The sequence below is a fragment of the Erigeron canadensis genome, chromosome 4 (assembly GCF_010389155.1).
Source record: "Erigeron canadensis isolate Cc75 chromosome 4, C_canadensis_v1, whole genome shotgun sequence".
NCBI lineage: Eukaryota > Viridiplantae > Streptophyta > Magnoliopsida > Asterales > Asteraceae > Erigeron > Erigeron canadensis.
Window position 1 is genome coordinate 2,311,513 of NC_057764.1, and position 59,389 is coordinate 2,370,901.

General features: G+C 31.8%; 5 protein-coding genes and 1 pseudogene across 6 annotated transcripts; 3 read left to right on the plus strand and 3 right to left on the minus strand.

The window, feature by feature from the left end:
* The first annotated feature begins 1,348 nt into the window (after positions 1-1,348).
* On the plus strand, positions 1,349-1,645 carry LOC122598289 (annotated as a pseudogene).
* A 19,464-nt stretch (positions 1,646-21,109) lies between these two features.
* Positions 21,110-23,942, plus strand: LOC122595744 (BOI-related E3 ubiquitin-protein ligase 1-like). Its single transcript, XM_043768174.1, has 4 exons — positions 21,110-21,239; positions 21,967-22,094; positions 22,671-23,032; positions 23,286-23,942. The coding sequence occupies exons 2-4, from the start codon at positions 21,998-22,000 to the stop codon at positions 23,820-23,822; spliced, it is 996 nt and encodes a 331-aa protein (XP_043624109.1). The 5' UTR covers positions 21,110-21,239; positions 21,967-21,997; the 3' UTR covers positions 23,823-23,942.
* Positions 23,943-26,121: 2,179 nt separating this feature from the next.
* On the plus strand, positions 26,122-31,627 carry LOC122596566 (type 2 DNA topoisomerase 6 subunit B-like). The gene is made up of 12 exons (XM_043769174.1): positions 26,122-26,184; positions 26,284-26,395; positions 26,842-26,925; positions 27,193-27,219; positions 27,454-27,562; positions 27,642-27,717; positions 27,843-27,863; positions 27,997-28,190; positions 28,554-28,695; positions 29,288-29,481; positions 29,893-30,019; positions 31,050-31,627. Exons 1-12 carry the CDS (start codon positions 26,149-26,151, stop codon positions 31,350-31,352), a joined length of 1,425 nt encoding a protein of 474 aa, XP_043625109.1. The 5' UTR covers positions 26,122-26,148; the 3' UTR covers positions 31,353-31,627.
* Positions 31,628-32,226: 599 nt separating this feature from the next.
* On the minus strand, positions 32,227-38,339 carry LOC122598134 (ADP-ribosylation factor 2). 2 transcript variants are annotated; one of them, XM_043770736.1, is made up of 7 exons: positions 38,224-38,306; positions 36,898-37,065; positions 35,971-36,041; positions 35,699-35,818; positions 33,310-33,428; positions 33,032-33,113; positions 32,227-32,509 (listed from the first exon to the last, which is right to left on the minus strand). In XM_043770736.1, the coding sequence occupies exons 2-7, from the start codon at positions 37,043-37,045 to the stop codon at positions 32,504-32,506; spliced, it is 546 nt and encodes a 181-aa protein (XP_043626671.1). In that variant the 5' UTR covers positions 37,046-37,065; positions 38,224-38,306; the 3' UTR covers positions 32,227-32,503. The 2 variants fall into 2 exon arrangements, with proteins under 2 accessions (XP_043626671.1, XP_043626672.1); XM_043770737.1 differs by lacking the exon at positions 32,227-32,509 and having other exon boundaries at positions 33,020-33,113; positions 38,224-38,339.
* Positions 38,340-43,025: 4,686 nt separating this feature from the next.
* Positions 43,026-47,269, minus strand: LOC122598133 ((S)-ureidoglycine aminohydrolase). Its single transcript, XM_043770735.1, has 13 exons — positions 47,012-47,269; positions 46,785-46,913; positions 46,200-46,287; positions 46,034-46,110; positions 45,910-45,949; positions 45,760-45,826; positions 45,014-45,099; positions 44,850-44,931; positions 44,506-44,562; positions 44,069-44,107; positions 43,888-43,958; positions 43,529-43,582; positions 43,026-43,442 (listed from the first exon to the last, which is right to left on the minus strand). The coding sequence occupies exons 1-13, from the start codon at positions 47,058-47,060 to the stop codon at positions 43,373-43,375; spliced, it is 909 nt and encodes a 302-aa protein (XP_043626670.1). The 5' UTR covers positions 47,061-47,269; the 3' UTR covers positions 43,026-43,372.
* A 5,769-nt stretch (positions 47,270-53,038) lies between these two features.
* LOC122596255 (pyrrolidone-carboxylate peptidase-like) lies at positions 53,039-56,773 on the minus strand. The gene is made up of 5 exons (XM_043768805.1): positions 56,668-56,773; positions 55,342-55,640; positions 54,481-54,585; positions 54,354-54,401; positions 53,039-53,422 (listed from the first exon to the last, which is right to left on the minus strand). Exons 2-5 carry the CDS (start codon positions 55,600-55,602, stop codon positions 53,180-53,182), a joined length of 657 nt encoding a protein of 218 aa, XP_043624740.1. The 5' UTR covers positions 55,603-55,640; positions 56,668-56,773; the 3' UTR covers positions 53,039-53,179.
* Between the last annotated feature and the right edge of the window lie 2,616 nt (positions 56,774-59,389).

Here is a 59,389-nt window from a genome sequence, read left to right on the forward strand (position 1 = left end):
TAACTTTACGAGCATAACTAATCAAATTGCAAACAGATTTAAGTATTTAACATGAAACCAATGGAAAAATAATTAGTAACACTTTTTAGTTATTCATTGCTTAACTCTTGTTGGGCATATGACCATCAAAACTCACAAAATGGTAAAGGCCCCTTTATAAATAAACGAATGTAAAAATACATCATCAAATAAATCATATGGGCTCTCTAAAATAAATTTATTACCTTATGTTGTGTGAGATTCATCGACAAACTCTGTCGCATCACTGAATCAAGTCGTAATATATGAGCCGCTTTGTGGAAATAATGCTTACAACAATTAATTCATGATGTGTATTTAAAATATATTTTTGTGAATTTGAAGAAAGGATAGAATGGAATGTTGTGAGAAAATGTAACAACTGTCTTATAATATGGGTTTGAAATACTAGAAAAAGCTACTCGCGTGTTGTGACGGTGATGGAGGTGGCGGCGGTGGTGGTGATGTAACGGCGGCGGGGCGGTGGTGGCGGCGGTGGCGTCGGTAAGTAGTGTAAGTTATTGATGTAATGTGGCTATAACCTATGATACATCATCTATCATAATGTGTACATTGTTAAAACTTGAAATTTTTAGTTCAATGTTAAAAATCAAAAGTTTATTTACTTTATGATATACTCTGTAGTATAGATATAAAAATAGATTTGTGAACTTGAGGAAAGATTAGAAGGGAACGTTGTGAGAAAATGTTAAGTGGCCAATGAAAAAATAAATGTATTATAAAGTACTCTCTCTGTCTCACTTTAAGTGTCATAATTTGACCTTTAAAGTCATTTTCTTTTAATTTTGACCATAAATATCTTTTAAAAAGATAATTTTCTAGTCTCCATATGTAAAACACTTTGTATTGGGTATGTTTATGTCTCGGAAAAAAAAACATAAGCTTGGTTTTTGGGTTAGCTCAATGAAGCCCAACCAGTCACATCCAACCCAACCTCCAAGTTGGATACCGATATAGAAATACGCCCTTAATTACTAAAGATTTTGGATTATAAAAAGTAATCAGATAAGATTTTACGATTCGAATATAAATGTAAAAACTGTTATAAACGTATCAAAACATGCCAGATTGATTTACAAAATATTTAGCCATAGTTGGGTCCATTTCCTCGGAAATTAATTTGCGAAATACTTTAGCCCAAAAAAAGCGGGAACTAGTTAATCATAAATCTGGCCATTTCCAAAAAAACCCATTTCCCAGACAAATAAATCATAATCTGTTATAAACGTAATAAAACGGGGCCTAACTGCCCAAGTAAAAAAGAACACATTCACCTCCATTACCAACTTCCTTACCCAACCCACCCAAAATGCAGATCTTTGTAAAAACCTTAGCAAGCAAAACAATAACCTTAGAAGTCGAATCATCAGACACAATCGACAATGTGAAATCCAAGATTCAAGACAAATAAGGTATCTCACCAGACCAACAATGTTTGTCTGTCTTGGTGTTGCAGTTTTATAAGGTTGCTGATTCTGGGAAGGTGCAGAGATTAAGAAAAGAATGCCCAGATGGGGAGTGTGGTGCAGGGACTTTTATGGCCAATCATGATGACAGACATTATTGTGGGAAATGTAGGCTGACTTATGTGTATCAGAAGGCTTAGAAGATTATCATGATGTCAGAAGGGTAATGCTTATTTTGGAGTTGTTTTATTTTTTTGAGATTTTGAAACTATATTAATTTATCAATATTTTTATTTTTAATTTTTTTGTTATCTATTTGTAGGTTATATGACATTTTGGTACTTTTTGGATCATGAAAGCAAAGAAGTTGAAGCTTTGCATTACTGGATTCTTGGGTATGTAATGAATCTTTGAAATTGTAATTTCATGAATTTCTGCTTTTATGGTCATGGTTCTATGGACATATATCTGATACTACTATCTAGGTGTTAAGAAATATATTGCATGAATTTATGCTTTTATGGTTATGGTTTTACCTTGTGTTTTGTAGTTCTTCAACTTTGCTAGATCATTTTTGAGTTATGTTGGGCGCTTTTCGTAAGTTGGTTGAAAAGTTCCACGTGCAGCCTTTTGATTAACCTGCATCTTTTTACATTGGCAAAGGCTAAGCTGAGGCCAGTGTGACTATTGAAATTTGAAGGCTGTATACATTAATGCAATGGTTTTGATGGTAATACATAAATATAAGTCATGGTGTACTGCTTATATATCATGCAGAACTACCTTTTGAAGTATGTGTCTCGCTGTACTTATGTGAAAATATTAAAAAAATCTTGTTGCTGCTGAGGTTTTGCTTTTCTAATTTCCCTTTTACACTTGTGGCCTATAGGTGGTTTGAGAGGTTGATGGTGAGTGACTGAGGTTGCACCAAGTCACGGTCACACTTTTGGTAACAAGTTATATGTTCTTTTTGGTGTGTGTGAGTGTGTAGAATTAGCATTTGAAGCATCAAGTATGTTTGTTGTCTTAATAATGGGTGAGAAAATTTGGTATTGTTGTTGTCTAGTACCAATAAATAGGTATTTATGTAGTAGTTTATATTTTGCATCTAGGCCTTTGATGGAATTTGTGGCTATTGATTGTTGTATTTGGTTTTTTATATTTGATGGACAATTTTAAGTTTCCGTGAGCCTTTTGGTTTACTGGTATTTTGAAAAGCCATTAAGGTAATTTGTTCGGCTTGTTAGCTTATGGGCTTAGTGTAGTTATCTGAACAGTTCCGTAGGACGCATGAAATATGATGGCTAGCTTGATGCTTTGTTAATCGCATTACCTCTAGATTATTTCTGCTTTATAATTGCATTTCTAATACTGATGACTTGATAGTCTTACATACCAAGTATTCATGTATTTTTTTAGATTCGCTTTAGCCTTTTAAGTATTTTGGTTGATAGGAAGGCCGTAGACTGTAGTTATGCAATAGATGTTATTTGGGCATATTTATTTTTGGTATGGAATATGGATGTTCTGGTTTGCTTGAGATCCTTTGAAAAAGTGTGTCTTCGTGGTGCTTACATATCTTTTTGGTCTCAATCGGTCATTGAATGGTGAATTATCTGTCAGATAGTAAGAAATGGCAGGCATGTAACTTCCAAACACCCTTTTAGGACAGGAATCGGGATTCGGAGTCGTGTGATACGAACCCATCCCATAATAGGCTCGCATCATGCCATAAGCTAAGTGTAGAACTCACTCCCAAAAGCTAGCTCAAAGGGGGAGGGGACACCTAGACTTATAAAACACCAACCAATCCCATACTTGGCCGATGTGGGATCATATCATCGTGATCATGCATTTAATTAATTATTATATAATAACCAGACATGAATTATGATTGTTGATCCTTGATAGTTTGCAGATTTTTTGTGCTATATTGTTACAGTATAATAGATGAGACATTGCGCCTTTTACAGATGTGTAAACGTAAAGTTGTAAATTTTTTTCATGTGAAAGATTTCATCTGGATATAAGTTTTTTAGACGCTTATCAATCAATCTTTAGAATTATATATTTGCTAGCTTTGAAATTGCATAAGCACATTTCTTGGTTATTTTGGTGATCCTTAGTAGAATGATTAAGGTGTTCAACATGATGATTTGATGGTGACTTTGCTTGACCACTTGCGTCTTTAGTTTCAAAGTGTTTGCCCTTTTTATCAGTCAGGGTCAAAAAGTTTAGTAGTATAGATTGGTTTCAAGTAGTCTGTTGACTGGTTAGAGTATCTCATAGCGATTCCTATTCTATGTAAGGGTGTTCATTTATGAAAGTGTTTTAGGTATTCTTCTTGTTTCATTTGAGAAGAGTTGTGTTCATTGGTACAACTAAATGTGGGGTTTTGATGAAGTTGTATAATGACCTATTAAAGATTGGAGATGATCCCGACTTTTTATATTTCCCATGGGTCAAATTAGAGTACATGATTCAATTGCAGCAACATGTTTCGGCCATTATGCTTGTTCCTTAACGAGACAAAACTTTTCAACTAGGAAGGATGAACTCAGATTAGTGTCTAGCGTAAACAATTTAGATATGTGGGAATGATTGTTTGATCTTATTACACCTGGCATCAAAAGACTTGTTACATTTTTCAACAGATGCATCACATTTGTGATAGTGTGATATACGAGTAACATGTTTCTTGCCTTTCCTAATAAAATGAGCACATCTAGGATCTGATTTTCTAGACAAACATTAGTTTTTCTATCAAGAGAAACATATATATATATACATTTTGTTCTCTTTTTGCTAGTCAATTAGTCGATAAGAAAATCTGATCACAAATGTTTAGTGAAAGCTTAACCTCTTTGCTTTAAACTTATAGAAACAAACATATAAACTAGATTTTTTCAAGCCATAGCATAATTTAAAGCTCCAGCCCACACCAGCCAAGTTCATTTACATAACAGTAAAATATGCTACACACAAGTAGCACTCGATAACCAACCCTTAAAATTAAATTTTGTTGACGAAAACTTGTTTGGTTCTACGGAATGTGTTCATGAGAGTCTTGATGCGATTAGCATATGGTCACTGGGAGTAAGAAATGGATAGATTATGAACCAAAAAAAACTATCAGTCAGCCCCACATTATGAATAAGCCGAAATCTGGTGGCTTATCTAGAGGTCTTATAGAAAGGTAACCAACTTGGGGTCAAACTTTTGTATTAGATAACCGACTATTCCCGGTAAAACAATTGATCTTTCCAAATACAGTATATTGATACAGACCAGAAAACCCAAAGCTTTTACCCATAATCAAATTTTCTTAAAATTTTGGTTTTTTCATTTGCCAGCAGTCTTGCCAACATAAATTTCTCTCTGGTAACTTAGATTCATAGGCATATGCGAAGTGAAACTCTCTTCCATTAGAGAAGTCACACTGTCTACTAACGAGCCACGGTTTAGGTCTAAACCCATATGACTGGTATCATCATCATGGGCTTCATTGCAATATTGGTAGTATCCATATATGGAAAGTAAATTCGCAAGCTACAGATGACTGTTACGCATGAAATTGTGCCTATAGTAGCAATGCAGTTTTTAAGATTGGCTTACTGAAAATTAACTCAAATTGTGATTGTTTTAAAACATGATTTTGTTATATACTTTCAATCTCAAATGTCTCAATAAACATGTAGAAACTCACCGGGCTATCAAATCAAGTTCCATTGGGTCTAATACAACCATGTCTTATCTAAACCCCGTTAAAGTTAAGTTTTCTTTTAGCTATCGAGTTGGGAGGCATATCTAATCACAACGAAACTGACCCGATGATCAAGTGTCTGATATACCCATAAGAGATCTCAAGTTCAAACCTCACTTGTTAAACACCTTTTGAGTGGCTAGCAAAAATGTTGGAAACTATAACAAGGATACTCTAATTAAGTCACGTGAATCTGAGTTAAAAAATTGCAATTTCTAGTAGCATGAGGAAAGCCTCACCTGTTTAACAAGTAGTTGAATTTGGACATAGTGTAGCATTTAACAAGGGTGGGGTTTTTTAGTCCAATATATATCACTAACTTATAGTGAGCTGTGGTTCAAGTAGTGACTCACGAAGGTTTTACAAAGGGGCCGGTGGGGGGTTCAATCTCTGCTAAACACTAAAAATGTGCACACCTTTGGTTTTCTAGCTTTTTGAATGCCTACTTATCTAAATGTAGAAAGGTTCAGTTAAAACAACCGAGGACGTCACCCTTAGTGGAAAGGCATCTCTCAATTCGAAAGTTTTCATTAAAAAAAATGTACTTAGTAATCTTCAATATTTCTTTCATGTATGAGTATTCTGGCACATAGTGACCAAGATGTTATTAAGTACACACTATATATTCTTGAATAAATCTAAGATTACACATCAATATATGTGATGAATTCTCCTCCATATAAGTTATATATATTTTTTAGCTGGGTATAGTATAAGATACTACATCAAGTAATCTAGCCGGACTCTTGTGACAAGAACTACCATCTAAAACTCGAATAATATCGTTATCATATTTTGTTCTTCTCAAAGAATCCAATGAAATGGACTTAATGCCTACGAGCTTAAGATATGACTATGCAAAAGGAATTTGATCTTATTAGGTGTGATCAAGATGGATATACTGTCTTTGATAAGTATGGCGTTGTCATCATTGAAACAAACATATTTGAAAATACCATAACATATATTCACCGTATTAATAAGTTCCATGACATGTTTATTGTTTACATCACATAACATATAGAATGTAATGCCTTAAATATGTTGACTTATAGAATGTAATAATGCAATAAAAATGGGACTTGAATATTTGGTGCACAAATGATCATTGGCCTGGTTGTGGGTATAAGTTTAAAGGGGATGCTAAATAGGAACATAGATGTACAACATCAATGTCATTCCAGCTTTAGTTGGATGATAGGGGTTTAACCTCCTTATAAAAAAAAACACCACAAGTTACTCTTTTATATATTACTAAGTACATTTATCTTGAATTACAATTTTTTGTTTATTGACAATAGTTTTACGAAAATGCTTGATTGTTTGTATTCAGAAGGCGGTTTCTATATCAAAGTTATTACAATATCTAAAGCACGTACAAATTACAATAAACCTGAAGCAAAATTAATATTAGAGCAAGTATATAACTTTCGGCCAATGAACACTAGCCCATCCATCAAAGTGGGTAAGACAATTTGTTTTTGGTAAGACGTTCCAAACTAAATTCTAGACACTCACAAATAATATTTAACATAGCATAGAGTAATATATCCGGCCGTTAAAAAATTACGAGACTATGGATAACAAATACGAGTAGTAATTATAGGTTCATTTTCAAAAGTATGTATAGATAATTAAATATATAGTTAATATAGGCACACCACTTGCTCTAACATTTAGGTGGGTAGAGTGGACGTTCATCCCATTAGAAAGAAGCAAACGGCAATGTGGAAAAATTGTTTGATTTGGACAAACGGTAATTGGTGGGAAACCTCAACAAAACACAACTTATAATTTAACTAGTATATGTTATGTGGGGTGGGTGTACATTACACACAATTAATTAAAGGCCCCATTTCCACCATTTATGCTATTCCTTCTAATTAATCCCAATCCTTTTTCTAATCTTTATTGATGGTAATTTGTTCTTTCCAAACCACTTGGCTAAGCTACCTCATGGTCCATTTATTTCAAAAGATGCATTTCTTGTTTCTTAATGCTTGTCTTAATGTTATGTACTAATCTGTTATGGTTTTTAAAAATTAATTAAGGTATAGCATTTGATGGCTAAACAAATGCTTTACAGGTGTATATCGTTCAAAACTACTCGTAATTCCTTAGAAATGATCAACTATATCAAAAAGGCCACAAAGTCACGGTTTCTCTGTTACTCTAAACTTTCTTTGCTAGTTAACTAAAACAAATTTAAGTTGAACATTATAAAAGTAATTCATACTTGACATGGTGCATTGATAATTAAATTAACTTCAGTTTTTTTTTTTTTTTTCAAAATCAAGATTTATCAAAATTAATATGATAGGTAAAGTTGGGTAAGTTCGATTAACACACCATCTGAACATGCAAAATGAACTCTGATTGAACTTTAGATTGAAATGACACGTCATAACCAGTCTTAGTAAATCAAAAACTATTCATTGTTATCGTATTAATTTTCTGATGGATCTACTCCTTATATCATGTAAAAAAACTAATAATTTAAAGAAAATTACAAACAAAAAAAATATATATAGTTTTAAACATGAGTCATGTTCGGTTGGCCTGCTAAAGCTTCCTAATTACATGATTTAAAAACCAAAATGGACCCATTTTCAATTGATTGATCAACAATTGTCACACATAACTTCTAAGTTCTAACTAAGATAAGTTTTGTGAAAATTGCTTTTAATTTAAATTATCTAATTAATATGCCTATTTAATAAAAGATGGATCAATTTGACTAAATTAAATTTAAACGTGAATGATTAGTGTGCAACTCCCTCATTACGTTTCATATGTCACTATAATTTATAACGTGCGGCTATATAGATGGTGGGAATTGCACGTTTTTTTCTCTTTGACAATTTTATAGTTAAGCATCACGAGTAATGGATACTTTGTTTTGTTGTTGAAATGTTATTTGATATTTCTTATATTATGTTACAATTAGATTTTTTTTATTATTTTTTATATTTGTAATATATACTTAATGTAGACATTTGGTAGCCTTTTAATTTTAGAGTTAATTTTAATATATTCTCGTTAAAAAAAAAACTTCTAGTACATTATAGTTTTTGTTTTTGCATTCAAACACATTAATAAACAGTGTGTTAGTGTGCCATTAATAAACTTTGTTTAAGGTGTGTGGCATTAGAGATAGTCTTATTGTATTTTTAAGTATTGCAATCCTAAATTGTCAAACACATTAGGAAATACGGGTAGCATCTAAGCTACACCTAAGTATTGCAATCCTAAACTAACATATGTCAATGACTGATCATGAAATTTTTAATAAAAAATAAAATTCTCTATCAAGTAGGCTAATCTCATATTAACACGTTTAGCGGTATTGTTATGCTAAAGCCTTGTGGCTAAAATATACAAATTAATCTAAGCTAGGTTCGACATATTCATAGCATTTCTAACACAAATCTTTCGATACCCTTACTTTAAGACAACTATTATACTTCATTATGATTGAAGTTCCATATTTGCTTTATTTTATTGACAACTAGGACTTGAAAATACGTGGTTTGATGATTTGATAAAATCGATGTATATATGTATATGTTTGTGGATTGGCATTGGGTGTCCATCAAATAATGCTTAAAAGTGTGGTAAAATGATGGTGGTCAAACCTAGCTTTGGGTAATAGGAACGTACGAAAAACTTAAAGTTGACAACTCTTGATGGAGCCAATTTCAATGCGTGGTGGGATTGTGGACCCATGACCGGCAAGATTAGCACAACCATTCCCTAAACACTATCAACCAAAGTTTCAATATAAATCAACTACCTAGTTTAATGGTAGGGTTTGGTTTACTTTGGACGTTTGAGATATTTAAAAATTAAAATTATTGGTTTTTAACCCAATTCTACAATGTCATATTGTCATTGCATTATTGCCCTCTAATGTTTTTTTTTTTAATTTAGTAAATGAAAAAAAGGAATAGTAAGTCATGAATTTAAAAGATATGAGCTAATAGAGTTGTTAACGAGTTGAACTAAACTAGTGTTTAGCGGAACTCAAAACTCGATCATATCATGAAGCTGGCTCGAGTAGCTCAACATAACTTCTATAATCCTTAATGAATAATATTTCATTCCTTCTTTATTATTTTTGAAAGTGTTGCAATTCGAAAATGTGTAACCTTTTCATTTCAATTTAGGCCTCTCCCTAAGGTGGAAACACTTTTACCTCATCCACACATCTTCCACACTGTCACGTCAGTTTTTCTCTCTCTTCATCCACCTCTTCCACAATCACTCCCTATAACCCCTCTTCCACACATCTTCCACACTTTTTTTTTTTGTTTTGTTTACGTTATGATGGCCCCACCACCTCCACTACCTCTCGTCAATGGTCATCGACCCATGGAAATCCCACGAACGAAGCATGTGTCAACGAAGCCACTCCTTATGGAGTCCTGGTCGAAGAGTGGTCGAAGAGGCATCGAAGCCCTCCTTAGGGAGAGGCCTTAGTAAATTAAATATTTTTTCCTGCATTGGCTCTTAACATTAATTATATTAACATTAATTACCTACACTCTTCAACGTCGGCACCACCAATACACGTAACCGGCACGAAACCATCACCACATTGCCGCCTTCATCACTGCCGTCACATTGAACGGAAACCTTTCTAATAGTTATTAACTGAAACCATCATTAATCTAGTGGTCTAAAGTTAATTATCATGATCTCCTTATAAAATATCCCAGATTTAAATAATACTTGAAAAATATTTAAGCCGATCTAAAATAACTGAAAAATGATAACAGAAATACACGTGAATTACATACAACTATACAAGTCTAAGGAGTTACATGTTTCAAATTATATAACGTGGAATTCTTCATCAACTTGTAACTGATATTGAAATGATATATATCAAATAACTGAAATAAGTAGAGAATTAACACACATGAGAATACAATTACGGGGTGCTGCTATAGATCATTCATCTGTCAAGTATAATAAAGGTGGGGCCATTGGGTCAGAAGTAGGCTGCCTCGTCATCCATTCGATGTTTTTTACTTCCAACCGGGGGCATCGTACTGACCCCTGCAGCCATCTTCTATTGACAAATACAGCCCCCCATGGTCATGTCTCTCGATGTTTGGTTCCACCGGCCTTTATGATTTTTGCTTTGCCTTGCCTTTGTTTTCTATTACACATTTTATTTATTTATACTAGCACACTACCTTGGGACGTCTTATGGTTTTCAAAGACTCTATTCTATACTAAAATAGGTCTCATATTTTAATAATTTCTAAAACGTAAATCATGATTGTTCATAATTTTTTTTTTGTTTATTTAAAGTGATAAGAAAATCATTTTATAATAATGTTAAAAAAAAAATAAAGTAAGGATAATATTAAAAAAATAAAAATAACAATAACAATAATAATAAACGCCGGTTTATTAGAAACAAAAGGAAAAGACTATGTAATTAAAAAAAATGTGCGTTAGTTATGCTAGGTTCGAACGTATATGCTTAAGAATCGGAAGAAAAAAAATTACCAATTAGCTAAATATAACATTTTGCAATATCCTTTTCTGTTTATTCATATATATGGTTGAACCAGCAAAAATTTAGGCCTTTATAAAACGTTGGGCCTTGCACGTTTGCGTGGGTTGCACATGCCCAAATCCGCCCCTGGAACTACCTGCATAATGAGGTGTTAGTGATGGCGATAGCGTTTTCGTGATGGGGGGACTAGCGGCAATGACGGCAAACTGATGTAGTAATTGATATAAAAAAGATAATGAAGATATTTTAAATAATAAAAGACTGATATTGTATATTAATTCATTAAAGTTAAAATGTTCATTTCACATTGAACTCTTTCCAAACAACTAAATTTTCTTTCTAACTCTTTTTTAAACGTGAAGAGATAGAGAATTTTTATATAATACTAAAGGATGTATTTTTAGATGCAACCAATGAATGATACGTCTTTAGTATATTATAGTATTGAATATGAGTAAGATGGCTAGCTAGTTATAGACCAAAGAAAATGATCATTATTGATTTATTGACAATGGTAACGATCAATTTTGCTTTATCGTCAAAACCTAATATTCAAAAAAAAGGGTGACAATCATTGAGAGAATCAGCTAGTACTCGGGTAATCTTAATTCCTTACGAGCATAGTGCCCGCGCGTTGCGGCAGTTAGAAGGCGAGGGCAACATAAAAGGGAGACGGTGGAGAAATAGGGCGGCGCGGAGGGTGATAGAAGGTTGATAAGAGCATGTAATGATTAGAAAGAATGGGAAAAAGATAGTATATAAGAGTTTTATGTATAAGTAAGGGTGTAAGGGTATTATGGGAATACTGAAAAAAATGCTTAATTTCCTAAAATAGATGTTCAATATGTTTTATAAGAGAGTATAGATATAGATAAGAAGTCTAATGTTCAAACATTACTAGGTAACATCTTAAAATGATCTACAACAATCCTGAAAAATATTATAAAGAAAATGACTCAATTAAATCATATACGTCTAATTCAAAAGACTTGACTGATTCATAGAGGAGTAAAAAGTTCTATTTGTTATTCATTAGTTACCGATAACAAGTCAAATAAGTCTACCCAAACAAGAGTTGATCGAGCCATCCATTTTCTGATTTGTAGAGTTTTCATTTCATTGAAAAAAATAGTTATAGTCTTATAGGTCGATTAGTGACATTTGAATTTCAATCAAACTGTAAAAGGTTGAGTTTTCTAGAGAATTTAGCATAGGTTTGAAATTCGTTAAGCAATTGGGTGTATTTCAGTCGTATCATACACGATTAATGACTTGTAGTTGTTTATACAACTAACAATTAATTATAAAGATTGTAGAGCATGTCTAAATTATTAAATTTTACATAATCAAAATAATAAATAATAATAATCACTTTTTAGCGTGACTAATAGCATGATTATTGTTCAGAATAACTTGTTTTTGTATATTTTCTATGTTTTGACAAGTGATTTCTTTTTTTCGACATAGTTATGACTTATGATAATGCAAGTAATTTTCTTACCCCATTTACAACTTATTACACATTTAATTAATGGCTGGGTAAAAATTTGTTTACAATTAATATGGGTTTTGCTAAACAAAGTTCTAAGGACTTTCGTTAAGATGCATTAAATAGTTGTACACTTATCATAAAAATCAGGGGATGGACTTTATGAAAACGTATAACTTTTTTATGCATGTTAAGTGAAACCCTAAAGGCTTCATTTAGCATTTTCCTACATTTAAATGGTAAAACAAGACTATGGTAAAATTCAGTTTTGTATATATCTAGACAAACATAAATAAGTAGTTTTTCAACAAAATACTTTCTGATTATATTTGTTTTACAAACATAATAATTAAATAATTTTCAATTAACAATATCAACCCTTTTGGTTTCATTGATTTGGTTTTATCTCAAAAAGGTTTAATACAAATCAAAATACGGTTCTATATTGTTCAACTTTGTCTATAAATTAAAAACTTGCCTTTAAATCAACTACTTTACTTCTAATTTATTAATAGAAAACATATAAATCCCAATTTTATAGTCAACTTTCTTAACCGATCAAAGAGATCAACCGATTCAATCAATTCAATGCGAGGAGACAGGGTCTGTTTGGTAATGGGATTTTAGGAGCTTTTAAGGGCTTAAAAGCCCTTAGCTTTTAAAAATGAGCTTTTTTAAAAATTATAGCTCTGTTTGGTAATACATAAGAAATTAAAAGCTTCAGCCCTGAAAAACTCCTAAAAGCCCCAAAAGGTCTTTAAAATGAAAGCTCGTAGGAAGAGAGTTCAAAAAAAACCCCAGCCCCTAGCCCAACTTTAAGCTCCAGCCCCAAACCCTTAATTACAGCCTCAACTCCAAGCTTTTGTGCCAAACATACGCATAGATATTCAATTCAAAGTTATAGAATTTGAGAATCTCCAAAATTAGAATATGCAAAGAGTATCCTTATCGGTTATGCCTCCACGAAATATAATTTACAAAAAAGAAATAAAAGCAATTAAAACACATCACGTAGGTACATACAATTATATTAAAGTCAAAGAGATAAATGAATCGAGGAGCGTGATTCCAGAAATTTGCTGGGTCGCGTGTTCTGTGGATCCCACTATCTACGTTTTTCCCACTTTTTATTATTTATTTAAATCCTATTTAGTTATACTTTTAATTTGATAGATAACACATGAAAATAGTAAAAAATAATGATAAATCCTATTTAACTATTATTTATTTATACAAGGGTTTTATAACATTATTATATAAGAATTAGTATATAAAATAAAAAATAATAACTATACGTTAAATGTAAAAATACACTTAAAAAAGAATTAAGATATTTAAATGTAAATACGGAATGATAAATCATACAAACTCTTCTAGAGAAAAATTATTTTAACTTTGTTTACATAATTAATCGAGTTCTCATTGATGTCTTGCAAAAAAGAGTAATTTTATTTTCGTTAGCCATGATTGTTAAGAACAATAAAAATTAATAGCTAGTTCGTGGAGTTTTCGATAATTTTGTCTGTCGTGATTATATTTTTAGGTTTCAGTTTATATAACAAGAATCTGTATCCTAAATATAATTTGGTTTTAATTATTAATAATAACATTGATTATCCTAATTATAATCTGATTACAATTGTTAATAACAACAATACTATAATTAATTTGATTACAGTTAATAATATAAAACAAAATATTGATATAAATATATAGCCTCCCTAACTTATAGCTATATTTTGTCATTAGATAGACATTATGCAATAACGTATTAATTATTTTTAAATTGAGTTAAAAGTGTAAATTGGTGATGTAAAACCAAAAAGTGTAAATTAATTTAAACATTTGTTGATTTAATTAACTATGAGATATTTTATTAATTTATCGAGTGTAAATTTACAATAGTTTTCTTAGGTTGGGACTGGACAAATTATTAATTTTATCGAGGTATTAATTTATCGATTATTAATTTATAGAGGTTTGACTGTATATGGGGGATGAGAATATAAGGCTGTTAGGTACGTAAGCTTAGGTACCGGACACTCACATATTAATTTTTAAACTATAAAAATCATGGGGGATAGACATTTAGTCATTAAACAATAAATAATAAAATATTAGTATATATAGGGGGACAATCAAATAAGAGCAGGTGAGAACACATAAAAACTACATTTTGATGCATTAAAAGTCCATAAACTAACATAGTGTATAACTAATTATCATAATTTAAGTGTTTAACAACACATTGGCCTGTCAAAATTTAGAAAATCATGTTTTTTGTTTTGTGCATCCATCTTAGATGCATATTCATCAAAATGATGCATCCAACAAAAAACGTGATTTTTTCGATTTTGACAGATCAACGTGTTATTAAACACTTAGATAATGATAATTAGTTATGCACTATGTTAGTTTTATGGAGTTTTACTGCATCAAAATGATGTTTTTAAGTTTTATCACCGTTCTTATTGTTAAAAGTGTTCTCACCGGAGTGTTACCCTATATATATATATATATATCCTAAATATAGTTTAATTTTAATTACTAAAAACAATAATGATTATCCTAATTATAGTCTGATTACAATTAGATTTATTTTTTATTGAATATATATTTTAATTTAATCATTTTTACTAAGAAGAATCTCTAATTGTTAGCTATATTTCGTTTTTAAATAGAATAAATTATTAATTATATTTAAATTCGGTTAAAATGTAAATTGGTGATAGAAAATAAAAAAAATATATATAAATTAATTTAACCATGATGTTGATTTAATTGTTTTTTGAAAAATTGATAGTTGTGATTGGTCTATTTATAGTTTTATTTTGATTTATACTTTCATTATAGTTTCTTTAACGTGATTAATTATGGCATAAGTATATATTTTAATTTGATAAGATTTAGTTATTTGAGGCATTCATATGCGTATTTAGACTATAACATAAGTAAATGCTAGTTACGTTTATCTAATAATTGTATGAAGTATACGATTATCTAATAAATAAATAATGATGCATGATTATATGTTAGAGATATCTTTTTTCATGTTGTATTAGGATCGGATATATGATTATTTTGTAACATATATTAAAAAGGTATAACAAATTTATTTATCTCTATTGCTATTATCTAGAGAAATTTAATTAATTGTATTAAGTCACATATTTAATTTGATAAATTAGAAAAATCAAGAGTTTTGATTGATTAATTGGGGTTTGGTCAATTGCCTTTTAGTATATATAAAGATAAAGATAAATATTAAAATTTGCTTATTTAAATTCTATTCTCACTTCTCTTTATATAACTAAGAGAAAATATGTTTTTTCTTAGGTGACACTTTTCTTTTTGTGCCAACTAGGCTTTTTTCCTAGGTGTCATTTTCTAATAATTTTAAAGTTTTTCTTAGATATATTGACAATTAGATATATATTTTTTAATGCTCATGTGGCACTTCATTTGCCACGTCATCATTTGCCTACGTCGATATTTGTTTTTTTTAATTAATCTTAAATAGCAAATAAAAAAGCCAAATACAAGATTAGAACTCATGACCTCTAACTTTTAATATTATGCACAAACCACTTGATAGAACTTAATATTTGTTTATATTTTGCAAACTACGGTAGATATTCATTGAATTTTAAAACTAATTATAAGATATTGATAATATATTGTCGATCTTTATAACTTATCTCTTTCTATCTTCCTTTGTATTAATTATCTTTATACGTGGAATATAATATAGCTTAATATAATATAAGACTAGATTATATTGATAATTACATCTAATATTTTACTACCCGATTATATTATCAATGTTAAATTAGATATTTACTTTATCAATTTCACACATATATTTTTGATATTTAAATATATATTTGTAACTTATCTTCATATAACTAAGATTATGTATTTTGATAATATATGAGCACAAAGATGTCTATATATTCTTTAGACCGCGTTTTTTTTTTATCAGTTCAATGATCATTATCATTGTGCCGTTCCAAAAAAATTAAAAAAATGATGATCATTGTTTTAAATGATATTGTTTTTTATATTATATTTAATATATGTAGATCATAGAAAAAGAATTTTATGATATATAAATATTTACGTTTCATTAGTCATGTTTTAACATATTTGATAAGTATATATATATATATATTTATAAATTATAATTTTATTATTTGCATCAGGTGTAAATTGACTATTTTTTATATTATCATAAATTATTAATAATAATGTAATTATCAGTTATTTTTTTATTTACGTTCTCAGTCAGTCCCGCACAACGTGCGGGTTTAATCTAGTGTTAAATGTTCATGTAGTAATTAAATATAATGAAAACAAACAATTTAAATCATTAGGTGGATACATTTTTTTCACATACTTTTTTTTAAAAAACAACTCCATTTTTTTTTCACTCAATAGACTTAATAGTTAAGAACATAATGCATTAAGTCAAATTTTATGTTTTTATTTATTTAAAAAACAAAAATAACCGATCAATGACCAATTTTTTACTTAATACATTCCGCCACTATTTATATATTCGACGCTTAATGACTAAAAAAAAGAACATGCCCTAAGTATATATAATGAAATATAAATAAATGACTTATAGCAAAGTACTAGAAACCCAACTACAAGAAAGAAATTACTATTAAATTCACTCTATCTAGGCCTAAACTAGTACATGACTTAAACACATCTCATGACTTGAACTGTGAGAACTGTAAAAAAGATTTTTTTTTTTTTTTTTTAAATTATGCCAATTACTATTACCTTGACACGTGTACAAGAAAAACTCGTGCCAATTTTTTTCACATATACTCAAATAATACAAACATAACGAGATTGTTTTAACTATTGATGGGTATGGTTTTTTTTAGTGTATAAATTTATAAAAGCTGTACATGTAAATATCTCAAAACACATACACCTTAACAGGTAGGGGACCCGATCAGATGTAGTATAGTTTAGTGATAAGTACAGGATCGTTCGTAAGGATGCGATGCTTTACCTAATCTAGTAATACGTGTAATTCTAGCGGTTGTGGGGTTGTCACGATTATCTATTAAACTAATTAAAATACTGAAAAGTAAATAGAAGCCGCAACCGCTTATTCAGCGAGAGGCTTAGTCTGAAAATAAGTTTGAAAAAGCAAATAACAATAATAAAATTAAAATACTTGTTTGACATCTCAGATCTCATGGTACGACCAAATATCATTCTACCTACTTGATAGATTGTTGGAAACTTCATCACGGCTCAATTTCTCATCAGATTCACTTTGTCTAAGTAACCGGTGTTGTCCCTAGACTCACACTACTCTATAAACAAATTCTCGTTAGATTCATTGTTTAAGAATTAATGAACTAAAGTTTGTGTTACTAATTTATCTTTAACTTACCCGGCTCTTAAGCCATGACCAGATAATAATTCTCTCCGGTGACCACAGTGCTCGTTTCCAAGTCACTGGATCGCGTTTGACATCGTTAAGCATAATGTTCTATTCATCCTAATTACTATGGTTCTGGATCCCTCGGTTACAAGTGAATCACCTTTTACATCTAGTTAAAAACCGACTAGTGTTTTCCATCCTTATGTATTAATCCTAGTGTATGATTATAGACCGATCATCGGAATTAAATTAATACATGCAGATATAGAAAGCGATAATAATATGAAGAACTAGTAAAACATGGATCTACGATAAACAGTAAAACACACTTCAACATATCTAACAAATAAAGTAAAATAAATAAACGTCTACATGATCACATCTATCTAAACTAGTATTCAGCCTACTAGCCTTCCATTATTAAAGGAATAACAAAGTCTGAAAAGATGAAATACATTGTTTACCAACTGAAAGTAAAATAAAAGAGTAGATCTAAATTGAAGATGAAAATCGAAAGGTGTTAGAAGCTCCAAAACCTCCTTGGAATTTGCAAAGTCGACCTAGGGTTTGATGTGGGAAGCTAAGGCTGCTGAATCGGCTCTCTCTTAGGGTTATGAGAACTGCTTTGGCTTAAATAGTGGTTTTAAGTCGGTTGTTGAACTGGACTGTCCAGCGGCGCTAGCAGCTCCTGCTGCTTCTCGTATCGTTTTGTTCGGCTCCCGAATCACCTCCTTGTGTCTTGTAACTTCATAGGCCTTCATCTTGAGTCACTTGATGCCATTTACCCTCACTCGCATCTTCCTTGCATAAACATAGGATCCATTAAGTACCGATAATTTCAGAATATGAACTCATTTAAGACATAGAAATGAGGCCTTTGATAGGGTTTTTACCACAAAATGGACGCTCATCAACTATACAATTATACATGGTGTCATGGTCTAATCGTTTTACTCCTTTTTACCACTTTTTAAAATGTTTATTTAACTTTTAAAAGTTATAGTTGGGTTGGTAGAGGCTTTGGCCTTTTAGACTAGTAGGAGCAAGGGGTTGTCAAGACCCCTTCCCCTTGCACTTTTTATGCCATGTAAGATGACACTTCATATCCCTTGCCAAGACCCCTTCAACCTTGGAGCAAGGGGTTCTAGATAACCCCCACTTTCTATTATTTTTTTTAATTATTAAAATAAACTAAAACTTAAAATTGAAATAAACTAAAACTTATAACAAACTAAAATTACGTTAAACAAAATAAATAAACTAAAGATAAATACTAATAGTAACCCATTACATAACTTGATAAACTAAAAAAACTACATATTAAGGTAAATAAAACTAATAATCTAAATTAATCCGTGCTTGGAACGGATTTGGTCTTTCATGTTCTCAATCATAAGTCGGTCCACTTTGGGAGGTTGGAAGTGTTGAGCGCCAAAGTCTTCAAATCTTCATTAAATTGCTTTCATTTTTTCATTTCAAGTTTTTCTTTTTGAACATCGAGTCGTTTTTTGTTAAACTTGGCCCGCTCTTTCCCGACTCCAATCAAACCCTCCAACTTATCGGTTAACTCACTAAAATCGGTCGTATACTTTCCATCACCACCGGATGAGGACGTTTTTCCTTTCTGTATAGCCCCTTCCCGACCAATCGTTCGTATGTAGCGAACCTCCCGAGTCTCACCCTCCCCCTTGGCCTCATTTAAATCAATATTAATCCTCGCGTCCGATCCCGAACTATGAGCACTCGGGAAATTGGAAGCGGAAGTCTTCAACTTTTTACCATTTAGAAAGAAAGAATGAAGTAAAGAAGAAAGAGGTAAAAAACAAAAAATATATATTTTTAATTCAAATTATGGTCAACTAGCTATTGCCAATGTTCAAATTCCAATGATACTCGCGTTTTCCACCCCGTTTGATTTCTGCCATAGTCACCAAAATTTTGAAGGGGAACGCCACCCGGAGCGGTGTGCCAGGCGTCTACCCAGCGTTCCCAGACGTTCTCGAACGCTTTTTGGCCAAGTAACGCCTTACTCCTAGCAGTCTTAGTGGAAAAGATCAGAGTTTAAATACTGACAATGGTGTATTGTGGGGTAACTTTTAGAATAGTTTAGATGTAAAATTTGCTGTTAAAAAAAAAAGTTGATTATCACGACGCCCATTTAAGTTCAAAAACCATTTTAAATGAAGTGAGTAATTTTTTTTTATCAATAAATGCTTTTAAAAAACACATAATCTCTATAATAAGATTACAACAAGACTCATTTGGGAAATATGAGTTGTAAATAGTCTTATCACTATCTAAAGGTAAAAAGATTCTTTCTATAAAAATTTATAACAAAAACAAGGTAAAAGAAAAAAAAATGTAAATGGTTATAAGATATATAGCATCTAAATTATCTAATTTTGAAACAATTTCGTTGTGATAACATGTTTCAAATAAAGGTTATATATTAATAAGTTGATTAAATATCTACATTATAAACAAAACAATTATATTTTGTTTAATTTTAATTTTTTTACCATCTATCAAAATCACATTATATCAACAACATATACTCGTCGTCATTACCACCATCACCAATCACGTCGCCACCACCGTCTCCACTACTGCCCGTCACGCCACCACCGTCATTATATCGCCATCGCCACCACAACCTCCATCATTACATCGCCACTGCCACCATCATGTTTTTGTTTTATATAACAATTAACTAGCACCATACCCGCATAGTGTGGCAGTGGTCGTGGCAACGACAACGTGGTGGTGGGGTGACTGTTGGTGATGGATGCGACGTCGAGTGATATAAATAATTGATGTAAAAGTAATTGATCTACAAGGTTAGTGGAAAAATTTTAAAAGATAAAAGAATTAATAGTGTAATTTAATCATTAATGTTAAAAATATAGTGTATGTAAAAATATTTTAAAGAATGTTAGATGAAAATATTACATATTTTTCAACAATTCTAAAAATAAAATGTTTGTTTTCATTTTCCTTCTCATCTTTTACCAATGTGGCAATAGCCCAGGTGTACCCGTTACTAATGATACTTACGACACATATGAGAAATCTTAAATGATGAGAGTTTGATTATCAGAGATGTCTATATCATGTGAGAATTAAGTGAAAGTGTTTCACCCGCATTTAAAACCTTACGAATGATATAGGTGGACATCCGAGCTAAAGAATAGCGAAGGCAAGGTCCTTCCTACAAACTTTTTTGTTTTTCTAGATTAATATACCATATTTTTTCTAGAGATATAATATAATATATTAATATATTTAAAATGTTTTTGAATAAGAAAGGAAAGGATGGTCTAACTCAAACCTCCAAAATCCATCATCTTCTCCATGTTTGCGTAACCACCACCGCATCGTTTTACAATAATAATTATAATAATTTCTCTTTGGTATATCACATTATATCACCCACCTCTTACTTCCCCCCCTTCTTCATTCATTCATTCATTCAATCAGTTACTACTTACTTTTCTCTCTCTCCCCATCCATATACATACATCTCTATATATCTATCTATATCTATACATCTGTATCTATATATCTACAAATTCTTCAATCAGATCACTCTTCATCGTCTCAAGGTATCATATCTGTCCTCTTAATTTACCATCAATCTTTTATTTTATTTTTTATATTTTATCTATTAAATTATTCATTATATTTGTTAAAATAACTATTTTCTGCTTATATTTTTTCTTATGAATCTGCAGGATCTGTTAAATTTTTTTATTTTGTTCATTGACTGATTGATTCATTATGTGTGTATATATATATATATGTATATATAAGTGTGCTTTTTTTTTTGTTGTTTTGGATTTTGAAATCTGATTAAAGTAAGGGAAATAATTAGAATCAGGTTTGTGATTAAAAAAAAATTGAAACTTTTTGATCATGTATTATCTGTATCTATATTTTTGACATTGCATAAACTGTTGTGATAATTAGTTTGTTATTCGAGTGTGTTGTTACACGAAGAAAGTGTTTAAAGTCTCGATATTTTGAAATCGGTATTTGTTCGTGATCAGATCACCCGAGAATTTGTTAGGAATGGCATGTTTCTTTACTTGTTAATCTTTAGTAGTTGTTAGTACTTTCTTCTTGGTTTTAAATAAATGGTTTCTTTTGGAATACTAATGCGTAGATACCAATATCGTTAAACACTGCATATGTTATATGAAAATTTTGCAGTTAATATTGGGATCTTATGTTAATTGTCCTTGTGATTGAATTGCGTTCAGGCATAGGTTTAGCATTGATTATCAGTGCATCGTAAGTTGTTACTGACTTTTTAAAATCATTTTATTGTAGGCAAATTGTTGGTGGACTGTTACCGTAAAAGATGTTGGGAGGAAATAACACTAATTCGTTAGCACCCGTCTATCTTGACGAGAATCTTTTTCAATATCCTTCAAACCAGTTGCAGTTATTTGGAAATGGTGAGTCCTTGATTGACTACTTTCTCACTTGATTTATTATCGTAAACCCGGAACATCAAAAACAGTTTATATTGGTACGATTTCTGTTTATGAACTGTGATCGAGAACTGTGACTGTTGGGTGAGAGATTTCAGACAAGACATAGATAGCATGTGTCTAGCTAGATTTTAGGTTTGGTTATCCCGTAAGATTGTAAGATCACAAAATGGCAAGGAACATTAGCATGACAAAGAACTTAATACTTTATTTTCTTTTAGGTTAGGTTATGCCCTTGAATATGCTGGCAGTCCATCTCACGAGCCAATGTCTTTTTCAGAATTAGGCATCTTTCAATTCTTGGTTTGACAGATCCACTGCGTTTGATGAGCCGGCTTTTGCTGATTGTACTGTTCTACTTGGGTCCCATTGTTACATTTACTCTACTCTAGCAATAACTTTGTTCTGTTTTTTGCTTGGTGATAGTTGGTTATGTTTCTTTTTGGTTGAATTAGTTTTTATTCTTTAAAGTTTGCTCTTTTACATGTTATAAGTTATGTAAATGATATACTCTTAATGGTGTTGTTATTGGTATTACAGTACCAGCCACTGGTAATGTTGATCCAGTAAAATATTCGGGTAGAGAGCATAATAACCCTGCTTTTACTTCTAATAAACGACAAAGGGAACCCGAGGCTAATTTAATGCAGAAGAAGCTTCAAATGTCCTTTAACCACAGCTTCTATAATGAAGAGTCAGATAGAAGAGCAAGCATTCCAAACCCACATCATGTATCTACTGGTTTAAGACTGTCATATGATGATGAGGAACGCAACTCTTCAATTACCTCAGCAAGTGGAAGCATGACAGCAACTCCATCTCTGATGTCATCCTTCGGTGATAGTGTCACAACTGAACTTGACCGTCAGAATGAGGAACTTGAAAGATTCATCATGCTTCAGGTACTAATTTCTTTTCTTTTCTTGGAATAATTGAGTTCACGACAAACGTCAAGGCAAACTGTAAAAAATGCAATGTACCATTATCTTTTTACCCATGATAATTATGAGTCCACCTTAGGCAGTATACCTCCCATTCTTTAACTATTGAATGTGACATGATGGTTTCACCTTCGTATCATGTACTCTTAGTATTGTTGTTAGGTTTAAAAGCAGTATTATAGATTTATAGCTGACCTATTCTGATACTTAACAGGGAGAAAGTATGTTGAAAGGGGTGAAAGATATAAGACAGAGACACATGACTTCGTTCCTGGCTTCCATTGGCAAAGGGATAGACAAGAAGATACGTGAGAAAGAGCTTGAGATAGAAACAATAAACCGGAAAAACACAGAACTCGTGGAGAGAATAAAACAAGTGGCAAATGAAGCCCAAAATTGGCACTACAGAGCAAAATACAATGAGTCGGTAGTTAATATGTTGAGAACAAATCTGCAGCAGGCACTGGCACAAGGAAATGACCAACAACTCAAAGAAGGATTCGGTGATACAGATTTAGAAAATGATGCCGTGTCATCTATTGACCCTAACAAGTACCTTGGAATAGCAAATACGACCAGAAAGGGTCATAATGATGGTATGATATGCCGAGCATGCCATGCAAAGGAGGTATCGATTCTGGTGATGCCGTGTAGACACTTGAGTCTGTGTAAAGATTGCGAGAGGGTCGCAAGTGTCTGTCCGGTATGCCAAGTTGTGAAAACCATTGGTGTTGAAGTGTATATGTCGTAAATTATCAACATCAATGGTTATGATGTCTCTGAAAGTTTAACTTGTGAAAGGAAGTAATCATTGTATACATTTTGCTTGCTCATATATACCATAATCATCCAAGCTGATTATAAAACCATACATGATGGGCTAATTTTTTCCCTTGGTTATTGTGAAACGAACAAGATTCTGCAAGCTGAGAGACTGGTAATGTTTAACAGCCAATTTGAGGATGGATGGGTTTATGATGACCCATCTTTTGATTTATCCAGACCCTGTTGTCTCAACAATGCATATAAATAATTTCGTATTATGCAGTTGTGGTTTGGCGTAAGCATGAACTGTGATTAGGTTGAACAACCACTCGTACATCATCCTATTCGATACAACTGTGATTAGGTTGAACGACCACCCGTACATCATCCTATTCGATACAATATTCTAGAATGAAAGAAATAGCCAGTATTCTGACTAAAATTTAAAAAGTTTGAAGATAGTTTAGAAATGTTATCCATCAATTAACGAACAAAAGATTTTATTATTCGGAAAAAGAAGCGTACTATTTCTAAAATTATTAATGTATATTTTTGTATTGTACTTTGTACAAATTTACATTTAGCACAATATAACCGGTCCTTATAAAAAGTCACTTCTAACCCACGTCCAACACTATTTATTAGTTTCTCTCTTCTAGACATACCAAGACACACCCCTCCTTATAATCCCCACTTCTTCCCCTCACATCAACTTAGATTTACTAACTTGAATGCATTCAAGTTTTTCATCATGCCAATCAAGTTCAAGTAAACATGTGACACAATCAAGTTTTCCATTATGCTAGTTACACAAATCATCTGTGGACCGTCCATATTCTTTCATTTCATCACTCACTCTTTCAAACTTCACCGTTGTTTTCCCGATTATAACATTTCTTGGACTTTTTACTACCCGCAAAATCATACATGTTACACCCTTAAATGAGTGTCGAGTTTTACAAACGTACAACCAGGATTTTAATATTCATAACGAGGAACCCTCTGAAACATAATGTAAAGCATCAAAATGGTAAACCGGTTTCTCAATAACCAGGTTTCAATCCGGTCTCGATATTCAGAAGATCAAATCAAGTTCAAGTCGTTGGGTTTTCCTGAACTTGAACTGATTTTGGTTAAACCTGGTTTTGACCAGTTTTGATTTCAGTTACGTTTTTTTACATGACTAAATCATCATAATCATTTTTTTTTTAAAAAGATCACCTTTAAAATTTGCTTAAAACAACCCATTATTTTGAACACAAAAATTTTAGATTTTTTACTAATTTTACCCCAATTTTGATACAAGACTAAATAATCACCCAATAAAATATCATACATCAAAATATACAAACTTTATAAATCAAACAACAATGAAAATATGCTACCAATTCTTCCTTAAACCTCTTTTTATGCTGCCAATTTTTATAAATAGAGTATTATCCGTTACCAATAAAATTTGATCATGTGAAGTTTAACAACACGGGTTTGATCATTAGAATGCTCAAATTTTGTGTGGGACTATATCAATGCCGGCTATGAGGCAAGGCAGGATGGGCTTGTGCCTTGGGCCCAAGTTCTGAAGAGGCCCATTATTTTGGTCTGTGTAGACATTTGATGATCTTTATTGTTTTTAGTCCAAACCAAAATATAAAATAGCACAATCCATAAGAGTTGACATGTAATTGAAAAATCAACAAAAGGTATGGTAAAATTTTTCTTATTTTGGGGGGCCATTATATCTTTTTGCCCTTGGGCTAAAATTATTTTTAGCATTTTCAAAAACAGCCGTAGACTATACGAGGCTATTTCACCAATATCATAACTTTATTTTGAGGCATACCTGTTACCCTACAAGTACGCAAGAGAGGTTCCTTCCAATTTTTGATGGTTTTTTTTTAATTTTAAAAACGGTGATGCTATCTATTTATGACTATAATTAGCACACGATAAAATATTTTTAAAAAGATAAGTAACCTCTAGTTAAACTAATTTTTTTTCCGATAAAACATGTAATATTGATTTTTTTTTTGGAACATTCTGTTGATATGTGACATCAGTCTTCGACGTACTCTAGACAACGAGATATTGATCATAGGCCGTTATAAGTATTTGGAGGGAAAAAAATCCCAAAGAAATGATGGAACTCAAAGTAGTCAAAATGTATAATTGATTTAATACTAAAATTAGCAAATACATACATTAATTAATTTTTGCGCGGGAACTAAAATTGCCGCACATATAACATTAATCGCTCTTATAAGAATAGATATTTCCCTTCTCAAAATTATAGAATATTTTAAAGCAGATTAATTATGGACGTTTCATCTGTTAAAAATCTCTGTAAACATGTATATTATTCAAAATTTCTCTCAATTTCACTCTCATATATACCGAATTTCTAATTGGTATATTTCTGAACTTATTATTATTATTTTTTTAATTTTCAGTTAATTTCATCGGCGATTCACCGATGCCGAGTCTCCGGCGAACTCTGCCGGTTAACCGTAAATCTGAAATCGTCTCCACGTGCCGCCGATAATCCTGTTGTTCGTGTATCAAGTAATTTTCTATCTCTATATGTATATTATTACTAATTTACATTTAGGTTAAAATTAAATCCTTATACACACACATACATATGTATATGTATACACACACACACACACACTTCATATTCAAAATTAGCTAGCCAAAAGTATCTGTCATAATTTACTTATCTGATGATATTACAGTGTGTGTATGTGTGTGTGTGTGGATAGACGTATTGAATGCTTATAGGTGTGACCGGAATGTATGTAAATCTAGATCTGTTTTGTAAGAAAGTGAAACGATTCGATTCTTGTACACCGTTTTAAAGCTCGGTTCTAATGTTGTTTACAGTTTGAAGTTAGGTCCGAAAAATGATGTTAGAATGGCTTTTTTGTTGATTTTGTGTTTTGAAAATGAACTATGAAATTTGAGGTAGTCTTTGCAGTACTCATGAGTTTGTTTCGTGATATGAGTAGTTTCCGACACTGGAGTTGGAAGTAACGTGGATGAGTTTCAGTATATGCAGTGTTTAAGCGGTACCATATTGAACGAGATACAGGGTAAGAGCGCGATTGGCAGTATATACGATCTCTAATCTTATAGAGTACGAGTATTAGAATATGATAACTAGGAGTGAGATTGATTTCTTCATTGCAACAGGAAAGATCAATAAATGATAATTTGTTACTGTTAAGCAAACATTGCTCTCTGAACTCCTCATACATGCTACTTTTTAGAAAATCTAACTTGTAACATGAGAGATCTATTTCAGTCTATTACAAGTATAAATATCGTTAAATGATGGGCTGCTTTTCTATGTCATGCAGATGGACTTATATCAATTGCAACTACCAGTAAGTATCAAACCTGTTCACTTGTATAGCTCTTGATATTAGAACATTTACACTTTCCCGGTTATTTTTAGGCATAATTGTGTTTTTATCATCAGCATTTGATATGCATTTATAGATGCGCGTAGCTACGATCATGACATATTCACGTTGATTTCCCAAGCTTACACAAAAACGTGTCTTGTCACTCTGTTTTCTTCACTAAATCTATTTCTTTTTTTATTTTGAACATTACAGGTGTTTGTGATCATGAAATATTTCACTACAATATAGATCTTAAACAAAATGACTACATGAAAAGAATAGCAAAGTTACCCCTAAGCTCCAAGAACGGTGCAACATTCAGGCATGCAATCTGTAAGAAGTCTTTAATGTTCATTTAGAATTAAAATTTGAACTCTGATGTCTTGTTTGCTTTCTTCCAGTGGGACTGAAGTATCATTCTCAACATTTCATTGCATCAACGATTTACAGGCAGATATTACTTGCTTTTTCAAAAAGGTTAGGTATTCTTTTAAACAATGTGATGATTAAAAGTTGCTCTGTGATTTATCTCTAAGATTCTGTGTTTCTACTTGTATTAACTGATATTAGCTTTTATTTTCTTTGTATGATTGGCTCTGCAGTTGCTCATTATGAAGGTTCCTGTAAGTATCAGCTCAAACTGGATTCTTTTTGACTTGACGATTTATTGCTATAATGCTCTTTATGCCCCAAGTGGTGGTTGTAGTTAAATTTTCTTGTCATTACTACATGATTTTGTTATTTCTGTTTTATCAGAAGACTGGAATTGAACTCATTGTTGACAAGGTTGAAATCCCTGTGCACCAATGTATCAATGCTATAATAGTAGATGAGTGCATTGATTTATCATCTGAGGAAAACATTCCATGTCTCAAGTCAGGCCTTATGGACTATGTTCTGAAGCATGGGAATCAAATAGATAGTACGTGCCACTCTTGCTTTCCAATTGGGTAAGATTTATGGTTGTCTTAGTCAGACCACCTGATCATTATATTAAAATATTTGCAGTATCGGACATATATACTTGATTTCTTGATATTCCAAGGCTCTTTTTCTGCCACTGCAACCTTTCTAGGCATTTGGTGCTTGTCACATTTCTAGTTTGATTCTCAGGGTAGCTTGCCTAACTTCACATTATGGGCAAGCCACATAGATTTTTATCTTTTTTATATATGTAAATGCCTGTATGTATAGCTTCTGAAGCTATAAATGATTACCGTTCTGACTACTCATTGACCACTACTAGACCAAATTTTCAAAGAGTTTAGAAATCAGTAAAATTCCAAAGAATGTTGCACTCTTGATTTTTCCAGGGAACGCCTGAAATGTGGAAGTGGGCTGGTCTGCAAAAGTAACAGGAATACTGAAACAACAATAGAAGCCGTGGTTATAATTAGTGAATTAGCTGAGCTGATGAATCCATCCTGTTCCAGGGAGTGCGGTAGTAAAACAGAGGTTAGCCACCCTCTTTCCTCTCTCTTCCATGGTTGTTAACGAAGGTGGTAAACGTGTTAGGCCAAAAGACTTGACTAAAAGGGACAAGCCAAACAGGTAAAAGTTATGAAGTGTATTCACATGATCACATGAAAAAAGTCCTCTTAAATTGCTTTTTAAAAGAAAGTTAGATTATATTGTACTAATATAGTTTTCCTAATCATACTGAACTCATTACTAATTAATAAGGATTAAAATGTTTGCTGGTGAACCTGAAGTGGCTCGACTCTTCAGAAACTTATATGTTTTTACCTGAACCCATTTTCATTGTCACCCAAGCGGACGAACACACCTATTTTGCCACCTGTAATTAACAATATTTTCTTCTGTAACACTAACACACAACTGGACCTGACCTCCCAAAATGTTTACTAGGTGGCATCTTTCATAACAACAGTTAATCTTATCACGTATGTAATTGTATCATCTCAAATTTTGGCAAATTAATATACGAAAAACACAAGGTTTTCCTTTGACTAAACCGTCAGAATGTATACTTATAAATATGTGATTTCTGTTTTTTCAGAAGTTTTAATGACTACATGCATTTCAGGTTTTATACTTCAGTGATTACTCACCTGGCGTGATTTCTCAGTCGTTGCTAAATGAGTTGAAAATCATTGACTGGAAAAGCTATGGGCTAATCATAAAATGCATCTCAAATGTAGATGGTTGTGTTTTCATTGAGTGGGAGGATCTGCCACCTGGATTTCATGTTGACATTGCCATTCACTGTCACCACAAGAAATATCCTTTGCTTTCTTTCCTTATGTTTATTTCTTTGGAATATCTAGAGGTGGCAAACGGGCGTCTTGGGTTCCTGTTGACATTGCCATTCACTGTCACCACAAGAAATTGTTAGACAATGTGTGCCTTTAATATGGTTACAAAACAAATTTATATCATTTTAAAAACAATATGACTTTTTTAGTAATATGATGTACTAGGAGGTTATGCATTTATTAACTACACTTTGGGGGTCTTTTGACCTGCTTTTGATATTCCTTATTTTATCACTTGACCCATTAGAGATAAAAGGCAGCTTGAATCTACCCATTTATAAGTATTCAAAATTGCCACCTCTACTAACATACTTAATGACTAAGTGTAATGTTATCTTTTTATGTTATTTATACACATTTTCTTGACATATACCAAGGTGAACCTTCCTCCAACTAAGGCAAGAACTGCTAACCGAAATCTTGCCAAGAAAGCTGTGAAGAGTGCTTTGAATGACCTAAAGGAGAAAAATGACGGATTTCTTCTCAGTGCAAATGCAGTTAAGGTACACTTGATCTCCCCTACATACCTTTCTTTTGTGCTTTGATTCTAAACTAATAACTACATCGGGAAGAATAGTCAGCATGTTATGTCAGAAATTCAAGAAATTACAATGTTGTGTAAATGCTATTCGTTAGAAACTGATTAGAAAAGCAAAAATTTTCTAGCTGTTACTAAAAAGTTATATTCGGCCAATTATCTTTAATTTTGCTTCTATCAATTTGTGAGGTTTCTTGGTAGATTTTGTAACAGAATATCTATAAAGCTTTTGAAGGTTTTTATATAGCTCACAATAGTTGACTAGCCATTAAAAATAGGCGCGAGTCCTTGGAATTCTTTATAACAGTTTGTTTCTTTTCTTTGCTGTCTATTCGTAAACTATAGACGGATTGTGAGGGTTTTGTGGGTATTTTTTTGTTGCATCTATATTTGTTTCTAAGGTTACGTTAATAGCCTTAGGGTATACAAATACAACATGGGTTATCTACTTATGCACATTGTTAAGATTTTTAACACAAGCAATATCCAATTGTCGCTAGAATTGGCCCTCACTGCTGAAAGTTTGGCTTCAATTATCTTAAGCTTCCATCATGGTCCTTAGGACCTTTGCCCTTTTTCTTTTAAGGTTCCATCACTAGAATTGGCCCTCACTGCTGAAAGTTTGACATTATAGATGTGGCAATTCTAACTCGCTTACTTACAAATGGGTCAATTTGGAATTCTATACTGTAACTAGTCAAACGCCTAAAGCAATAAGAGTGGAATTAAATGTATCTAAAAAAAAGTCAAAGTGAGTCAAAAGTCTTGAAGAGTGTTACTGAATCATCCAATCCATGATAGTTCATGTCATAAAAATTAGAAATTCAGGACTTAAAAGTTATACCAGTCAACCTGTCCTGTTTCAGTTTATAAACAAACCATGTTGTCATGTTGCCATTTACCTAACTCGCCCTCACTGCCCATGTTGCCACTTTTTAATGGCATTGACAAACCAAAATATTTTCATTTTGCTGACAATAAGCTGGATTCTTTAGATTCGCAGTTATGCTCCAGACCTTGCGAAAACAATTGCAGGCCTGATCTTGACTTCTAATGACTTGAAGTTCAGAGGAGACTGTGCTTCTCTTCTTGGTCTACACTCCCATGATGAAGAATCTATTGAAGATAACATTAAACGGAGGCTTCTTTCAGTGATAGACCACAATGACAGAGAGCCTCAGACTAAGAGAATCAGAGAAAGCACACTTCTCTTTAACGATGATTATTTTGATGAACCTGAATATGCAGACGAGGAATATGAAGATGACGAGATAAGCTTTTCTGCTTTCGACCTATAGAGTTATATTAAGATAACGTGAATTATATGAAGATGGTGAGGTAACTGGAATCTTCATCATGAATTATATCGAGACATGAAGTATAACAAATTACATGGCCATAAGAGATTATCTTAAGTTTTAGATGAGCTCCAGTATAATGTTTGTAGTGGCTCTGGCCACAAGGTAGTCGGGTAACTTGCTTAGTTTGTTGATTATTTAGGAGTGAAAAATTTTGAGTTTTGAATAGTTAGATTGATATTATTATATTAAATGAGAATGTACGATTAATTATATACCTTTGTTTTATCTGTAATTTCATCAAGTAATATAATTTGTCAAACAAACGGGGAACTAATAGAATAAAAATTGACTGCTAGACATTGTCGGTAGTAGTTGAGTCACTTGAGTGCTCCTGCCATAAAAGTGATCTATATAACTTCATGTGGCAAAATTGCGGTGGAAACATTATGCCCAGTGTCATGTTTAAGTGCAGCTCGATATCTAAGCAGCATTTGGCTTGATCCTTTTATATAATAGAACAATGTAGTAGACCTGTTTGGGCAAAATCTGCAAGCGGATCGTAAGCTCAACCTTGCAGGTTGCCTTCTCAGTTGCATCGTAATGGTACGGGTTCCAAAACAGATGATCAGACAAGATTTTAAAGAAGTATCAAGCTCAATTCACCATGGAAATATTCAACGATTAGCTGAACAGATGAATCCAGGGTCATGTATTGTTATTGATCTCCAGCAAATTGGTACAACTTACAAGTCCTTCATTGGTATTACTATTTACTGGCCTAGACGTTTATCATATTGGTATGTGACAAGCACAAGGTTACAACATCAGAGCAAAAAATAAAGCAAGAGGTACAGCACTTGAGAAAAATATATGAACCACCAAAAGTAATCTCTCTTAAAAATTTAGTTTATATGAATCAAGACCTACAAACATGAAAACATGTACCTTTTAAAATACTTGCAATCCAACCAAATACTGTATCATACATATCCATATGTCCTATATATCTAAAAGCCTTTTCACGATCAGAGTACCATAACCATCCACACCTCTGTCAAAGAAGGACGAGAACAAGAAAGCAGCCTGATCAAATGAAAGAAAAACTTGCCTCTGGTATTCCCCACCCTCAATATAGTTTGCTCGTAACCTCATGCCTGTTAAAGTTGGAGAAAAACAACAAATTACACTATTATATGTAAAAGATATCACCTTAAACATTGAAGGATTCATTTAATGAGTGAAAGACGTGGCAATTTCGATCAGTTTACTTGGAATGAGTCGATTTATATGCTTGTGTCTAATGGGGCAAATGGCATATAGAAAAGAACTAGGAAAGAAAATCGGTAACAGGTCAATGTCTCCCAAAATGTATTTTTAACATAGGACCCCCTAAAAGTATGCAAAAAGCCTAAATAAAATTTGTTAAATATAAGGTTATCCCTATCGTATTCAACAGATCAACAATTGATATTAAAACCAACTCGTCCTTTCTCACTTGTACCAAAATATACCTGTCTTAACATATTTACCCACCCACCATTTAGCGACCTCTATACAACATGAATCATTTTAGACAAACTGTAACAAAATGAGCACATAAAGACCAATGTAATTGACACTTCTGCCCAAAACCAATCATTATCTTTCTATTTAGCATGAAATGGTTAACTACTTGCCTTGTTAGCAATGTTGTTGGAGAGCCAGTCCAAACCCTCATAAAGTCCTTCCCCAGATGTTGCGCAAGTGCTCTGGATGTACCTGGAAGAAGAAAATGAAAGGACTCCCAATATTAATTTAAGTTCATTAAATCAAAATCTGTAAACTACCCTTCACTAGTTCGGTAATCATGACAAGCAGGCATCTGATTTTAAGATGAAGGCACAAGAGACATAAATGTCTCAAACTTTTCTGAACATCTTTGATCCAACAAAATTTTTACTAAGAAAAACATTACCAGTGACGCTGTCGGAGGGAGTGAAGGCCGAGCTTATCAGTGATCTCAGCAGCATTCATTGCATTAGGCAAATCTTGTTTGTTGGCAAAGACAAGAAGAACTGCATCTCTTAACTCATCCTACAGTAAAGTAGCATATACAGTAATGTCAGTATAGAACTTCTTATACAGAGATTATATAGGCATTGTCACAAGAATGTTCTAAAACACAGTTAAAATTGTCAAGAGCATCTAATGATTATGCTACAAAAAATTTAATGTCAAATATCTAGGGATGAGCAAAAAAACCCGTAAAACCGCTACCCATGGGAATTCAGTTTTGGTTTTGATTTTGGGACGAAACAGGTTTCAGTGTCAGTGCCGACATTTTATGGGGCATGCTACTGTCCCTAATAATTCCCTATAACATAGTGTTTATTCTAAATTTATCCATATCTATCATCTTTAGCAGCAGCGGTGGCTTCATCATCTGCTGCTATTCAAACAGACAAACGACGGAGACGGGCTGTAGAGGTGTGGCAATGGTATTATCAAGTATGATTTTGTTGTATTTCTTATTTCTATAATTCTATTTTATTTTATATTTTTTTTGTGTGATAATAACTCTTGAAAGAAACATTGATTAATCGAATACATTGATTGAATTTATGTGTTTGTTTTCCAGTTAGTGGAAATTGGGATTTATGATTTATGAGATATTGATGTGGGACTTGTATATACTTATGATTTGGAATTTGTATATATTTGAGAAAGTGATTTTGAATTTATGCCTATGATTTTTGAGTCTTATGAAGATGTGTGCATATTTTAGATCTGGAAAAGATGATGGTGATGTTTTAGATGTAAAATGACAAGTCTACTCTCACATGCAATACACATGAAGAGTTTAACAGAACCCAACTAACAGACGTTAAAATGATGGGTGTGTAATGATACAAAAAGTCACCATATGGTGATGTAATGATAAAAAAAGCACGGGGGCGAAACTTGATAATATGGCAAACCAAGGTTGTAAATATCGGTTTCGGCCGACCCCCGATATGCGATATATCGGATACCCTAAATTGTAAAGGAATTCATCTAAATATATATATAATATATACACTAACAATATATACAATTTGACATAACTTTACATATCTTTCAATCTTAATTGCTATGTTATGAAGCAAATTTTACATACCTTTTAATCTTAAAGTCAGAAACCCTATTTTTGGTTTATAAAAAGAAAGAAAAAAAAAGTCAACTTTTTTGACCGATATTGACCGATATTGGCCGATATTGACCGAAACGATAAGTTCAGCCGATAACCCATATATCGTATCAGTTGAAGGCCGATATCCGATATATTACCGATATATCGGCCGATATGGCCGATATTTGCAACCATGTGGCAAACCACAAGGGCATGTAATGAATTAACTCTGAAATTTAATTATGAAACTCTTATTTGAATTTAACTTGAAACAGAAAAAGATGTTGTAGGTTCATCTCTATAGCTTAGTGGTTGAAAGGACATCCCCCATTCAAGAGGTCTTGTGTTCAAGCCTTGGGTGGACATAGGAAGTCCCTCTATGAGGGTTTGGCTTGGGTATACCCAAGTTCAAGTCTTTAACACTATTAATCGTCGTACCTTCAAGTGGACTAGTAGGGGGTTTTCCCCACATCGGGTATTTGAAATAGGCATTTCTAATTCGAGGGAGCTAGACATCACGCTGTCGAATCGCGACACGAAGTTTCAAGAGAAAATCACCTTTAAAAAAAAAAGGTTCATCTCTACGGCAGCAATCATATTACCAAAAGAAAAAGAAGCAAGCACTAACCAGGAATTCCTACACAAGTTGCAGCTTGCAAGAACTATAACAGGCTTACAGGCGTACTATATGTAGACACTGGAAGCACACGAGCCTAAAAAAGATTAAGAGTTTAAAACCAAACAAGATCATTTTGCAGGTTGAAGAGTATCTGGCTGGTTTGGTAATCGGTACTAAATGGGAAAAAAAACCGAAAAAACATAACCAAAACTGCTACCGTACTGGTATGGTATCTGTTCAAACAGTAAGATATCGATCTTGATTTTGGGGAAACTGATTTCGCTACCAATCAGTTCGGTACGGTTCTGTAATGAATACGAATAAATTTATAACTACAGGCATAACTTCGTGAAAATTAGCTGATTTCAAAGAGCATGGATTTAGAAAGTGTAGATTGGTACATTAGAGAAAAGTATATGACATGAACCATAAACTAAGATGCTCCATATATGGTCATGCAAACACGATCATGTAAAACCTTGAAAATACGTACATGTAAAGGAAGACATTCATATATACGAATACGATGCATCTGCAATTAGAAAACCAAGAAAACGCATTTAAAGGCAAACTTACCTCATTTAACATCCTGTGCAACTCATCTCTTGCCTCAACCACTCTATCCCTGTCATTGCTATCAACCACAAAGATAAGACCCTGTGTGTTCTGGAAGTAGTGCCTCCATAGTGGACGGATCTGCACATATATTAATAAATGTAAATATGCCAAATCAACATGACATAGACAATAAACAGTGAATGTGTGTGTATCCACATACCAATCATCCCCCTTAAATTGGGTTGAGTAAATTATGCTAACAAAGTTTAAAAACAAGGAAACGTATCTACCTTGTCCTGACCCCCAACATCCCACACGGTGAAGCTAATGTTTTTGTACTCAACAGTCTCTACATTAAAACCTGCATAAAAAATACAAAAAATAATTGTAAAGCACATCTTGGTATTTGTTACAGCCTACAGTTTAATGGCAAGCAGGATTAGGTCAGGGAACTCTTGACTCAGTCTGGCTAGGAGAGGGGGCGAGTGAGGCTATTTCAACGACTCGGACTCGACTTAGAGGGTACCGCGATCGCGATTGTTAATATAAAAAATAGTAATTATTGAAATTATAAGTAATAGAAAATTAGAAATGCACTGCAAACTTCAAACTCATATATATAATTGTTTAGAAACATTACATAGTATTTCAAAGTTCTAACTTAATAGTTTAGAAACATAAACATGATACTTCAAAGTTCGAATATATAGATATTATTTAATAGATTAACAGAAAAATTAGTGACAAAAACAAACTGCAACATAGTAATAAAACAAGAAATAAAAGCTAATTTGATAATCTTACGAAAAATTTATTTAAAAATAGAAAATTTAATCTAACAAAATAAATACTCGACCATCTTTGACTCGAGTTGGCTGAGTTTTATCTTTGTCAATCGGAGTTTTAACCCATTGAATGAGTTTGTAGTCCGATAAGGCCATAAGGGCTAAGTCAACCCGTCTGGCATCCGAGTCCAATTACTCGAGTGAGTCAGCCGAGTTTTACAACCATGGACATGAACACAAAACAAGTAACCAATGTCATTCATACAAAACTATGAGCCATAAACACGTGTCTCAACTAAAAATTTCATGGCAGATTACTCGGTATAAATGTGAGATTTTGCCCACCTTGGAACCATAGCAGTAATTAAAGCAAAACCTTTGAAAATTATGTTCTCATAACTATAGAGACACGGATTAGTAATAAGAACATACCAATGGTGGGGATGGTAGTAACAATCTCGCCGAGCTTGAGCTTGTACAAAATGGTTGTCTTACCAGCCGCATCGAGACCCACCATCAATATTCGCATCTCTTTCTTGGCAAAAAGCCGGCTAAAAAGTTTGGTGAATGTAAGCCCCATCTTATTTCTGATGAGGATCCCTGTACATAGACATCACTATTATTCGTTAAAAGTATTTTTACAGACAAACCATCTTAAAACATATGTTTCCGGTTGCTGTGAATAATTAAACTGATTAAAACTAAAGATTGCAATGTAGGTAGAACTCATCATAGGACTTATTATCTGAAAGCTAAAAAAAGATAGTCCGAGTCTAAAAATAAAGGAATCAACGATACTTGTAAGATCACAAGAACTACAATACGTTTATCGGAATGTTAAGCTACTCCAAAGCAGATCCATTTTTAAAAATTATAACGTAAGCTTATATATAAAAAAAATCATAATATACAATTAGATCTCATTTTGATTAATTATCTTCATTTAAACAGTAAAGCATAGTTGAGCCTAAACTAATAACAAATCAAATTCTAACATATACAAACAAAACTAATCATATATCTAATTTCTAATACTTCTCTAATACTATCTTATAAAACATTTTGCACTTTTTTCAAATCTCAAATAAGTAAATGAACTACCTAAATTAGTCATCTTCTTTATTCACAAATTTAAACATCTCTACCTATTATACCTATAATACCCTTAAATCTCAACAATTCATTTTTCTCTCTCTCCTCAAATCTCAACCCCTCATTTTTTTTCTCCCTCTTCAATAAATCATTTTATTCCTCTAATTCATTAAAAATCTTTTATCTCAAAAACCGTATATCGCTAAATTATACAAATGGCATGGATGTCATTTGATATATTTCGACGAATTTTTAAATCCAAGGGCGGAGTCTGTAAGGTTAAGGCATTCGGCTATCATACTCTATGACTTGACCTATCACCCCACCATCTCACCGCCGCAAGGCGTGGGCACTATGTCTCGTGTATATATGTAAACCTCTGGAAGCTAAGAAATTGAGATCGTGTAAGGAAATCTTAAAATAAACGATCGGAGACAAAAGAATGGAGCTTCGATTTCAAGTATTAATATTAGAAAACTCATTATTTGATCGAGTATATATATATATATCCCTAAAGATACACGATGCATCGATGATGAAAACGATGATGTGATGACATGTAATAATTAAAATAAAGTTTGAATTTTCTAACATAAAGCCGATAAAGATCTGGAAATTAAACTAAAGATTGATATCTATGGAATAAAAATAAGAGTGTTTTATTACCTGAGAAGAGAAAAAGAAAAAAAGAAGAGAATTTTGGAGATGTGAAGGGATGGATGAATGGGATCTGAAAATGTGTTTGTGATGATGAGAAGAGGTTCGTAAAAATAAAGGTAGTACGAGTAGTAGATTGAGTAACGATTTTTTCTAATATATATTTGTAGAAAAATGATCGATCGTAAAAAAAATATATATATATATACTAGGTCTTTTACCCGCACGATGTGCGACAGTTTAATTAATTTATCAAAACTATTAATATTGATATTAATAATTAATTAAATTTGGTTTAGTTAGCATAATATTAATGTGTTCTTTATATTTATGGTTAGATGAATACAAATAAAAAAACATATTAGTTGTTTGTAACCTAACTATTACGGTATAAATATTAATAAGAAAATAATTTATCTTAATCTTAATCTTAATCTTAATTTTAATATATATAATTAATGACTTATTAATCAATCAAATTGTTCAATTTTATCAAATTGACTATCGCTTATGTCATCATTTAAATTAACTATAAATTAAAAATCCTAATAATCATTATCTAAATATATTATTATATTAGTATTTATATTATATTAATTTATAAAAAAAAGTCTCATTAATTTATATTTTTTTGTTTTTATCAATAATTTTCACTTTTTAGCCTCGAATACTTGATTTATATTTATTTTTAACCATAACTTGAGAGAATTTTTTTAAATTTACAATCATATAATTAACTTAAAAGATTTCGACATACGAAGTATTGTCTACAAAAAATTATTTCAAAATTTAATGACTTATTAACAAATATTAGATTAGATCTGTATAAAATATAAATATTAATATTTAGTTTAATATTCAATATAAATACAATTTGAACTCTAGATACATATTCCAAACATAATAATTGATGACGATATATAATATCTTTATCCAAAATACGATAGGAATCACAAACATGGAACGATCACAAAACAAACCACGATTTACAACAGAAGGTTACATGAATATTAAATCCAAATCAATATGAACTTCATTCAAGATACATTTTATCTCTCAATCAAAAAGGTACATAATTTTCTCCTTTTTTATATATATTATTTTTGCAGTATTAATGTTTGAAGTTACAATTGTCACTCAAATCTAGAATCCTAATTGTTATCAAAGAATATGAAAATACAATCCTAATTGCTATCTAATTATCATTGGACATGTGATTGAAAATAAACCTATGCGTGTTATATTTTAATTCTTAATTATCTTTCATAATAATATCACATTATGAGTACAACTGGTTTCAAAAAAAATTATTATAGAGAAATTATTATAGCATGTGTCTTGTGGAATGACTATGACAAACAATTTCATCAATATGTCTCGGCTAATAATGACAGTGACGAACCTATGATTATTGTATTAAAACTTGCAAAGTATAAAACTGAAAACCGTATAGCTTCAAAATTATAAGCTTTTATGACTTAAATGTATGATGATTCAATATTGATAAGACACAGTCTAAAATCGAGTAAGTTACTATACTTAGACTTGACCATAAATTGAAAAATCATAAAACAACACGTCTTGATTTTGAATGCATAATATCTTATAGACTATTTTATCAAAGTTTAATATAGTTCTAAAAATATATCGGATGGAGTTATTAATTAGTTTTTTAAATAAATATATTGTAATATTTATTTGATCTAATCTTTACCTAATTAATTAATTCAAATGTATTTAAATTAAATAGATATATACAAATAAAATATAGAATTGCCACATAGGATAAATCTTACATGGCAAATTTTTAGTATAACTTTGACTTTGAAAGGTGCTTCGTAAGGCTCGATTAACTACTGTTTTAATATATATATAGATCTATCTATAACTCTTATAAAACAATAGTTAACCAAGCATTTTAAAGCCCTCTTGCAATCTAAAACTAATTTGAAAAATTGCCACATAAGATTTTATTCTATGTGTCAACTCCATATTTTTCTTTAAATAAACTATATATTTAGAAAACAAATGAACCTATATATGTTAAAATAAATAAATATATATTGTAAGAATCTAAGATCTTCTCATTAGATAAAATGATATCTTCTCTTTAGTTTAAAAAATCATGTCTATACCTAATGATATTTCATTATCTTTTTTATTCAACATTTATATGAGGTTCCTTTCGTTTTTTTTATGGTGATTATATAAAAGTTTGCTCAGGCCGTTGGTTAGTTGGAATTTATATAAAAGTTTGCTCAGGTCGTTGGTTAGTTAGAACTCTCATCGCATTAATCATTAGTGGCAATATTTAAAGTTTATAAGCTTTTTTATCACCACTAATTTATATTCATCTTATATGAGTTAAGAACTTTGTATAATATCATAACTTTCTGAAAAAGTTATGTTAATTCTTTCGTTCATATCACTATGGAAATTATGTACAATTTTTGGTTTAATTCTTTTATCTTTTTTTGAATTTTATGATAATGGTTAATATAATCTCTTTTTTCTTTTGTTTTTTAACAATACAATTTTTCATTGTGATGATGAGAAAAATATTATGATGGTAGACAAAGAGTTAGTTCAAAACAAGTGTATATAACAATTAGTTTAATGATTGGATAATGAATACGTTATTGCTAATTTAATTAAGTGAAACTAAATAGATTGTTCGACCATATGTTTTTTTACGATCATTATTGATCCATTCCATTAACTCATTTGTTCACATATTAAGCGTTTCATTAAATGTTTTTTTTAAGCAAGTTTAACTCAAATCTCACTTTATTGAGCACCTTTTTAAAGCAGCCGCACATCGTGCGGGTAAAAAATTTCTAGTATATATATATATACCTTAAACATTTGACATGTGTAAGCCATTTATTAGCTTTCTTCGTCTCCCCTTGATTTTTCCATATGCCATCATCTAGTGATTTGGAGGATATTTAGGCTATTTGCTTAGACGGGTTAATCATTTCTCATATTTGTATACTAGTTTGTTTTATACAAACTATTAAACAATATCTCAATTTTGATTACATAATTGACCGAGTTCTCATTGATATCTAGAAAAAATAATTTTATTTTCGATGAGTATGGTTGTTAAGAACAATAAAAGTAACAGCTGGTTCGTGGGGTTTTAATGATTTTTTGTGTTGTGAATTTATTTCTAAGGTTCAGTTTATATAAGAATAATGGGGATAAGTTAGGTAAAGTATGCAGTACCTGTCTTAAGTAAAACAGGGGGAGATTGTAAAATTCAAGATGAGGTTATGTAAAATTCAAGAGGCTATGTAAAACGTATGATTTTTTTGTACACTTCATTTTAACACCTCACATTCTAAAAAAAGGATATTATGTATAATTTGTAAAGTCTAAATCTAACTTTGTTGGAGTTGGTATCAAGTTGAACTTTGCTTCTCAAAGTTAGAAAGTTTCTAGTTTCGCTTAGTTGTCAAAACAACTTAAGTCGGTCGTATTGCTTAGTTGTTAAATAGTAGACTTTGGAATCGACCAAGATTCGTATTCCTCTTCTATAAATAGAGGTGTCCGAGGGGTGGTGGTAACCATAAAGAATAATCACAAAAGATAATCGATAGTTCAAATGTAAACTATGTAAAGCATACGTACCGCGTGTAGTACCTAACATATGCACCGCTACTCTCTCACAGATCGAGGACTTAATATGTAAATTTTATAAATTTCATGGGGCAAAGTAGATTAATTTTTCTTCACAATGTTGTAGTACCTATCATTTCATGGGGCAAAGTAGATTAATTTTTCTTCACAAGGTTGTAGTACCTATCATTTCCCTTTTCTTTATAAGGTGTCAAGAGGGAGTTACATATTGGTTATATGATATGATGTTTGTTTTTCGGTTAAACCGTAAATTGAGGAGAGAAAAAAAACTCTTGAAGTGGAGTTAGACACAGTGACCGTGTTGAACCATGTAAATCATTGTACCTAACTTTCGGTAAAAGGCCGTCACCCCTAATTAAAATTTATATATGAAAATGAAGAGCAAACGTATTGACTGAATGTCAATACGACTAATACAAAGAAGATGCCCTCACGGGAGGGCCTCATAAAAGATAAATGAGACCCGTGATGCAGGAAATGTACCAACTAAGTGACTGGACATGCCCAGATCACCCAATAATAATCAACTAGCAATCTAAACAATAAAAATGTGAAACAGAGCTAGTAATCTATTATATCAATTAAAACATCTTCATGAACTGAGCGGTCTCACCTGTATGTGACTCAAATCATTCTCAACGTCATCTTTAGCAACCGAAGGAATACCAACCTCATCATTGTACCTAACTTTATTTGTTTATTTTCCTTTCTTTTTGCTATACGTGGGGGTTCATTTTTAGTGTGATGGACCGGGGATAAAAAACGGAGGTCGTATGAGGAAAGATGGTGCTGAGAGGAATGGTCTTACATTTTCAACATTCAATTTTTTTTTGCCCATAATCTTTTTGCTATTACTATTTACTGACTTACTGTTCTAAAAAATCTTTTGTTACTCAATGGTATCACTGTTCCCTACAATCCATAGTTTATCAATCACACATATTATTGCTCCCATGACAAATAAATAATAAAAAATGGACCGTCGACCATTCAGATGTTTAGTTTATAAAAGAACAAAAGACGAGTCTTTGGGAGAGGCTAAACCTTTATGAACCTGTAACAGACTCGGGCATTACCGACAAGTCAGCCAAAGGTTCGATCTGGCACACGATTACCCTAAAAAACACAAAAAGAGAAGGGAAAGAATTCGTAGTTTATCACTTTCAAACTGTGTAGAATTTTCGAAATTCTAATTAACATAAAAACTTAAAATGTCATTGAAGTGGCCTTTTTAAGTCCTTCAATTCTGCAAAGAACCAGATTGAAGGACCTAAATCCCCATTAACATACTTCTCAAGTGGAGAAAATTTACAAAATATACCATCATACACAAATACAAAAACGAAAGATTTTGGTGTGTTATTGTAATGCATACTTAAAATAAGTGGGCAATTAACTAAATTTCCACAATAGTTATGACAGAATCAAATCTTAAACAGCTGCATGTGCCACTTCGTTTTAATAATTAAAGCTTTCACCTCCAATAACCCATCTAATATGTGAGTTCATCGTGTGGTTACAACGGATTTCTGTTTACATCTTTGTAGAGTAAATAGCGTGACCGAACTTTACCGAGCGCAGCATACCTGCACACCAGATTACCAAACTATAACTAAATCTGCTTTTGATGCCACAATTGGGGTGGTTCAATCATACTCGATAAGTTTCTTACCACTGAGGCACAAACGGAGCCATCCAAATCGCATCTCCAGCCTCAACTGGATACCTATGTTACACAAAGCCAAAAATAAGGTATCGTCAAAAGTACGCATAACGATGATGATGTATACGGAGCCAGATTTAGAATGTAACAGGGCTAAGACCCTAAGGGCTAAACTTAAAGCCATTTCATATTTTTCTTCGGACACACACACACGCACAAAAAAAAGGGAAAAAAAAGTGCTTCTTTAACGCTGGTTTCAGTGAAATTTTTCACCAATTTTCATGAACCGATTATTTTTAGCTGTAACTGAAGCTTTCTTTAAGAGATATGGTAGGAAACACGAAATCAGTTTTCGTAATTCAGCTCACCAACTATCACCCAGACGATAAATGCCTTGTCCCTCCAGGAGTAACAAACCATGCTGATTATAATGGACTTCCTGCCAAAACAGCAGAAAACAATATGCAGGTTATCATAGTTCTGTTATTTTGAGCCTTTTAAATGAAATAGTAACCGAACTGTAAACAAAAGCAGGTGGTAGATACATACCTTTACATTGAGATATTCTCCGGGTTGAAAGTCCATGATCTGCATAATTAAAAATGTTAGATATTAATTTGACTCCACAGGATTTTTCAATTAGTTTTGTCAGGAGACATCTTAATACTCGATTATTAGTCATGGAGTCTATTTTATAATATGTGTTGTAGGTTTATGGGTTAAAGGAAAGCCGGATTTTCAAAAACGTGTTTACCGAACTCGAATTGGTTCAAAAACGTGTACTCCACACACACCAACTAGTAGTTGTGCTTAGCCCAAAATGTTTCAAGTAATACACAATCACATCTAAAATGACCTGATTACACTAAAATCACCAACATGTGTCAAATCAAACATTGCAACTTTCAGTGACTCATAACTCTTGATGTTGATTAGAATATATCAAAGTATTCGATAACACTTTAAGAATCCAAATCATTGCTTACATGAATGTTGAAGTCATAAGGCAGGGATGTAGGAAGAAGCTTCCGCAGTTCGAATACCTGATTGTAAAAAGAAATATACTATAAGAGACGCATGATGGGAATAATTACTAGATGAAGGGTATATGTTTACAGCCATAATAAAAACTTTTAAAGTATAAACTAATTGATACGGCATAGAATTTTTCAAACAATTCTCGGAACCAACTGTTAAACTAATTGATACGGCATAGAATTTTCCAAAACAATTCTCGGAACCAAGTGTTAATACCCTGATAGAGAAAATGATGGTAATGCTATTCCGTGACTAAAAAAACAACAGCAGGGAAATTGTTAGAAGCACTTACCTCTCCAGGGGTGTCAAGAAGTGGTTGCTGGTCAGTGGAGCCAACGATTGGCTCAGGAGTATGATTTTCCAGGTAAGCATATCTGAAGAAAAGTTAAACCTTGTTAGACGTTGTGGTTTGTAGTTAAACATGCAACTGATCAAAGAAAGGATATTGTAGCATACCTTCTTTCAAATACAACTATTGTAGCAGATTCATAACTTTCAAAGAGATGCTTCGAGTTAGGAGGCAGGTAAGCATACGAGTCTACCTATAAATCACAGATTCATTCATTCATCCAACTAGTGAGAAATAACTTTTACTTAAACTTATGTCATTAGTCTCATACTTATTCACTTTATAGTTAGAAAGAATAGCAACTAATAAAACAAAGAGAAAAGGGTCCATGTTTGGCATTGGAAATCAACTTCAAATGTAGGAGTATTTCCAAACTCAAAAAAGATACAAGTCTAGTTACCTTGCTAAAATACATATCTATTACCCGAATAAATAATATCAATGTATCTATTGTTAAAAGGTGGCCATTTGACTTTCAAAAGCGGACTGACTTCAACATGGAAGGAGTATCTAAAAGAACTTTAGCTCTCTGGTTATGCTAAATACGATACAACCTTGATGAAATGACGAACGATTGAAAACTTCTGCTACAGTGTACAGCAATAAAGCAAAACAGAACATAGCAAATAATTATCTATGTTTCCTTCTTTATAGAATGTAGTCAACTTTATAAACCAATTCAGATCCAAACAAACAGTCACTACACACAATCACACGAGAGATTGTAACGTTAGATATCATTATAATCAAATATTCAGAATTAGGCAATGGTGATACATGTATAATTTTTTTTTTAATAAAAATTTCCTAGATCAATATGAAACAAATTCAATATCAAGACAAAGTCATTTACCGTCAATGTTTGGCCAATACCGGTAACATTAGTGAGTGTAACCAACCCTTGAAGCACAAATACAAACCTACACCATAAAGATAAACAAAAAGGAATCACTTCAAAAGAACCTCCTTTTCATTACAAAAGGAAAACATCAATGATTGACACCTCTCTACGTGCTTTGGAGGAAGCCCTGATTTAGAATTTTCTGCACACATGAAATATTGAAATCAACATTTTAGTCCATAAGAAAATCGATAATCATTTAACATCACACAATCGATAAATGCACCTTGCATCTTTGCTATATACATAACAAAATGTGCACCCATTGCTGGTGACACTAAATATGCTCCCAATGTGTTGCTCCTATCAGATTACGATTTCAGTAACAGCCTTACAATTAATCAACTAAAATAACAAGACCCAAACACATATATTTGAAGGGTGTAACTTACCAATCATGCAATGGGCTAAAAACGTGACTTTCCGGAGTGATCAAAGCATGATCACTTCTATACACACTTCTAGTAAACCCTGGCAAATCTGCCAAACAAAGCAAAGATCCAATCATTTATGCATTTATCAAAATACCGATCTCAACTTAATCATAGTCCTTCGGGAAGGATCAATCAATCTCAATTTACCAAAAAACAAAATAGAACCAAAAACAACTATGCATTAATCAATGTGTAATAAGAAAGACGCACTCAATGCGTGTCAGCACAAGAATCCTTCGCGGGTTTTAGGCCCCAATTCCTCAACGGTGTATGGGGGAGGTTCAGATGTAAACAGACCTTACTTTTACCTAGATAAAGAGGTTGTTTCCAAGTTCTACCTAAATGGTAGAAAAGGACCTCCGGCCTTTGCATGGGATAAGGATTGAACCCATGACCTCTGTCTCCAAAGGCCAAAGTGTTTACCACTGATCCAAACCACGCTACTTGTTCAAGTTGTAGTAATACATACCCCCTAATACATAACAAGCATTGCTTAATCTAAATGAAATTAAGAAATTAAAAAAAAAAAAAAGAAGCACTAACCTTGTAAATGAAAAGGAGAAAGAGTGGGATTAATGACTTTAGAATAAAGGGGTTGATTATTTGAATTGGAATTAACTATGGATGATGCAGAACAAAACCCTTGTTCACTGTCAACACTATTCACAAAACCTGTCAACATAAAGCAATCAAATTTAAGCATAATTAGAAAAAGGGTTACTAGATAAGCATAATTAAAGAAATAAAGCTATAATCTTTGATAGACTTACATATAATTATTGATAGAAACAAGAAAGGAAATGCCGAAAAAAATTGCATTTTTTTTCTCTATTGGCCAATGTTTTCACGACTGGTGGTCGGACCGGAACCCGGCGATTCTGATGGCTGGACCGGCGACGTCAAAAATGATGATAGATGCAAGTGGATTACTGGGAAAACGTCGCCGGATGTGTATTGTTGCCGACGTTAGAGATGATGATAGAAGCAAGTGGACTTGCCGGAAAACAATAATGTACTAGTTGACCCCGCGCATTGCGGCCTTGCGATAAAATTATTTTGAAAATATTTGCTGAGAACTTTTTCAAATTAAATCCAACAGATGATTATTTTTTATATAAAAATTTTTTTTATAGTAATCTGAATAACTTATGTGTAATTTTGAAATTTATAATTGTGTGGAGGCATGTATTATCATTCGTTATACAATTATATTGAGATTTGGATTCTTGATCACATGTTCACGAATATTGCTATGATTACATGTGATCGACTTGCATATATGTGATCATATCAATATTTGTGTACATGTGATCAAGAATCCAAATCTCCACATAATTGTATAACGGATGATAATTCATGCCTCCACAGAATTATAAACTTCAAAATTACGCATAAGTTATTCAGAAAACAGTCAAAAAACAATTTTCATGTAAAAAATAATTATCGGTTGGGCTTGATTTGAAAAATTCTCAAAGGTTCTCACAAAAAAAAAATGTTCTCAAAATAACTTTACCCTATATATATATAACATGTTAGCTTAATATTCTAACATTGAAGAAAGTATTTAGATTATATGTTTTGTGTTTTTGCTTGCATAATGCGATATCATTATTACAACATCGTCCGATCATAAGACTCTCCAATACATGTCTAGCCGGTTTTCAAGACAACTTAGTATAGGCTTAGTTATTAGTATATTTTATATCCTCCACTCTTCTAAGTTCTAATATCATTCATGTGACATAAATTATGTTGTAGGATATATATTTTTTTAAATTACATCATATGATAAAAGTTTCATGTGTGTTACAGTTAGCATTCTAATTATTTGTTATTTTTAGTGGAATTATTAATTTTATATAAAAAAAGTATATTTGTTAAATTGCATTTTAATACTTATATATATTATATATATATATATATATATATCTTTTGAGTCAAAAATACAAATATTTCTTTATTTTCTCTTTCTTTCTTGTGTGTTTTTTTTAAACTCAGAGAATAAGCTTTAATTTTTTATTTTCTTTTCTTTCATCTCTTTCCTATTCTTTTCTAATCTTTTCCTTGTATTGGTAACTCGAGAATTGGAGTGACAGTTTTCTATTAAAAAAGTATATAATACAACATTAAAAGAAATTGCTTGAAAATCAAGTTTCAAATAATGTGATAGATCATGTTGTTAGTGTAACATTGGTTGTGTTTTGAACATTAGTTTGTCAAGATGGACTTAACAAAATGTTATCGAGGATACTACCCGTAATGACGTGCACTCTCTTTTTCGTATATTGAGCAATCAACTCTTTAACGTGGATAGTCAATATAATTTGAGGAGGTCTCTTATTGCATTACAATCCATTTCAGGTATCCTTCTACTTTCAATTTATGTGTTCTTTAAATTCTTTCTTTTAATATTATTACTCTTCATATTTTCTCTATAATGAATCTGAAATATGTCTTTTCATAATTATGTCATGTCTTCAAAATGGAAACATATATGGATATTACTTGATTTGATCTCACTTTTAGTTACACCCACTTTTGTTTACATTTGATCTCATTTTATAATTAAAATGCAAACACTTAGTCACTCAGCCAGATTTTGGTTACCATGAGGTGTTTCACAATGTTATCTCCTAAAAAAAATAAAGCTATAGACATTGTTGGTAAAGTTATCATTATGAGGTTGGATTTCGGATTTATTATTGATGATTTCGTATCGGGTTGATTTCGGGTTGATTTATTTTATCCTCATCGGGATCCTCCATAAGGTACTCGATGGAGTATAAAGTCCGATTCGAAAAGGTTTCTCATTATCGGGTTCGAGTATTAGGGTACCCACCACAAAAATGACTCATTGCTTGGATGATGATGGATGGGAATCGAATGTATGTGTGGCTGGATGTTGACGGTGGATGGTGTGATATTATAATTGTTGATATGATAATTGTATTTATAAAAATATCTCTTAAAATAAGACTAACAAAACAATTCATGTGTATTAGTTATGGCGTATTTGAGTTTAGCCGAGTATCTCCTCCTCGAAGTAAGTAATTTTTATTTATTTATCAAGTGTTTATAATTCATATTCATATTTATTTATAACATGTTAGCTTAATATTTAACATTGAAAAAAGTATTTAGATTATATGTTTTGTGTTTTTGTTTGCAGAAAGCCATATCATTATTACAACATTGCCCGATTATAAGACTCCCCAATACAAGTCAAGCCCGTTTTCAAGACATGTTAGCATATGCTTAGTTATTAGTATATTTTATATCTTCTAATCTTCTAATATCATCCATGTGACATAATTTATGTTGTAGATTATCATTTTTTAAGTTTATGAGAAGATATGTGAGGAATAACGACGTGCACTCTCTTTTTCGTATATTGAGCGATGAGCTCTTAAAAGCAGATGGTCATTATAATTTGATGAGGTCTCTTATTGCATTACAACCTATTTCAGGTATCCTTCTAATTTCAATTTAGATTTTTTTAAGTTCTTTCTTTTTATATTATAATTATTCATATTTTTCTTTTAATGGATCTAAAATATGTCTCTTCAAACTTCTTGTCTTTAAAATGGAAACATATATGGACCTTAATTAATTTGATCCCACTTTTGGTTACACTCACTTTTGTTTACATTTAATCTCATTTTATAAACTAAATGGACACACTCAGTCACTCAGCCAGATTTTGGTTACCGTGCGGCTGCATCTTTTCCAAAAGCACCATCAACTCACATGTTATTAGCATTATTAACAACATAAGCATACAAAATTTACAGGAGATAATTACTAAAAATTTACTTTATGTACCTTACTGGATTATACCTACTTGTTGTGTGAGATAATTGTGAATATAAATAAAAAGATACACTAACTGATAGTTATATTATTATTCATAATTTATGATAATATGAAAATCTGTTAGATTACGACTGCTACAAACAATAAAATTATAGTTTATGAATATATGATATACGTCAAATATGTAAAAGCATGACTAATGAAACATAAATATTTATAAACCATAGATTTTTCTTATGATGTATGATTATTAAATACTATATATAATATAATAAATATTTTTCAAAAAAGTTAAACATAATACAATAAACAATCTTATTTGATAAAAGATAATTATCATTGAATTAAAAAAAACATAGTATAATGTATATAATCTTTGTACTTATACAGAAAAAAGAAAAATAAATATTAGCGATTAAGATTATGATTGATGATTACGATCATACATGTCAACACATAATATAATGTATATAATCTTTGTACTTTTATAGAAAAAAGAAAAACAAATATTAATGATTAGGATCATGATTGATGATTAAGATCATACATGTCAACATAAATATAACATTTTAAATGAAAAAATATTGCCTTATTTAAAATTCAATGTGGCAAAAAACTAAAAATATCACCTAGAATAGTTATAAAAAAAAAAGATTAAATTAATATTAATGAATTTTTGTATAAAAATATGATGAAAATTCATAAATGACAACCTGTTTATTAATCATATAAGAAAATGATATTAACATCCCTAAAGGTTGTTCATTAATACCTTATTACATGCATAAAAATTAGCACTTTATACATAAAAAACCACCCCCTGAATTTTCGCATGATAAAGTATAAATGTTAATGCAACCAAATAACTAATACTGAGAGTCCTAAGGGTTGTTATTAACAAAATTCAATCATATAAAAGGATAATAACGAATTATTTTTATTGGCTAAAATTAAGGATTAAGTCTTTTAAGTTCCAAAATATATTAGATAAAATCCCTAATATATAGCTTTAACAATTAACAAATTTTAGAAAAAACTATTAATTATGCAAACACACCTAAAAATTACACATAAGAAAAAACTGACTTATCATTTAAACATATTGTCCATGTAATCATAAAAATATAGAGATTAGCATTATTAACAACAGAAGCATACGACTTTGGACTTTCAACATTATGTCAACCTTCATCTTCCCCTTCTCAAATATATTATGAGATTAAAATCCTAAGGGAAAGTTTTATATATGCCACTCTTAAGTCATAAAATATTATATTTGCCCAATTAAATTTTAAAATATTATATATACCATTTTTTAGATCCTCAAATATTAAATATGTCACTATTAAGTAAAATATATCATATGTGCCCAAATACATTATTAAATATTATATATGGGGTAATTATTTTTGATATATGTAACATATCACTGAAATATATTGAATACTTCAAGTTTATCATTAAAAATTAAATTTCACTTATTCCCACTTTCTTTAATTCATGGGTTTTTCTTGCATCAAATGTCGTGGAGCTAATTACTTGTGCAAAAATAAAAACATCAAATTGTTGAGTCACTTACAAACCAAGATCGCAACACTTCACTATATACTATGAATTGAATAGAATGACAGATTTAAGAATATCAATAAAATTAATCATGTCGGTAACATTGAATTAAATTTACATGGTTAGAGGAAAAAACATGGATTGAATTATAATAGCAAAGAGAAAAAAATGTGTGTAATTCTGATTTCTAAATATTTTATTAATAATTTTAAAGATTTTTTATATTTTAATTTTGACTAAATTAGTTTAATCGGGCATATTGGATATATTTAAATGACATATTTGATGTATTTTAATATTAACAGCAAAATATATAATATTTAATTTTTTTTTGGAGATATTTATTCTCTTTTATTTGGTAGATGACATATTTGATATATTGAGAGATTATGATTGACATATATGATACTTTATTATTCAATAATGACATATTTGATGTATAGATAAATTAGAAATGGAATATATGATATTTTAAAATTTAATTTGACAAATATGATATTTTATGACTTACAAATAGCACATATGGAATTTTCCCAAATTCTAAATTCAGATTACTGTCTAATTGTCTATCACTTTTCATCCACCTCACTCACCCATACAAACACTAGATTCCACCAACGAAAACGGATATAGAATATAAAAAAAAAACCAAAAAAAAAACCCTAAAACTCTAGAACCCTGAAAATCAAAAGCAGCTCCCTTGATCGATTAATAAACATAACTAGTCCAAGATAGTAATGACCAATTAGCTATCCGACAAATTCCACCTGCTAATCAACTAGAAAACTAACAATCGATTGATAGGAAGGACACGAAAAGAAACCCTAATCGACTTAACACAAAAATAACATAAAATCGAATGCAAATAAGATCAGAAACGATCAGAGTACACTCATAATCATGTTAAACAGCAACAAGATCGACAAAAGTAAAAGAATGAAAAGGAAAAAATCGCCATCTAGAGAGAGAGCGGCTAGTGTTTCAAGTAAGTGACCGACGTGATGTATCTTGTCTTTCAAGCCATATCTGCATAGTTTTCTATGTTCATGTAAGACCATCGGCAACAATATGATGATGATCAACTATGATTTATTGGATTGACGATTTCAATAAAATTCATAAAATCACAGTGAGAGGCATCATTACTATAGTTGTCACCAAATTCATGGAGTTTCTTTACAAATGGAAATTTCGGGAGGATTTTACTCACAAAATTTCGGTCAAGATATTTCCGGAATTTAGATCACGGTGAACTATAGGGTCGGGCTTTGACCGTTTGAGTTGTGTTTAAATGCTAGTTTAAAATAAACATCAAGGGACCCTTTTTTACAATTTTACACTGAAATTAGTACAAGCATGGTACTAAGAAGTTGAACAAACTGCCATCAACACAATCAACAATTGGAAGGAGCAAAAGATGCACAACCACAATCTCTAAATGATTTTAAATTATCACAAGAAAACATAACAATTTACAAGAAAACAGTCCAAAAGCATACAAATAGCAACAAAAGAGAAAGAGATGCATCTTCAACAAACATTGATGATGAAGAATAATATCAACAACATAAAGCAATGGCCTCCAAAAGGGCACCCATAAACTGCATTTGTGTTTCTTCGTCGATTCTAGAAAACGGAGGTACATGTACAAAAAGAGATTTGTGACCTTTATCTTCTGCAAAGCGGAGAGAATGATAGTATACATAGTTGCATACAAAACGCCCTGCATCATCAGATATCATTGCATCACAGCCCTTGATATTCTTCAAGAACTCCAGGATGGCATCAACAGAAAAAGCAGTCTTCAACAACAAATTAAGATAGATACATCAGAGATGTTAATGTTAGCATGCAAGGAATTCAAGATCCACTAAGCTGTGAAACAGAAACGATCTATAACAACTAGTACTACAAGAAAAAAAACATCATTTTTACCTCAAAATACTCCATCATTACTTCTTAAGTTAAAATTGAAATTTCACCTAATATCATCGATATATGTGGCAAGTTGGGTGGGTCGGTCAAGTTGGGTAAAAGCTTGAAACAGGTCAGATTCGGTCACCCAAAAACACTTTTTAGTAAACTAATAATTGTCTCAAATATGATTTACCAACACAATAATATAACCATAACAATCTAAATATATGAATGAAGTGATGGAAGATGTTATAATTAATAGATGCACTTCCGGACATTTAAACACTTTGTGCCCATGTGACCCATCCTTCTTCTAGGTTAATTTTTCAATTTGAGCCATTGGAGACTATGATAAATTCAACTGACTAATTTATATAAAACCAGGTAGAAACTCCCACATCAAGAGATCACAGTGGATAATACAGTACTGATTTGGGCCCCCAGCACTATATTCTGGTCTAAGGTTATAGTTCTCATTAGATTCAGGGAAAATAAAGAATTGTGCACTAATAGACTGAATGATTACTCTATAGTCCATATCACACTAAATATTACTTTAGGCGTGAACTTCTGAAAAAGTTAAACACAACCCTTGCCATTATATTAGTGTGACTGTTAATGGTTTATTAACAAAATATTATCATAATACGCTTTCCTAACTAAAAGGTAAAAACAGTGACGTCAAACTATAAAATTTCGCCATAATCTGCAGATGCTATTCGCTTCGAAAAGCAATTACTCCGTATATAACAGTACATTTATGATGACTTTGTTAATAATAGCTTGCTATATGACGCAGAACAGAACAACAATTACCTCTCTTATACGAGTTATTTCTCCATCCTCGTGAACAATTGGTAGCCGCTGTGAAAAGAATGATTTTTAGCAAAATATATAATCAACTTTCGATAATAAAAAAAGTATAATGGGAACAAGGGAGAACCTTCGGTTGCCAACCAAGCTCATCTGGACAAGAGAAAGTGGCTTCATTTACTGCTTGTTTTTCAATAGCAAATTTTGATGCTCCCCCGTTTAACCCCATATGAAGCTGGATGATATAAATTATGAATATGTAAGGCAACCAGATGTAACAGCTTCAATTAATATTATAGCAATAAAAAAGTAAATATTAAGACCTTTATATGTCTAAAAAATTGAATACTAATATTAAGTGCAGCCGAATGCAAAAGGTCAGAAGCAAGAAAATATAGTCAACCTAGTAAATATGTTACCGGCTTATTTACTCTGTTCCTGAGAATATACACTTTGACTTCCTGGAGTCAAATCAACTAAAATCTATAATTTAGTTTGATACCTGAAGTTTTGGAAAAACTTCAGCTAAAAATGACAGCTTGCATCACTCATAATTGATACTGAGGTAAGAAAGAATGTCGGTGTCTAATTGCATCAGGACCACCTAAATTTCAAGTACTCTTGTTATATTAATTCACACATTCTATAGCTTGAATATAATAGCATTCTCAAGTCGATATTCATTTATGTTGACTCAGTGGCAAACCTTCAATGACTAAACGAGGTTTCTTTAGTAAATTGTAATAATAGTAAAAGGTCGACATATATCAACATGAAAATGACTGAACTTTAGCGCTTAGTATGATTAAGGGTATAAGAAATGAGAGTTGATATGTACACAACAAAATTTAGCCACACACAAAGGGCACACATAGTTATGTAGTATGTTGCACAGTGGAAAACTGTGTAAAACATAAAATTGCTTGTGTGTGGCTTACTCTTGTTTTGTACATATCACTAAAAAGAGTAGTGAAATGAATTAATATCTCACCCACACAACTTCTGTGGAACCGGATTTGTTCTCATTTGAAATGCTCGACTCCAAAGCCTTCTGAAGTGCGGCCAACGCACCATCTCCTGCAGACTCAAGGATAGTACAACTACCTAAAGAAACGCCATGGGGCAAACCTGTCTTTTCAACATAACTTTTTAAATTAGAAACTAACGTTTCGGTTGGATTCGTAGCAAACACATTAAACTTCTTGAAGCCAGTCACATGAATGACCACATTCTTTGGCCCTTCCGACCCCATATCTTTCTTCTCAAAAACGCAGATTTAATCACCAAACCCTGGCCATAAAACCCGTAGATATATATTTAGTAATAAGAAGGCCATCATGTGCAAGATCTTTTAGTCACTAAAATGATACTCTGTAATAAAGATAAAAATCTGAAGGTCCATAAAAAGGTTGGTTTAATTATTTGTATTCCAAACAAACCACATGCTGGTAACGATTTGACCCAACAACTAAATTTGGTTGCTAAACCTTTTTCTTTCTTTGTTTTTTGTTTAGAGATACTATATTAGCATCACCTCCCTCACATCCTGCTCATGACGGGCCGTTGACATTGACATACTTTTTATTAGTAGTTTTTCTTCATCCGAAAGACAAACATCAAAACATTAACTACGGCATGTCAACTATTTAATACACATTCTTGATTTCTTGGTTGTTGATCACCTCAAAGACCGTCAGGCCAAAGACATATTCCTTAAAGATACCCTATTAGTATTTGTGTAAATGTTGAAGCCGCAAAGATTTTGTGTCCATATACGCTTGCCCACGATCCCCATTTACATTTAGAAAGTAACAGTTCTTTATTAAACAATGATCAGAACACACTAGGCCTAAAAACGAATCTATCTAAAAAATGCTTATTATATTCAATTACTTTAATCAAAAAGCAATCATGCAAAAGCCAATTTCATGATCATTGATCATCTACCAAACCCCATAATTAAGACACAATTAATTTATTAATCCATAAATATAAATTATCATCAATCCATTTACTCGTATTTATTTAACACAAGTTCCATAAAACTTGAATTATTATTTTGTTACAAAACATAAATTTCAATCCATAAACATGAAATCCTACGCTATAAAACACATAATTGAACACAAAAACAAAAAAATTATTCTAAAAAAAATGCATATCAAGAATCACTCGATCACTCACTCCATTACTGATCTTAAGCCAAATTCAATTTCCATTTCATTATCATTAAAATATATATATAGATATGTACACACAGTATCTCTATATATAATTCATGAATGAAAATGAGATAAAAAGAGAAAGAGAGAATTACCTTAAAAATGGCTGACAAAAAAACAAACACTATCTCCGGTATGCAGAGAGAAAGAGAGAGAACACTTTGTTGGACTTTAGGAGTGTTTTTATAGGTACATAAATATGGAAGACTTTTGCTTTGTGTATTTAAACTTCTCTTTATTAATTACTCGTATTATCTAGTCATCCATTTTATTTTATCTTTATTTATTTAATTAATAAATATCAGACCTTTCATGCTAACAGGGTAATTGCGAACAAGAATGATAACTGCATAATGCGATGGCAATAACAACGATGGAGGTGGTGGTGACGGGTGAGAGTAGCGCGGTAGAGTATAATTATTAATGTAAAATAATTAATATAAAAAGAGTAATGTGATTATTATAAGAGTTGAAAGTTGTATATTATAAATAACTTTATTAAAGATTATAAATATATTAATGGAAGATGTTTATGTTCATGAATAAAGTAGATTCGCTATTTAGGTACATAGGGTAGATAGTGTATGGCTACTTTCATTGGTCGTTCACCGGGATAAGGCCTTCGAATAGGTGGTTGATTACCTGGATTTCCAGCCCCATTTTGGTTATTAGGAGCATTACTAGCGGCAGCTCCATCACGTCGACTAGTAGCACGAGTATTAACCATTTTGTCTGAATATAACGACGACGATTAGAGACGAAATAAGCGAGAACGAAACAGAGGTTAGGGCCTACTTCATTAACATAAACATATCAAACATAATAAGGCCTCAAAACTACACTCTCACTCATCGCAACCCGTCCTATAGACATTTCATCTTAAAGCTATTACATCACTACTTAAGTCTATGATTTCCCATACGGTTTAAGTCCAAAGTCCTGAGGTCTTAGTCAAATTTTGGTTCACTTAAACCATTTCTCTGATAACACCATGTAACACCCATCATTTAAAAACATGGATTTCAAAAAACTTTGCCAAACGGCGTTTAAAAAGTAGCGGAAAATGATCACTTTAAAACTGCCCCATCCGTAACCGGATGGTACATTTATAAAATGGTGTTACTAACATGCATCATCAAAACAATATAATGGAAATCCAAGTTATGGCACCAACATAAATGCCATCATTATTACATGTTCATAAATCATAAATGAAAGTAGCCAAAACGTAAGGCTAGGGGAAGTCTAAGCATTCAACAATCTATGCTAGTCTTCTTTATTACTTCTACCCATTTCACCGAGCTAATCCTTTCCTAGCTCAAGCTTGCTTATCCTGAAGGCACAACATTTTCAAAAGAGCAAGTGTTAGCTAATAAATTAGCTAAGTAAGATAACATAATTTGAAAACATTTGCCGATTCATAATATATTAACAAAACGTGTCATAAATGTTAATATCACATACATATCATATCACAAGATAAACACAATAGGACCATCATATTCCTAATGTGCCTAGCATTTCTTTCTTATCTTTCTTCCTTTACTTCGTTTCTTTGCCTAGACGTAGGCTAAGTGACTTACGCCACTTACATAGGGATGTGGGGTTTGTGTGCAGGCGGTCGTAGACCATACATGGATTCTTCACACCCGACATGATGGGTAAACCTTTCGGTGGTCCATCGGCTTCGTTAAGGAATTGACAGAGTCATTTCCAACTGAATAAACCGTTTATGCCTTTACACAATGGTGGTTAGTTACTCCACTCGGAATACTCAAACGTAACTATGCCACGGGAGGTATCATGATTCCCAAACCACATGACCACGTACGCCCTAGCTCTGAGGAACTAGCACGGGTTAAGCTTAACACAACATCTTAAATATGCTCGAGACTTCTTAATTATATTAGCTTAGGCTACACTTTCACCTAAACTAATCACATACATCATCTTTTACTTTAGGGCCCTTAATCGTACACGTGTCATGACAATCCTATTCATATGTCTAGTGACTAGGTGTTTAAGCCATGCAAACATTCATAAAAACATTTCATCATTTCATTTCACATGCATAACATCATACCTTTAAATCATTCATATCTTACCATACATCATCAATGGTAATCATACATATCCCATAAAGCCTCCCATATAATCCCATAATCATACAAGTATGCAATTATATTCATTTGGGGGTTTTAACTTATAAAAACTATATTTTGTTGTACCCTCAGGTGACGAAAAATGTTATCTTACCCCAATAAGAATGCAATAACAAAGTGTCACACCAATTAAGACTCGACAGTGAATGCTCAAACCTTCAGAACCTACGATGTACAAAAGAGTCCAATTAATTGCTAATTTACTCACTATCATTGTCTTTTAATAAAGACTCAACATCATGCTTTTATTAGTAAATACGTTTAATTTAAGGTGTTAAATATTCAATAACAATTTCAATCTCGAACCACGAGATTCAAAAATGAGAATTTTAATCTTGAACCATAAAGATCAAAAATTACAATTTCAATCTCACAAGATTCAAAACACAATTTCAATCTTGCAAGGACCAAATATGTTAATTCGGAACTGCAGGGATCAAAACTATCAATTTCAATACTGTCACTTTTCAAACTATAGGGATCAAAATTGTCACTTTCAAAACTATAGGGATCAAAACTGTCATTTTCAAAACTACAGGGACCGTTTATGTCAAATCAGAAACTTCAGGGACCAAAACTGTCATTTTCAAAACTACAGGGACCATTTATGTCAAATCATAAACTTTAGGGACCTTTTATGTCAATTCAGAAACTT

Bases quoted from the DNA above. Each gene is read 5' to 3' on its own strand.
- LOC122595744 (XM_043768174.1), top strand. From the start codon at position 21,998: ATGTTGGGAGGAAATAACACTAATTCGTTAGCACCCGTCTATCTTGAC. The intron at 22,095-22,670 runs GTGAGTCCTTGA...TTGGTATTACAG, and splicing joins GTTGCAGTTATTTGGAAATG to TACCAGCCACTGGTAATGTT. The intron at 23,033-23,285 runs GTACTAATTTCT...GATACTTAACAG, and splicing joins AAAGATTCATCATGCTTCAG to GGAGAAAGTATGTTGAAAGG.
- LOC122598134 (XM_043770737.1), bottom strand. From the start codon at position 37,045: ATGGGGCTTACATTCACCAAACTTTTTAGCCGGCTTTTTGCCAAGAAA. The intron at 35,819-35,970 runs GTAGATACGTTT...ATATATGTGCAG, and splicing joins ATGTTGGGGGTCAGGACAAG to ATCCGTCCACTATGGAGGCA. The intron at 33,429-35,698 runs GTAAGTTTGCCT...ACTTTACTGTAG, and splicing joins TGCACAGGATGTTAAATGAG to GATGAGTTAAGAGATGCAGT.
- LOC122596255 (XM_043768805.1), bottom strand. From the start codon at position 55,602: ATGGGGTCGGAAGGGCCAAAGAATGTGGTCATTCATGTGACTGGCTTC. The intron at 54,586-55,341 runs GTGAGATATTAA...TATATCATCCAG, and splicing joins GTTCCACAGAAGTTGTGTGG to CTTCATATGGGGTTAAACGG. The intron at 54,402-54,480 runs GTTCTCCCTTGT...TTCTTTTCACAG, and splicing joins AGCTTGGTTGGCAACCGAAG to CGGCTACCAATTGTTCACGA.
- LOC122598133 (XM_043770735.1), bottom strand. From the start codon at position 47,060: ATGCAATTTTTTTCGGCATTTCCTTTCTTGTTTCTATCAATAATTATA. The intron at 46,288-46,784 runs GTTAGTGCTTCT...TTTGTTTGGCAG, and splicing joins TTCTCCTTTTCATTTACAAG to ATTTGCCAGGGTTTACTAGA. The intron at 43,443-43,528 runs GTAAGAAACTTA...TCTGGTGTGCAG, and splicing joins GCTCCGTTTGTGCCTCAGTG to GTATGCTGCGCTCGGTAAAG.
- LOC122596566 (XM_043769174.1), top strand. From the start codon at position 26,149: ATGGACGTTTCATCTGTTAAAAATCTCTGTAAACAT. The intron at 26,185-26,283 runs GTATATTATTCA...TTTAATTTTCAG, and splicing joins TTAAAAATCTCTGTAAACAT to TTAATTTCATCGGCGATTCA. The intron at 27,220-27,453 runs GTAAGTATCAAA...TGAACATTACAG, and splicing joins TATATCAATTGCAACTACCA to GTGTTTGTGATCATGAAATA.